The following is a 72,089-nucleotide window of genomic DNA, read 5'->3' as shown; positions in this document are numbered from 1 at the left end:
ATGCTGTATATGTATGTAACAGGAAATTGAAGGTATATTTGACTTTCTTCCTACAGAGAATGGATAAATGAGATATACTGGATGGATATTATAAAATATTACATGATAAAAAATCAAACTTTAATATACACAGCATAAAGATTTTACACACACACACACACACACACACACACACACACACACACACAATGCATAATGTTGAATGAGAAACTACCAAACTGTTTACCCAGGTGGTTATACAATTTCACATTCGGATCAACAGGATATATGAGATTTCTAGTTCCTCCACATCCTTACAAATACTGATGTGGTCAGTTTATTTAATATTAGCCATTCTACTAGATAATAAGTGGTATCATTGTGGTTTTGATCAACATTTTTCTAATGACTAATGTTGAGCATCCTTTTATGTGCTTATTTTCCCTTGGTATATCTGTTTTAATTTTTCAAATCTTTTGCCCACTCTTAAATTGAGTTCTTTATTTTCTTATTCTTGAATCTTGAGTCTTTCTAAAAATTTTATTTATTTGAGAGAGAGCACGAGCAGGAGAGAGGGACAGAAGGAGAGGGAGTCTTAAGCAGACTCTGTTCTGAGCAAAGAACTGACATGGGGCTTAATCTCAAAACCCTGAGATTACGACTTTAGCCAAAAACCATTAGACAGGTGCTTAACTAACTGCACCACCCAGGCACCCCTTGAATTTTGAGTTTTTAAATATATTCTAGGTTCAAGTCCTTTATCACATATTGTATTTGTATAGATATTTGCATTTCTATATCTTATATATATTTGTATTTATGTGATTATATTTCTGTAGACTTGTATTTATGCTCTAAATACAAGTACTTTGCAAGGATATTTTTCTAGTCTGTGATTTGTCTTTTCATTCTCTTAACAATGTTTCTTAAAGAAGTTTTGAAGTTTGATGAAGTCCAAGTTAGCATTTTTCCCTTTTGTTTTCCTATATAAGAAATGTTTGTCTATCCTAAGGTCACAGAGATTTTCTCATCTTTTCTAAGTTTTATAGATTTAGGTTTCACACTTATGTTTATGGTCCATTTTCAATTAATGTTTGAATACAGTGCAAAATATAGATCGAAGATCATCTTAAAAATATTTCATTGTTATAGCATGATTGGTTGAAAAGTGATCCTTTCCCCAGTGAATTGCCTTTGAATCTAATTTGTTAAAAATTAGTTGCCTAGATATGTATGGGTGTCCATTTCTGGACCCTCTTCTATTCCACTGGCCTAGTTCTCTATCATTTCACCAATAATACACTGTTATGATTGCTGTAGCTTTATAATGAGTCTTTAAATCAGGCAACATTAATCCTCAAACTTTGTTCTTTTTCAAACTTATTTTGGCTGTTCTAGGTTCTTTGCATTTTTATAGGAATTTTAGAATTGAGTTGTCAATATCTAGAAAAAAAGCATAGTAGAATTTTTATTGGGATTTCATGAAACCTATAGATCAGTGTAGGAAGAGCTGACCCCTTACCAATATTTAGTCTTATAACCTATGAATAAGGTATACTTCTCCATTTATTTCAGTTTCTCTTCATTTTTCTCAGCAATGTTTTGTATTAAGTTTTGCTCATATTTTTTCAGATTTACCCCTAAGTAAGAAATTCTTTATTTTGATATAGTAAAATCCAGCAATATATGCATACATATTTTTACATTATGGTTTGTGCATAATAAAATTTTTCATGTTCCTAGGTCACAAAGATATTCTCATATTTTATTCTGTTAGCTTTGTGGTTTTGCCTTATACAGAAAGGTCTTTAATCCATTCTGAGTTCACCTTCATAAATGATGTCAGGTAGGGGGGTCCAACTTTATCTCTATCCATATAATGAGCCAATCTTTCCAATACCATCTAGATAAGTTATTTTCTCCTTATTTTAAAATATTTCTTTATCATATACCAAGTATCCATACATATGTAGGCTTATTTCTGAGTTCTCCATTTAGTCTCATTGACCTATTTGACCTTCACCAGTACCAAACTGTTTTAATTACAGTAGCTTTTTTAGTATGTAATATCTGGTTAGAGGAAATCACTCCCTCCTTTCTCTTCTTTTTCAAAGTTTTACAAGCTATTTGGGGACTTTTATAACTTCATATAAAGTTAGGGTGGTTTGCTTAAATGTTTTAAAAAAACTGAAATTTTTTTTTGTGATTTCACGGACTTCAGAGATGAAATAGGAAGAATTGATGAGGTTAATCATCTCTCTGTGAACCTGGCATAGCACTCCATTTACTTAAATCTTTGATGTCTCTTATTTGGGGTTTTCCTTTGTTCTTTGCCTTAAGTGCTTTGCCAATAATATTTCAAGGCTTCACTAATAGACTCTGTTTGTGTTGATCATTCCTCTAGCACTCAGGCAGTTAGTTTACAACTCTGCCTTAGCCTTCATCTCCTGCTTGCACAGGCATGTTCATTGCTGTGTATGTGGAGGTGGCTTTCTGGATTACAGGAATATGTTGGAGCTTTTAAAAATCCCATATAGATCAGATTTTGAAAAAATGTTTTTAAGATCAGCTTCTTTTTGGCCCCAACTCTTATCAATTCTATAGGCAGCCACATGTTAAAAAGGTTGCTGCTGATTGTTTTAGACAAATATCTCAGAGAAAAGGCTCTTCTCATTGAGCAAGCTTAGAATCAGGTTGTATAAAGATAAACTCTGCAAGTGGGGGTTACTAGGGAAACTGCCAGACAAGTTTAATAGCAACAATTCTCTGGAGCTAGGGCTTCCAGGCAGCTCCAAACTTGTCAGCCTCCTCTAGTAGCTGCAACGTTGTTGGTTTTCATAGCTATCATGATTTCGAGGCTGTTTTCAAGACTACCATGGAAATGAGAAAGGAGGATGTGAGTAGGGTAAGATACCACAAAGCTCAGTTTATAATAAGATACAGTCATTTTTCTTGAATAACTCATCCTTAGATTGTTGCAAGTCTTTAGTTAATCTCCAGAGTTCTGAAAAAATTGATTCCTCCCCCACCCCCATTTATTCCCCAGTTTTCTTGTTGCTTTGATGGAGGAAGAGATTTTTGGAGGTTCTTAATTTATCAATTCTGGAAGTCAGTCTCTGCTAGATGCTTTTAGAAAAATCCATTGAAATACTCATGATTGTTTTTTAAGTTATTTAGTGTTTTGAGTTACAGTGATAGATTTCTTTTGCATTCCTAGGGAAAAATCCTTATAATCATGATATACAATTTTTAAATGTAATTTTGAATTCAGTTAATATTTCACTTAGAATTTCTGCATCTATATTTGTAGAGGTACCAGGCCAACAATTTTATTTGTTTCTTTTAATTTTATCCAGTGTTAAAATTTTGATTATATTAGTCTCAGACACTGAGTTAGACTGTTACATTTTTGGAAAAACTCATATAAGATGAGATGATCTGTTTTTTAAGTTTGGCAAAATGCACCTATAAAATCAGGGTGCCTGAGTAGCTCAGTCAGTTGAGCATCTGACTCTTGATCTCAGCTTGGATTTTTTTTTTTTTTGTATTTATTTATTTATTTAGTATATTTTTTTTTATTGGAGTTCGATTTGCCAACATACAGTATAACACCCAGTTCTCATCCCGTCAAGTGCTGCCCTCAATGCCTGTTACCCAGTCACCTCATCCCCCCCTCCAACCTCCCCTTCCACTACCCCTTGTTCATTTCCCAGGGTTAGGAGTCTCTTATGTTCTGTCACCCTCACTGATATTTCCCACTCATTTTCCCTCCTTTCTCCTTTAATCCCTTTCACTATTTTTTATATTCCCCATATGAGTGAAACCATATAATGTTTGTCCTTCTTCGATTGACTTACTTCACTCAGCGTAATAGCCTCCAGTTCCATCCACGTTGAAGCAAATGGTGGGTATTTGTCGCTTCTAATGGCTGAGTAATATTCCATTGTATACATAGACCACATCTTCTTTATCCATTCATCTTTTGATGGACACCGAGGCTCCTTCCACAGTTTGGCTATTGTGGACATTGCTGCTAGAAACATCGGGGTGCAGGTGTCCCGGCATTTCACTGCATCTGTATCTTTGGGGTAAATCCCCAGCAGTGCAGTTGCTGGGTCATAGGGCAGTTCAATTTTTAACTCTTTGAGGAACCTCCACACAGTTTTCCAGAGTGGCTGCACCAGTTCACATTCCCACCAACAGTGCAGGAGGGTTCCCCTTTCTCCACATCCTCTCCAACATTTGTTGTTTCCTGTCTTGTTAATTTTCCCCATTCTCACTGGTGTGAGGTGGTATCTCATTATGGTTTTGATTTGTATTTCCCTGATGGCAAGTGATGAGCATTTTCTCATGTCCTTGTTGGCCATGTCTATGTCTTCTTTAGTGAGATTTCTGTTCATGTCTTTTGCCCATTTCATGATTGGGTTGTCTGTTTCTTTGCTGTTGAGTTTCATAAGTTCTTTATTGATCTTGGATACTAGGCCTTTATCTGACAGGTCATTTGCAATTATCTTTTCCCATTCTGTAGATTGCCTTTTAGTTTTGTTGACTATTTCGTTTGCTGTGCAGAAGCTTTTTTATCTTGATTAAGTCCTAATAGTTCATTTTTGCTTTTGTTTCCCTTGCCTTTATAGATATATCTTTCAAGATGTTGCTGTGGCCAAGTTAAAAAATGTTGCCTGTGTTCTCCTCTAGGATTTTGATGGATTCTTGTCTCACAGTTAGATCTTTCATCCATTTTGAGTTTATCTTTGTGTATGGTATAAGAGAATGGTCTAGTTTCATTCTTCTGCACGTGGCTCTCCAATTTTCCCAGCACCATTTATTGAAGAGACTGTCCTTTTTCCAGTGGATAGTTTTTCCTGCTTTGTCAAATATTAGTTGACCATAATAGAGTTGAGGGCCCATTTCTGGGTTCTCTGTTCTGTTCCATTGATCTATTTGTCTGTTTCTGTGCCAGTACCACACTGGCTTGATGATCACAGCTTTGTAGTACAGCTTGAAATCAGGCATTGTGATGCCCCAGGCTCTGGTTTTCTTTTTCAATATTCCTCTGGCTATTCAGGGTCTTTTCTGATTCCACACAAATCTTATGATTATTTGTTCCAACTCTGAAGAAAGTCCATGGTATTTTGATAGGGATTGCATTGAATGTGTAAATTGCCCTGGGTAGCATAGACATTTTCACAATATTAATTCTGCCAATGCATGAGCATGGACTATTTTTCCATCTCTTTGTGTCTTCCTCAATTTCTTTCAGAAGTGTTCTGTAGTTTTTAGGGTATAGATCCTTTACCCACCTCTTTGGTTAGGTTTATTCCTAGGTATCTTATGCTTTTGAGTGCAATTGTAAATGGATTGATTCCTTAATTTCTCTTTCTTCAGTCTCATTGTTAGTGTATAGAAATGCCACTGATTTCTGGGCATTGATTTTGTATCCTGCCATATTGCAGAATTGCTGTATGAGTTCTAGCAATCTTGGGAGTCTTTTGGGTTTTCTATGTACAGTATCGTGTCATCTGCAAAGAGGGAGAGTTTGACTTCTTCTTTGCCAATTTGAATGCCTTTTATTTCTTTTTGTTTGATTGCTGAGGCTAGGACTTCCAGTACTATGTTGAATAGCAGTGGTGAGAGTGGACATCCCTGTTGTGTTCCTGATCTTAGGGGAAAGGCTCCCAGTGTTTCCCCATTGAGAATGATATTAGCTGTGGGCTTTTCGTAAATGGCTTTCAAGATGCTCACCTTTGATCTTAATCTCACAATCATGAGTTCAAGCCCCATACTGGGGTCCAAACTGGGCGTGAAACCTACTTTAAAAAATGCACCTATAAAATCAACTGGGCCAGGAATATTTGGAAGGGTATGTTAATTTCCTAAGTGAATGGTTGTGGTGAGATTTAAGTTTATTTCTTATTCTTTTGTCATGCTTTCCACTTTTTCTTTTTGTATTGCTCTCTGACTCTTTCATGGAAACCTAGTTTTTGCATCTGAGCAAAATATCACACAAAAATTTCTAATGAGGACTTCTGCTTCTTGCAGAAGATTATTTTTGAAGCTTTTTTTCTTTTAATTTTTAGGATTATGGACTTATCTCTTTCTGCATTCTTTTTTATAGACCTCATGTTGTCTGTTGTATGATATTTACTCATTTTCAAATGAGAAAGTTATCAGAGGTTTTTACAAAAGAGAAATTGCACAGCTTCTACTTCTGTTTTCTATGCCAAATCCCCACTTAGATCTATAGTTGTTTGCATGTAATTTTGAGCACAATTCTAGGTATTTGTCTGGTATTCATGTGGTATGGTTCTGCCCACTAGTGTGCTATCTTCTGTTTTCTCTTTCTGGTTTGTTGGTGCTTTTGAAACAATGGAATAAAAGACAAGCTACAGTCTACCACATGAACTGTAGTGTGTCAGGGCTCTTTCTTACACCTGCCTACTGTTCTTGGGAGAATTTCCATTCCAGTACAATCACTGTTAGCTTTGCTTTTTTAGTGAAACATCATTTCCCCCTTTTAACAATCTTTTCCTAGAAGTACTCTCTTTGAATGAATGTAGAAAGTAGAGAGAAGGTTGAAAGAAAAGTCATAAAAAAGGAATACCATAATATCAGAGGAATAGATGCTCAACAATTTGATTGGCCCAGATCCTAGTTTTCTGAGCCAGGGAAGAGATTGTGAATGAGAGACAAGTGCCTTCATGTTTTATTTCATGTTGTTTGGACTTTTTATTTATTATTATTGGTGTTGTGAAGCAGAAGGAAGCCACCGGTTGTCTTTCTCAATCCAGCTCCATAGGTCTTGTAGATACTGAAAATTCCTCTGGCAAGCAGCTTGCTGCATGTCTCAGTTTTCAGACTTGTTTTTCATTTTGGACTTCTCCTCTCTTGGTAATTTTACTGGGCTGCTGGAAGTAACTGCATCAGGGATTGCTGATTTGCTTCCATTTTAAAAAGGAATTCCACTGCAAATGAATTTAAAAATAATTTTTCAAGTTATATTAGGAATGGTTGAGGTTCACTTTCAGGTTGCTTTAATTTACAGACTAACCTTTGGAGGATTTTCTTTCTTCTTTTTTTTTTTTTTTTTTAAGAGATTTATTTATTTATTTTAGAGAGAAAGTGAGACCAATCAGGAGGAAGGGGGCAGAAGATGAGAGAGGGAGCAAATCCTGAAGCAGACTCCCACTGAGCGCAGAGCCTCAAGTTGGGCTTGATCCCAGGACCCTGAGATCATAACCTGAGCTGAAATCAACAATTGGCCAGTTAACCCACCAAGCCACCCAGGTGCCCCAGGTTTCCACTCTAATAATATTTTTTTTCTTTCTAGAATTTTAATTCACAATTTGACATAAATTGTTCTTTAAAAAAACTATTTTACATTTTTGTTGTTGATATGAATAAATTGAAATGAATATGAATATGTTGTTGATATGAATAAATTGTTTTTATTTTAATTTCTGACTACTTTTGATGATATGGAAATGATATAGAGAAATACTGTAGGTGTGTGCATTTATTTTATCGCTGAGTACTTTGCTGAACTCCTTTAAAAGCTTTGATAATTTTACGGTTGATTAAAAATTTTTGTATACAATAATATTGTTGGAAATTAGCATTTTCTTGTTTGTCTATAAAATCTCAGATTATTTCTTTTTAAGTGTCATTGCAATTGTAAGAAACTGAAATGCAGTGTTAATTAGTAAACAGTGACAATGGCATTTAAGTTTAGGTTCTGATGTTAGTGAGAACACCTCTAATGTTTTCCCTTAGTTACACAGAATGCTAGCTTATGGTTTTAAGTAGGTACTCCTTTGCATTGAATATCTTTCCACATCATAAGGATTTAATAACAACACTTTGTGAAGTCAAAGGGAAATATCTTTCTATTTCTATATTTTGTGTTTAAAACTTATAAATAAGTTCTAATGTTTTTTTGAAAACCCTTTGGGGATATATTTAAATCTGGTCCTTGTTATTTATGCTATTAATGTGATCTATTGTTTTGGTAATTTTTCTTATTTCTTATGTGGAGTATTCCTTAAATTCCTGTGACAATTCCCACTTGCTCATTGTGTGTTTTTTAGTGAAGAGCTGAATTCTGTTGCTAACGTTTTGTTTACCATTTTTACTTGTATATTAATAAATGAAATTGGCCTGTAGCTTTTTTTATTATCTTTATCAGGTTGTAGAGCCAGGATCATAGTTTACTTATAGTTTTATCATTTTTGCTATGTTCAAAAATGGTTTATAACACATTGATACTATTCCCTGATCATTTTAGATAATTTATCTATAAAGCCATATAATCCCTCTGCTTTCTTTGATCTTATCTCCCGCTTGTTTTTCAGTTTTTGTTTGTCATATTTTATAAAAAGAAATTATTCATTACATGAAATTCATTTTCATACAACTGTGTATTCACTCATTTTATTTTGTGTTTTGATTATGTATTCTTTCTCACTTCTATTTAATTTATTTGCATTTTACTTTTGATTAAATTTTTGCTGTTGATCTATCTGTTTTTAGCAAGTCAGATCATGATTTTATTTTTCAATTACACTTCTGTTCAATTTTCCAATATGCTTGTTTAATTTTATTTTTCCATTTTCTTGTTTTTGTTTGGGTTGCCTTTTTATCCTTTAAAATATTCAGCTGATTTTCTTTAATTTTTTAAAACTGAGATGAATAACATCTTGACTTTTTTTTTTTTCTAAGAGTTACTTTGGCTGCATTCAGTAGATGTGTTGAGTTTTCAAGGACATCATTTTCCGTATTATCTGCTGTTATATTCTTAATTATCATTCTGTAAGTGCATTGTGTTTATAGGATTTCTTTTACATATTCAGAGGTCTTGTTCATACTCTTGTTATTAATTTCATAATGGCAATTTTTGTGGCTTGTTCTGTATACAACTTTATCAGAGTACCTAAAGTTTGTATTACTTGGGGGATGGTGAGCTCTGTACAAAAACTCTGGAGAGGAATGATGGATGAAGAGCATATTTAGCTCTCTCCTTTAGTGTATTAAGGTCAAGGTTATCATAACGTTATTAAAGCTAATGTATGAAGAACAGAATTGCCAGTGTATCTCTGTGGGTTACACATATGATAAAGAAACTGGTGAAGATCTATATTATGCTATCAGAACTTTTTATATAAAGCTCATTTTCTTAATTATTTATTTGTCTATACCATTTCATCATTTACAGAATCATTTTCATAGATACTTTTCCTTTGATCCCTGGAAGAACTCTATGAGAAACAGACAGGTCGGCATGTGCTGTTAATCCACTTTACACAAGAGGAGATTAAGGCTCATGGAAGTCAATACTTGACTCAAGTCCCCAGCTTAATTAGTGGAGTATCAGGAAGTAGAACCCAAGCCCCTCACCTCCTAGTCCTATGCTTACTGCACAATGTCACGGTCCTCCAGGTCCTAAACTTAAGCACAGCAGTGTGGATTCTTTTCTAGTAGTTGGCTACAAATGATATATAATTTTAATAACATATGCTTATTTCCAGAGAAAGGATTTTACTCCCATTCTATGCCAGTGTTATTTTAATGTGTGATATTACATAGCAGGCTGCATACTCTTACATGAAAAAATTTTAGGAAAAAATGTTTGCATGTATCTATTTTTGCAGATCCATTCTAATTTAAGGAGTCATGATGATTGAAAACTGTATTTCAGAACAAATTAGAATAAAAATTTCTGTTACATCTTGACTTTTACCTCCTTTGAAGCCAATGTAATTCTAATGGAATCTGGGAAACATTTTAAATTTCTACCCTGAATTTCATGAATGAAGTCACAGGACAGGTGTGTGTTGGAATGGTATACTTTCCTGCCTGACTCACTGTATCAAAGAACTGAGCATTGGTTTCAATGCTTCTTAGGCCTGAGACATAGTTTAACAAATAAACCTATTTGTCCCTCTACTTAGTACTTCAAAGTTTATAAAACTGATTCCCAGAGACTCCCATGAGAAAGATGGGTCAAGGATTCATAGTCCTATTTTATTTTATTTTATTAAAAATATTTATTTATTTATTTATTTATTTATTTATTTATTTATTTATTTATGAGAGAGAGAGAGAGTAGACATGGCGAGCAGGAGGAAGAGGGAGAAGCAGGGCTCTCTACAGAGCACGGAGCCTCACTTGGGTCTTGATCCCAGGACCCCAGGATTATGACCTGGGCCAGTGCTTAACTGACTGAACCAACCAGGCGCCCCTATAGTCTTATTTTATAAGTGAGGAAATAGACTAAGGGGTGTGATGACTCCTCCCTAGATTCACAATGGATGGAGTCTTAGCTTAAATCCATTACTTTGGCTTACTGTTTAGAACTCTTTTTACCACTCATTCTGCCTTCCATGTGGTCAGCAGGGAGATCCCTAGAGAACCAGAAAGCTAAAAGTTTAAATTGTTTCAGACTGCAGTAGCAAAGTCATTGAGCATTTTGTTAAGACTGAAAAATAAGAAGGAAGCAGATTTTTAAAAAAGATTTATTTTTATTTATTTGAAAGAGAGGGCCAGGGGAGGGGAGGGTCAGTGGGAGAGGGAAAGAGAATCCTCAAGCAGACTCTCCACTGAGCACAGAGCCCAACGTGGGGCTCCATTACAGGACCCTGAGATCATGACCTGAGCTGAAACTAAGAGTCAGCTGCTTAATGGACTGAGCCACTTAGGCACTCCCAGAAGGAATCAGTTTTTTATAAGAAGTTATGAAATGTAAGATGTTATGCAGATCAATGTAGGAACTTAAAAAAAATTAAAACAAAATGAAACATATGCCTGTCCAACTTCATTGACATTATTTTCATAGTGACTAGTCTGTTTTGTCTTGTGTGTCCATGTTTTAGGTATCTATAGCATTACATCAACTAAAATGCTCACATGCATAAATACATGAGCACACACATGAGACAGAGGCACATGTATATATACTCATACGCATATGCTCCTATGTATTGAAACATTTTCCATTGAGTTTCCCCAGCAGCCCAAGAGAATTAGAGCTACTTCTAGGACAGAATCAGATGCTTTCTCCCAGGTCATGTTCATAGGCAATACAAAAACAGAGATTGCCTTCCAGAGTTTTATTTTACTTTATTTATTTATTTTTATTTATTTTTTTAAAGATTTTTTTTTTTTTTTTATTCATAGAGAGAGAGAGAGAGAGGCAGAGACACAGGCAGAGGGAGAAGCAGACTCCATGCTGGGAGCCCAATGCGGAACTTGATCCCAGGACTCCAGGATCACGCCCTGGGCCAAAGGCAGGCGCCAAACTGCTGAGCCACCCAGGGATCCCTGCCTTCAAGAGTTTTAGAAAAAAATCTGGCCAGTTCCCTGGATGGGCAAATAAATCAGGGCATACTCCACTTTGTTTGCATAAAGGTGAGGCAATTTGAGGGCATATCTCTCATTTCTGAATGTAGTCTCAGTGCTACAAATTTATCTCTTTTCTTCTTAACCTTATTGTGATCCCTCGCCATCCAACAGGGTGCTTTTTGAAAGTGTAGTCTTGGTTAACACTCTACTTCAGACTAACAGGCAGGAAGCCCTCTATTCTTCAAGTCTTAGTTGCATCAGTAGAGGAAGGCTGGGTCAGGGATTTGCAATTGCTTTTGTTATCACTGTTTTGTTCTTCTTCAGGTCTTTTTGCCCACGACATCATTGACATGGCATTGACTGCTCAGCTGTCCACTCAAGCAGTTGATATGATCATTGTCTTGAAGGTCAGTGATGATTCCCTAACCACCAGATCCAATGCCTTATTGTTGATCATCTTTCCAGAAATCTCTGCTTCTCCAGAGGAAGCCAACAGTCACCAGAGGGAGGAAACATGGATTTGGGAATGAGGGGAAGTAAGAAGAGCCTTAAACATTTTAAGGCGAAAATCAGGGAAACCAGACCATGTCTCAAGGTGGAGAAAGAAGATTGTGACAGGGACTCTATTTTAAATTAGACACCCCCATAATAGGAATGTGAGTCCCAAAACATTGGGTTCAGGGATGGGGTGGTTTAAACTTTCTATCTCATGCCAGGACTGATCTAAGACTAGAGCTTTGCTGTCCAAAAAACAAAATATAATGTAGGCCTCAGATGTGAGCTACACATATAGTTTTCAGTAATTTTCTAGTAGCCACATTTTTAAAAAGTATACAGAAATAAGTGAAGTGAATTTCAATCATGTATTTTATTTAACCCATATATATTTAATATTATTGTTTTAACATGTGATCAGTAAAGCATTATTAATCAGATTTTTACATTCTTTTTCTCATACTAAGTCTGTGAAATCTGGGTTTATTTTACATTTATAGCACATCTCAATTTGGGCTAGCCCCATTTAAGTGCTCCATAGCCGCATGTGGCTAGTGGCTACCCTATTGGACAGTGCAGGTCTAGAGCGCAAGGGGCAAGACTCAAGTTTGTGGGAAGGAATCCAGTGGCCTTTGCTAGGGGAGGAATGACTCGGACTTCTGGGGACTGGACGCCTGCTAGTTGCCTGATTAATCTCATAAAAGGCAGATCTTAGCATGTCCTTTGATATGCTCAACAACATTTACTATCAAATAACAAAAACAACAGGCCTGTTGCAGTATCCAGATTTCTCAGTGTGACATGGAGGTCCTTCTTCGTGTCTACTCAGCCTCTTCTGATGGTGTTTTCTCCTTCCCACTCTCCCTTCATCTGCGATTGTGCCATCTCTGTTTTTCAAATGCACCAGAAGTCCTCTTTTGTAACATGTCTAGTTAACTAGTTTATTGAGAAAAGTCACTGAAAGAAGGACATTATAAAAAAGTATAAACCGAGGGGCGCCTGGTAGCTCCATGGGTTAAGCATGTGGCTCTTGATCTTGACCCTGATCTTGATCTCAGGGTGGTGAGATTGGCCCCCTGTCAGGCTCCAAGCTGAGAATGAAGCCTGCTTGGGATTCTTTCTCTCCCTTTCCCTCTGCCCTCCCCTCCCCCACTACACACTCTCTCTCTAAAAAAAAAAAAGTATAAAACTTACATAAATCTTAAACATTTTTATATTTAGAAGATACATTGTACATTCATATGAGGAAGGGATATGACATTTCTTTTCTTTCTTTCTTTCTTTTTTTTTTTTTTTGAGAGAGCGAGCGAGCTAGGTGTGGAGCCAATGGAGCCAAACTGGGGCTCAGTCTTACAACCCTAAGATCATGACCTGAGCTGAAATCAAAAGTCAGACACTTAACCCACTGAGCCACCCCAATGCCTCAAGATAGGGCATTTCTTTAAGTGTGAGTCATTTGACTGAAGTTCTTTATAATATTTCTTGTATAAACTAACTCATAATGCATAGTATATAGTAAACCTAGTTAAGGACAATCTGGTTATGGACCTTTTTAAAATTTTTACTCTTTTCTCCATAATCTTTGTGGTTCTCTTGGTCATATCTAAATTGTTAGCAAAAGTTTTTAGCATCTTACCTATAAGGGGTCCTTCCAAAACATTCAACTTAATTTGCATGGAATCAACAACTCTCTTTTCACATCATATTGGTTTATGTACTATTTAATTAAATTATATGTTACAATGATAAATACATCTGGCCTAAATAGGTTTGGCAAGAAATATAGCTGGCTCTTGGTAGGCATACAACTCATCTGGCGGAAGTAGGTGTGAACAGATGTTTCAGGATAGCCTACTGCCCTGAGCATTCAGCGGGTGTTACAATAGAGATTATAGAAGGAAGGGAGGATGCTGGTTAATCAAGTGAACTGGTTCACAGATTCTAGGGATTATATTGTCAATTTTTGTTGGTCTGCCTTGTTCTTGCCCTGCATCTCCTCCTAGAATCCCTTTGTTTTCATCTCTAAACTCTTGCTGTAGAAAATCTTTGGTAGGCAGGGTACTGGCCCTCAAAATATATGCATAATCTAATCTCTGGAACCGGTAAATATGACAAATGGGATTTTGCAGATGTGGTTAAGTCAACAATCTTGAGATGGGGAGATTATCCTAGATTATCTGGGTGGACCTAATGTAATAACGGGGGTCCTCTAAAACTGAGAACCTTTTGTGATTATGGTCAGAAGGGATATTTCTTCTATGGAAGAAAGGCAGGAAGAGCTGAAACATTGTGGCCTCGAAGCATGAATGAAGGCCCCAGAGCCAAGGAATGTTTGTGGTCTCTAGCAATGAAAAAGCAAGGGAATGGATTTGCCCCTACAGCCTCCAGAAAGGAATGTAGTCCTGCTGATACTCTGATTTTAGCCAAGGGAGACCTATGTTGGACCTCTAATTTACAGAACGGTAAGATAATAAATTTGTGTTGTATTAAAGCCACTAAGTTAGTGGTAGTTTATTAGTAGAAATAGAAAGCTAACTCTCTCTCTCTCTGTCTCTCATGAATAAATAAATAAAATCTTAAAAAAAAAAAAAAAGAAATAGAAAGCTGATACAATCTATTCAGTTGTCCAAACTCATCACAAAATCCTCTGTGAAGATTTTCTTGATACCTGTGATTTGGTATGAACTTTTCCTCTTTTAGATTTTATATCCTTGTGATGATACTGACTTTAATTTTCCTCATATTGTAGTCATCATTACCAACTATAGGCTTTTGATCAGCAGGGATGGTACTTAATTTTGTACCTTATATTTGGATAGTCTCTAGGTTTTGTCCTTGAGTTCATACAAACCTGTGCTCTGCAATAGTGTAGCCACATGTGGCTATCTAAATGTAAATTAATTAAAGTGAAATAAACTTTAAAATTCAGTTTTTTAGTCTCATTAGCCACATTTCAGAAGTTCTATAGCCACAGAGTTAATGGCTATTGTATTGAGCAGCACTGATATAAAACATTCCCATTACATCAGAAAGTTTTATTGAATAGTGCTGTTCTAGACTGTTAGTTTTGGTATACGTGAACAATAATTTCTTGACTCTTATAGAGGTGTTTTGACTAAGATGTATTTGAGGGCAATTGTTATGCTCTGACCTTTCTTTTGAGAAGGAGGCTTTTGAAATACACATTTCATCTGTATCAATCAGGGTTCTGGTAGGAAAGCCATGACCATTGCTTCAAAGGAAGAGTCTTCAAGGACAGCAAGGTGTGGATAAGAATTTAGAGAACTAACAAAAAATGTTGAGGCAGCCAGAGTTTAACACAGTGGGAAGCTCTTACCATTATGAGCTGATGGATTATTGGAGTCATCAGGACAATTACCCGAAAGAGCTGCAGTACTGAAGACAGGCAGTCTCTAACAGAAATGTGATCAAAGCAGATAGAAGCAGGGAAGGGATTCTTCAACCTTTATCCTCTTCTGACTGCCAGTCTACAGCTGAACGCAACCTGGAGCCAACCAGGAAGAAGACTGGGAGAGACAGTCTGTGGGGTGAGTCTCCTGTGCACAGAGCAGAGAGAAAGGCAGAGAGCGAGTTGGGGGCAGAGACAAATAGAAAATAATTAGCACCATGGTTAAGGGCATTACACCACATTCCTCAATTTAGAGATAATTATTTTAGAGGTAAGTGATTAAAAAAAGTTTCCTTCTCTAGATGGATAGCTACATTTCAGCATCACAAGTAAGAATAATGCTCTTTTGCCATGACGTTCTAGAAGTTTGGAGTAAACTCTGTAGTCTATGTGAGGTCATTTGGCTTACCTATCTGAGCTTCTCTTTCCCTGGCCTATACCTCTTTTTTTTTTTTTTTTTAACTTTGTCCTCTTTTATTTTTAACTTATATTTTCCCAATTTGACTGCAAGCATCTCTTTGTGTTTACATTGTGAAATGAGGCAAGAATAAAGCAAATAGATAAATGCTCTTTTAAAAAAAACCCTCAGAATCTCCTAGCATTGTGTCTTGCCCACAGTTGGCTTGTTTAGTTAAGTGCAGACAAATTCAACCAGGCAGGTAAATAATTTATATGGTAATTTCTATTTCTACCCATAGCTAATACGGATTATTCTGTTCAATATCTATTTCTTCTACCTAAAATGTCTAGATAACGTCTAAATTACTACATCCTCAGGGGGCATAATAAAGGGAACTTAAAACCGAAACTCTGATAATGCAAGTGAAGTTTTAACTGTATGAGTCACAAACTCAAAAAAAGAGTTCTTCCATCATGTCCTGACTGTTTTGGTGAGAGCTGGGGACTTTTATGAGTAAATTTTACAGAACTAGGCAAGATGAAATAATACCTGCCTAAAATGAATACATGGCTGGAGATTAACTGTCATAATTTTGCTTCTCTTCACATTCATTCTTTCCCCCCACAATGAACTGTTCTGCTAAAGTCCCAGATTCTTAGATACAAAGATGAGAAAGGAAAGTTGAAGAGAATTCAGGCCTGTAGAAATCCTCTTTGGTTTCTGTGTTCAAATTTTTAGCATCCCATGCCTCGAAAATATTTTGCTATTTTAAAAACTGACCATAGGACATTCTAGGAATAAAATAGATATCCATTCACTATCTCCCATCTCTTCACTCCCAATTTTTCTACAGGTTCATTAAATTGTGCTTTCATAGTTTTTCAATGTCCAGAAACAATGAAAATTATCAAATTAAGAAACTTAACAAAAATTATCAAAATCTCCCTTTAGTCATATTTCTTTTTGGCAACATGTTCTCAGTTCCCTTTTCCCATCTTTCTAATTGGTCATATATTATAAATAGGTTAGCATTTTGGATATTTACGTTTTATTCCATCTGGCCATAATTCTTTTTCTTTTTAATTGGGGGCAAATTATATTTGATATATTTCATGGAAGGCACATTCTATAATAACACAGGTATGTCTTTTGGGAGCTCATTGATAGAGTGTCAGGAATTAAAATTCGACTTGTGAGATAGAATATAACAACTATAATCTAGACTTAAGATAAATAAATATTTTTTAAAGTTTATAAAAATACTTCTCTTTGGAGGAAAGCAGGGTTATATTTTCTAAAATCAACTAAATTAATAAAATACTTTTCTAGATTGCAAAGTTACTTTTGTTCACAAATATGAAATATTTTATGCATAACCTCATTTATAATACTATTTGATACATTTCATGTAATATTTCTTTATTAATAATCTCAAATGAAATGATTAAATTAACTTTTACTCGTTTTCACTTTTGCTCTATATGGAATTTCCAGCTATTAAATTCTAAGGAAGAGAGTATTTATAGGAAGCCTTTAAAAACTGAGGACAGAGAAAAATCATCAACATTATACTACTACATGTTAAGTCCTCAAGTTTACTGGGAAATAATGGCCTCTATCAAGCAGAAAGAGAAAACCTTCATCTTCAGGAATATAGATTGTAAATAGAAGGAGGAAAATGTGTTTGAAGCTCATTGACCTCTGTCCAATTAGTGTTGTTATTTTTTCTGAGCTCACATTAGTGGTGACATCTACTTCAAATGCTATCCTCTATTATCTTCACAGACTTATATAGACTAAAGTTTCTCCCCCCAGATTGTGATGATTTCCAATGAATTACTAGCAGAAGACACTGGATTTGGTTTCCTATGTAGAACTATGTGAAATCACTGATATTTGACTATTTCTTTTGACTTTATAAAAGTGGTTCAGGCTACTATTACAGAATATGTTTTATAAAGACTAGGACAGAATAGCTGTTTTTGTTTTGTGTTTTGTTTTTGTAGGAGACTTACCTATCAAGAGGGATTTTAACTAAATATTGGAGAGGAGAGTAAAAATGCTAAATATAAGAGCAACATGGATTGCAGTAGGTAGGACCTCAAAGAAGCCAGTGGGAAATAGTGCTCAGAAATTCTCAGGGGAAAATAACAGGTCAGGTAGCATTTCTATACCAATGCACATAAAATGTATTATTGATATAGTAACCGTGAAAGATAATACACTGCAATTCTAATAAGGGCTCTGTCCCTCCAGATTGATGCCACATTTGTAGGGTCTGAGAGAGCTGTTAGAAGTTGAGGCTAGTTAAACAGTCTTTAGCACCAATGGAGATATCCTTCCTGGTTGATCTTGGTGCATTAACCAAGACTTATATGATCAACCAATCTGTATTTCTCCTTCTGACACATAAGTGTATTTTGAAATACTTGATCAGATATAATATTAAGAGGGATATAAAACTTTATATCTGTGGTCTTCTGTGTGAGAAAAGCAGATGAGATTTGTTCTGTCTTGTTCTTTTAAAGATTTTTTAAAATTTATTTATTCAAGAGAATGAGAGAGAGAGAAAGAGAGGCAGAGACACAGGCAGAGAGAGAAGCAGGCTCTATGCAGGGAGCCTGATGTGGGACTCGATCCCAGGTCTCCAGGATCACACCCTAGGCTGAAGGCGGCACTAAACTGCTGAGAACAGGCTGCCCTGTTCTGTCTTGTTCTTGGTGAACTTATGCATGCCCTTGTTCTACTCCATTCCAAGTATGATTGTCATCTTCTTCTTTTTAAAAGATGTTATTTATTTATTTATTTCAGAGAGGAGGAAGGAGCAGATGAAGAGGGAGAGAGAATCTCAAGTAGACTCTGTGCTGAGTGCAGAGCCTGATGCAGGGCTCCATCTCATGACCCTGAGATCATGACCTGAGCTGAAACCAAGAGCCAGATGCTTAATGGACTGAGCTACCCAAGTGCCGCCCCCCTCCCCCCCACCGATTGCCATCTTCTAATGCCTTCCTGGCTGTTAAGGAATTAAGTCTCAGCCCTTATATTTGACCACTTTATTCTCTCCCAAGACCACTGAGGCTGACTTTTGTGCTTTTGGGGTTTGCAAAATCAAAAAACTTTCCAAAATAATTACATAAGCTGAGAAGATGAAGTACTTTTAATCAAAAGGGCACTTGCTACAGACTTAAAGAATCTATATAAGGTAAACCAGCAATGTCAGTAGATGCTCAGGGCCTCTTGAGAACTCCATCTTCCTTTCCTATTGTACCAGAAGAGCAAGACTGGCATCCAGCATGCAGTCAAGAGAAGGACACCAGGGAAGGCTCTGTGCTTTGTTGATGAAGTGTTTGTGGATCTATACTCCTTGGAGCTAGAAAAGCCAGCAAATTTATGTGAGTCAGTTTTAGAGTTTCTTCACAACTGGAGGGTTGTCATTTCAAGTGGCTTGAAATACAATGGCTCTTCTAATTATTCAAAATGAGGAGAAGGGAGTAAATGCAGCTCTAGGCTGGCCTCAGACAGGGAAAGTGGACACTACCTACCCATGCCAACATAACATTCATTGAAGTCATAATTTGGTGCAAAGTAAGAGTTAAGATTCCTTAAAAGGTTTAAGAAATCAAGACATCCTTTTTCTTTATTATTTTTTTCCTGATACTTCTTCTCTACCCGATTACATTTTTGGATTGAGATCTATGTTTTTCCTGGTTACATGAACTCATTTATTAGGGAAAAGAGTAGGGAAGACACATATGCATTCAAAATGCCAAATTGCTGTGTGCATGTGTGTATGTGTGTGTGTGATAGGTATGTATGTACTAGTATTTTATTTATTTTTTTAAGATTTTATTTATTTATTTATTTATTTATTTATTTATTTATTTATTTATTTATTTATGAGAGACACAGAGAGAGACAGAGAGAGAAGCAGGCTCCATGCAGGGAACCTGATGTGGGACTTGATTCTGGGACTCCAGAATCACACCCTGGGCTGAAGGGAGGCGCTCAACCGCTGAGCCACCCAGGCATCCCCAAGTACTATCATTTTAAACATGCCTTCTGAACTCCTATGGAATTCATACTGGTTGCTGATGATCACACCTTTATTTTCTAGTACTTTCAAACAAAAATACACGTTGTCATCCTTTGTAGGAGCTGGTTACTTTTACTGTTTTTCTTCCCTATTTTCATTTTATCCAGTTCATATAATGAAAAGGCCTTATTTTCTGTTTCCATTTCCTTACAAAAAGGCAAATGCCAATGTTTATAAACTTATATGGTCTTGTATAGCCTTGTTGAATACCTTTCTCCCAACAAGATACCTGTTGCCCTGACTATCCTTCATTAGAGAAGTTGAATTAGTGCTTTGCTGCCCTGCTGCCATGGGGGAAATGTAATTTGAACCACCCTTATTTAGCTGCGTTGAGTTCAATGGGGATCACCAGTATTTCCCAGATAGGATTGTTTTGTCAGAAATGGTGTGTTGGCTGAATGAAAATGCAACTCTGTTTTCAAAGCAGCCAAGGTTAGTTTTCTGAAAGTGATTTACTTTTAAAAGAATCCTTGGTTCATATTTCCTAATAAGTTATGCTGTGTTTTAAAATATTTGCCATCAAATTTACCCAAGTTCAAGACAATTTTTTATTTTTAATCCTATCTGCAAATAAATGTGTTTTCCCCCCTTTTGTATGTACAGAGTTGCATGAGGTGGAGAAAATACCCGTATCTTGACAAAAAGAAGCCCCTTCTACAAATAGAAGACACACAAAAGAGACATTTTAACCAACCAAACGAAAAATGCCATTGCACAACTGTGATTCTCCCAGGGAAACTTGTATTTGTTAGGTGCACTCTTTTAAAAAAATGACATTAAGGGAGGTTCACACATCTCTAGTAGTTCAAGTGGGGCTTAGCTCTTGGCATGATTAGCAAAATGGGTTTTCCAACACATTTGTTTTGGGGACTTTTTTTCACCCATGAGTCTTTAATCTGATTGCCAGACCCTTCCCTAATTTCATTGTTCTGTGTTTTTTTTTTTTTTCTCTTTCGAAGATGCTCTTGTGTAAAATTTACGGGCACATTACTCAGCCTGGCAAGAGTGGGGGAAAATGACCATTTCCTGACATTCACTTTTTAAGGAGATTTGCTTGCTACCCTGTTTGACTGTGCTGGCATTCTCCCTATATGTTGTTATGTGGTGTGACATCTAAGAAACACTTCATTCTAAAAGATATTTTATCCAAACACCTTCTTGGTGTTGCTGTGTAAATAAAACTTTAGGGTCTATGCCATGATGCAGTTTTGATATAAGAACAAATCTGTGGGTGCCTGGGTGGCTCAGGGGTTAAGCGTCTGCCTTCGGCTCAGGGTATGATCTTAGGATCCTGGGGTCAAGTCCCGCATCCCACTCCCAGAGGGAGCCTGCTTCTCTCTCTATGTCTCTGCCTCTCTTTCTGTGTCTCTTATGAGTAAATAAATAAAATCTTTAAAAAAAAAAAAAGTGAATCTGTTATTCTCGTCCTCCTTTATAATAAACCCTTTTTATTCCTCCCTGGTAGTGACTTCCTCTTCTGAGACTAAAATGAAAGCTTTAATGTATCTTCCTTCTGAATCCAGGTTCACTTGGCTGAATATAAACAAAAGAAGATTCATGGGTTCACACAGACCCTGTGCTGTGTGTGGCTAAAACCAGTTTTCTCTCCCTAGCATAGATCCTTGAATATATCACCGGTTAGTGGCTCCACCTTTCCCTTAAAGTCCGTCAGCCAATCTAGTCTGGTGTCTTGTCTTTTGACTTAAGGGATTGGCCATTTCTAATCTTCTCCACATCCACGTGTCCACCTCCTTATCTTTCCATTCCCAACTAGTTGCTATTTCATCACAAAGCCTCTCATGAGCCCCCTTGTCCCCCAAATGAAGGTAATCTCTTCCTTCTCAAATTCTTTTTTTTTTTTTAAAGATTTTATTTATTTATTCATGAGAGACACCGAGAGAGAGAGGCAGAGACACAGGCAGAGGGAGAAGCAGGATCCATGCAGGGAGCCCAACGTGGGACTCGATCTTGGGACTCCAGGATCAGGCTCTGGGCCCAAGGCAGGTGCTAAACAGCGATCCACCCAGATGTCCCTTCCTTCTCAAATTCTTGAGCACTTTGTCTATGCTTCTCTCTTATGCCTCTGAGCATTTTCTCTTTGTTCCTGGAGTTATTTTACTGCATGGTTTCCATATTAGAAGATAAGATATTCAAACAGGAACCATGTCTGATTCTTTTTGTATCTGCTTTGGTCTCTGGCAGCACAGATCTGACATATAGGAAGTGCTCAGAAATACTGAATGCTGATGAAGAAATGAATAAAAGGAGCAAGTTAGATCTTCCTTGGAGCATAGTATTAGGCTTGATTAATCATCAAGAGATGGATTAAGGGATGCCTGGGTGGCTCAGCAGTTTAGCCCCTGCCTTTGGCTCAGATCGTCACCCTGGAGACCCGGGATCGAGTCCCATGTTGGGTTCCCTGCATGGAGCCTGCCTGCTTCTCCCTCTGTCTGTGTCTCTGCCTCTCTCTCTGTGTGTCTCTCATGAATAAATAAATAAAATCTTTTAAAAAAAGATGGACTAAGATCAGCTATCTTTATTGAAGTCTTGTGAAGCAGGAATGAGCTTAAACCATGGGGGAGGGATCCTGGCTCAACCAAATTTAAGGTGTGGCAGCCCATCAGGCAAGATCCAGAATCCTTTACCAGAGAGGCTTGGAATTTCCTTCCTTAAAGTTTTCAAGGTAAGCTTTTGAGCTATATATGTGGGTAGGTCGGAAAGGAGTGGGGGATTTAGAAGAACTCTCTTCTGGATATATTGTTGTTTCTAGGAAACCAGTCCAAAGCAAGAATTTCCACAAATCAAAAATCATGGCCCAAGAGGTCCTAGAGGGCTTCCAAGAATGAATGGGAAGCTTGATTCTACTTTGGAGAGACAGCATGTGTACTCTCTTAAACATTTAATAAAATGAATAATAAAAATTATTGATGACACCAGAATAGCAGCCTGGTTTTAGTATAATGCTTTTAGCCCCAACCCCTGAAATTTCTCAGAACATGCCTTGAAAAACCACCTATCCAAGAAAATATACTTTGCTGGGAGGATGGTCAGCTTTGGATTAGCTATGTAAAATCTCTTTCCATCATCGGTTATTTAATTCCAGGAGTCTCTACCATAGTCACATCTCCCATTAGGCACATTGATTTTTTTTTCTCAAATCTCTCATGTTGCTAGAATTGTTATTTTCCCCAAGAAACCCAAATCATGGTCTTCTTTGCATCCTCCTCGCACCTGTCTCCCAATCAAACATTTATAGGTCCAGGTCCTCTTCTTTACCACTTTCCTTGAGAATAGAAACTGGCTTTGACTTATCTTTGTATTCTGAAAGTCACTAAGGCTATGCATGGCACAGAGAAAGTCTTGGACTTTGGCTTCGTGAGAATATGGACTATGTCTCATTCAGTTTTGTGATCCCAGTACTCAGTGTTGAGCTCTGATAAACATGTTGAATTATGAATGAATGAAAAATAATACATTTCCAGGAAGGAAGGTATAGTCCATCCTGCTCCCAGTTCCTTTTCTTTTTTTAATTGTAGTTGTGTAACACACAACGTTACATTAGTTTCAGATGTACAACATAGCGATTCAATAACTCTATACCTTATGCTCTGCTCACCACAAGCGTAGCTGCCCTTTGTCACTATACAACACTATTACAATAGCATTGATTCTATTCTTATGCGCTCCTTCTGTCCCTGTGATTTATTCTAAAACTTGCTTCCAGTTCCCTTTCAAAAAGAGACAGTATGGAGTCAAATGGATGGTTAAAATGTTGACTCTTCTATGGTATGGTTAGACCTTGGGCTTATCACTATTCCCTGGATTTCAGTTTTTTGCTTTCATAAGAAGGGGAAGTTAAGTCTTAGATCTAATTGTGTGTGTGTGTATGTAAGACAGGAGGTAAGAGCGGGGAGAGAGAGAGGGAGAGAAAGACAGAAAGATAGACACACAGAGAATTTCCTTGAGGAAAGAGAAATAATCTTTCTCACAATTAGTCTTCGTTTATATAAATTACCACAGGGTGATACCAAGGCCAAGAAAAGTTGAAGTTTAGAGTTCAAAGGGGTCCTTTTATCTCCTGAAGCTTGAAGAAGGATTGATTTATGTTTGCAGCCTTGACTTGGCTCTACAATCTTGGGATCTAAGAATGATAAATCACATCAGCAACTAAACTCATCCTTTATAGTTTACAAAGTACCTTTGTTTGCCAGCTTTTCTTTCTTTCTCCTTTCTTTCTTTCTTTCTTTCTTTCTTTCTTTCTTTCTTTCTTTCTTTCTTTCTTTCTTTCTTTTCTTTCTTTCTTCTTTCTTTCCTCTCTCTCTCTCTCTCTCTCCTACTGATATTTTCCAAGTACTTTCAAGTCTTTAATCTTCATGGAACCTTGTAAATACTATACAAGGTAGCTTGGGTAGATAAGGTTATAGTTTCTTTTTTCTTTTGTTTTTTTTTTGTTTTTTAGGGTTTTTTTAGGTTTTTTTTTTTTTTTTAGGTTATAGTTTCTAATTGCATTTTGGCTTTAGAATTATATAGTCTTTTAATTAAAAAATATTTTTATGCAGACATATAACCAGCCTTGGTTTAGAATATTAGTTTGCCTCTTACTAGCTGAATGACCTTCAGCAGGTCACTTGATCTCTCTGAAACTTGGTCCCTCATCTGGGTTAAGAGCAGTGGTTACTACACAGGTTTGTTGTGAGCATTAAATAAGATAATGCTTAGAGAGCACATGTTTCACCTGAATCAGTAAATGCTAAAATAAAATAACTACTATTATTTGATGATTTCTTGACAAGGGGCAATTCTTTCCTAAAGTCTTTTAGGTTGCAGGCAACCTTAGCATCATTGTTTTTTGATAATACTGGAAGTAAAAGCTCTCAGTTCTATGAATTTGGGTTTGATGTTGGTGTTGGGTTTGGAGGTTTTAACTCAGGATCCTTGACTACCATTCTTCTTGGAAATTTTTTTGTTCTTGTTTTACATTTTTTCTTGGAGTTGCTATTGAGCAGAAACTTGGAGCCAACCCACTTTATTTATTTATTTATTTTGAGCCAACCCACTTTAAAGAGTGGGATCTCTCATGCCATTTCCAAGATTCATGCAGGCTTTGTCTTTGGTCATTTTTATATCACTGTCTGTACCCTGGGCCACTTCTGAAACAGGAAGAAGTTCAGAAAGTTCCTTTTGCTTTTCTGTTTTTCATAAATCATGATCTCCTCGGTGACATAGTATTTCTTGGCTGGCAGAGATCCTGATACTTGTCCAAGTACAGGCTTGGCCCATTTACCTATGTATGATTCCTAAAGAGCACTGGTTAAAAAGCTTTAAAAAATGCTATTAGAGTTATGTAGAGCAAAGACAGAAGCAGCAAAAGGTTTGTTGCTACTGAGTCATCATTGGCTTTGTCATTATTGTCCTTGCTACTCAGAATGTGGCCATAAGAGCAGCAGCACCAACAGCACCTGGGAGCTTGTAAGAAATGCAGAGTCTCCTCCTGACAACAGACCTACTGAATCAGAATGATCAGATTCTACATTTTAACAAGTTTCTCGGGTAAATCTATGCCCAGTACAGTTTGGAAAAATACTGCTCTAAAAGACGTGTCCTCAGTCCAACCCAGTGACAAGCCATGCCCAAAAGATACAATGGCAGACTGGCTGTGCGTCCTCACCAGATTAATTCCCATACTGACTATTATTAACTCACTTGGTTCTTGAGCTTGTTTCATTTTATTCTGTTTTGACACCTGTTCCCTGCACTATCTTTCCATTTATACCATTTTGGCAACTCACTGAAATTTAACTTTGGGGATGCTTGACTCCTCTGCTTTGCTTACCACTTCACAATAAGCAGGGTTTTCCTGCATATTGCTGGTCCTGAACCCCCCCCCCCCCCCATGTCTATCTGTTTTCAGGCGAAGCTCTCATTAGGCAGTCCCTCACTACTTCCCATGCACAAGCTATAGTCAACAGGACCTTTCAAAAGGTATGATCAAGAATTGTATGTGTATGTGTGTGTGTGCAGTGCATATGTGGCCAGATATACTGAGCCACAAAGGAAAAGTATAGATATTAGTGAGATGATTTATGAATATGGTGATAACTATTTTAAGAGATGGTAGCTCTTCTGTGCTGACTAGACCTTCTTCTTAAATGTGGGCGCTATACTTGCCATACGTAATTTTTATTAAATAAGACTTGTATGACTGATGCCCTTAGAATGAATTTTTAAATATTCGATTCTGTTTTTCTTAAAACAAATCAAGGCACTGGGGAAAGATATGATTTTTAAAGATTTTATGTTTTTGGTGAGAGAGGAGCTTTTGAATTTCTTCTACATTGAAATTTTTTTGTGTGCACAGCAAAATACCAGAAGGAAATAAATTCAGTACAAAGGAATGAGGAGCATAATGACCTTGGATGTTTTCATCATATTTTTTGAAATATTCTTCCTCCCTTTTGTAAGGTTTCATTGTGAAATAACACCCTTGTCAAAATGTCTAAGCACTCCCATAATAGGTGATGGAGAAATGGTGACAGAAAGAAAACAGGGGCTTCTAGCTCACGAATATAGCATCCAGACAAAGCTTTCCACTCTTACCTGCTTCATAAGACTAAATTCTTTAGAACCACAGTCTTGATGAAAGTAAAAATGACTGTCAATAATGTCCACTTTCTCTGAGAGAGACTTCCAACTTTAATGTTATTAAAAATGAGGTTTCACCTATTTTTAACTTTCTCTTTGGTTACCACGGTTGTTGTTTAGACATTAGCAGGAAAAAAACTAGTAACACCTATTTTATGTTAACATATGCTAATGAGCTAAGAAATATTTTTCTTCCCTCTAGTTTGGAAATCTTGATATATGTGGGGGGAAAAAAACTTGCATTAATGATGGTTCATATGTCTGTCATTTAATTAGAACTAGGGGATATCTCATGATCTGGTACTCCCAACAAGACTTACTGCTTTCTTGTCCTTTTCTCCCAGTGCAAGGATGCATGATTATATTAGGATTAAATAAGATAATGACAGAAAAATACTTGCAAACTGCACATTACCATGTACTATTATTCTGTCCTATAAAATTAAATGTATAATCTGATGAAGAAATTGAAACAAATGCCCTATTAGCTGATGATGACTTAATATATAGAGTGTCTAGGTAAAAGTTGCTTTGTGACTGACATTTGCAATGTATTATGCTAAAGAAGTGAGTAATGTGGAGTTTTTTTGCACCAAGGCACTGTATTTAGGGTTGCTTTTGTCAGAGTGACTTGTCTTCTCACCCCTAAAATCAAAACTTGGCCAGTTACTTGGGCTCCACCACAGCAGTAGAGTATCCTGGCATGGTACAATCCAGTGGCACTGCCTGAAATCACATGGTTTATCAGAGGACTTTCTTTGTCTTGATGAGAGGGGCTGCATTTTCCTATGAGCCAGATCTTCAGTATACTGCTTTGAAGAAGCCATTTCAAACTTTTGTTTAAAAATCTTAATACATTCGACTTCTAAAATTTTCTAGTACATAAAAGTAAGTTACAGTGTATTAGCTGTGCTGTCCAGTATAGCAACCTCTAGCCACAGATGGCTATTGAGGATTTGAAGTATGGACAGTATGAATTGAGACATGCATTTAGTGAAAAATGCACACTGGATTTCAAAAGCTTAGTAAAGAGGGGGGAGGGGAGAGAATGCAATAGTGAAATATTTCATTAACAGTTTTTTGTTGATTAATGTTGAAATACTTTGGATATATCTATTTCCTTAGTCCACTCAGGCTGTTATAATAAAATATGACAAACTGAGTAATTTATAAACAGCAAACATTTATTTATCACAGTTCTGGAGGTTTGGAAGTCCAAGATCAAAGTACCAGCAGATCTGATGTCTGGTGAGGGCCCATTTCCTGGTTTATAGATGATAGTCTCTTCACTGTAATCTCACATAGCAGAAGGGTCAAGGGAGCTCTTAGTGTCTGTTTTATAAAGGGACTAATCCCATTCATGACGGGCTCTGCCTTTGTACCTAAGTACCTCCCAAATGCTCCCTTTCAAATACCAACACAATGAGGATTAGGCTTTGATATGTGAATTTTTGAGGAGGCATGTTTAGTCCATAGAATTGGGTTAGATGAAAAATGTTATTAAAGTTCATTTTGTTTCTTTTTTTTTCTTTACTTCTAAAAATATGGCTACTAGAAAACTTTTAAATTATATATATATCAAAAAAGCAGAGAGGATAAAAGTTGTGAGGAAGTGAAGGAATCTATTGGTCAGGGTCACCTTGCAGTTCTGACTTGGGCCAGTAGGGTTAGACCACGGTATGATTCTTTTCCATGCCGTAAGAGGATATAAGTCGTAACAACAATGGCCCTTGAAAAGGACGTAAGTTGTTGTTCCTTCCATAAATGTAGAGTTGAAAATCCCTTCAGCCAGAGAAGACACAGGCAACAAATGGAAGGAACCTAGAAGGGTTTGTGATGCTAAGTTGCTCTGAAAGCTTTAAACATACCCAACTCAGCAGTAAATCTTAGGAGATTCGGTCTCTCAGTAAGAGACTCAGAGTGAGCTTGTGGACTTACACAGGAGTGAGTGCTTGCGTGAGTTTCCTTTGCTTGCCTTCTCCCTGAGCTCACTAGGACAGCCTCTTTCTTTTCTCACACTCAGAGCTTTTCACTTTTTGTTCTGCAGTTTCCAGACTCCACATTTCCTCCACTTTTAGAGATGTGTACATTTTCCTCCCTCCCTTCTTATATTCTCTGTGTTTTTCAGGATTAGTGACTACTTCTGCAGTCATACCTGTGTATTCTTTTAGTCCCTTAGCATATTTACCTCAGCTGGACAACACGAATACTGCCTCTCAAGAGAAACTTTTCTTGACTACCTCTACTGCCACCCCGATCTAAAGTGAGTCCTCAATATAATCTCATCCAAACTTTTCCTTTTATCATAGCTTTTATTATAACTTGTAATGATACATTTTGTGATTAATTGTGATGTCACCTTTCCCACTGCATTGTAACAGTAAGATGAGATCTGGCTTTCTGGTTCTATATGGTGGTCCCAGTGCCTGGTACATATGAGGCACCAAATAAATATTTGTTGAATGGATGGATGGATGGATGGATAGATGGATGGATGGATGGATGAGTGGATGGGTGAATAGATGGACAGATGGATGGGTGGACTTATCACAAGAAACTCTCTTAATGTCATTTTTCTCATCATGACACTAATTCCATTTTGGCAATCTTTTTTCTTCTCTTTTTGGGGATCCTTTTGTGAAAAAAGAAAGGCATGGCACAGGCTGAGTGATTTTGCCATTGTCAGTTAGTTGACATCCATGGACCCTCTGTGTCTTCTTCTCTGCCTTCGTCTTATAAGGACAGTTGTGAATACATTTAGAGCCCATCTGGATAAACCAAGATGATCTCACCATTTTAAGATCCTTAACTTAATCATACCAGCAAAGTCCCTTTTGATGTATAAGGTAACATTTCATAGGTTCCAGGGATTAGGACCTAGCTTATCTTTGGGGACCATTATTCAACCTACCACAATGAGAAAAACAAAAGACTAAATTTTAACTTTATATGATAAAAGTTTATATAGGCAAGAGATTAATTATACAACATGGGTAAATAAACCAGAATAAGTGGTGTATGTATTTCAGAGTATGGTGGTTTTCTGTGGTTTATGGGTAATTTTTACTTCTTTTTTTTTTTTAATTTTTTTTTAAAATTTATTTATGATAGGCACACAGTGAGAGAGAGAGAGAGGCAGAGACACAGGCAGAGGGAGAAGCAGGCTCCATGCACCGGGAGCCCGATGTGGGATTCGATCCTGGGTCTCCAGGATCGCGCCCTGGGCCAAAGGCAGGCGCCAAACTGCTGCGCCACCCAGGGATCCCTAATTTTTACTTCTTAATTTTTGTTTATCTGTATTTAAAATTTTTAAAATGCATATGTATTTGATTTATGAAAAGAAAAATGCAAATAATATTTAATTAATTTTTTAAGACTTTATTTTTATTATTTGAGAGAGAGAAGAGATAGAATGAGCAGGAGGTGGAGAGGGAAAGCAGGCTCCCTGTTGAGCCAGGAGCCTGACATGGGGCTCCATCCCAGAACCCTGGGATCATGATCTGAGCTGAAGGCAGATGCTTAACTGACTGAGCCACCCAGGCACCCCAATGATATTTACTTTTCAAAATGGAGTCAGAATCAAAAAATTAATCTCTCCTTAATTAAAATACGATCTGGCACTCAGAATAAATTTGTGTTGGGGAGGAGAGAAAGGGTATTTATGGGGTACATCTTGATTTTAAATATAATTATATTGCTTATCAGAAACAGTTGGTTTCTTCTGTCTTTAACTAGAGGAACACTTTGGAGGAGAGAATTATCTCTAGTCATTTTTACTTTTATTTTTTCATATTTCTAAGAGGATAATTTCAAAATCAGCAAATATGATTTTTTTCTTTCCAGTATCCATAACTCTTTTTCCTTTTTCTTTATTTATTGAATTGGCAAGGAATTCTAAAATAATTTTGAATGTTAGTGGTAAAACCAGGAAGACTTACTCTTCTATTTAATAAGATGTTTCTATTATTTCCTCATAATACCTGAAGCTGTATATATTAGTGAGATAAATGTTATTTGTGTTAAGAATGAATTTTTTAAAATTTATGAATAATCTTTTATCAAGAATAGATATGATATTTTCTTAAGACATTTTACCGTCTATGAAGTTGACATTATGGTTTTCTTATTACTTTTCTTTCTTGACCTATTGATAGAATAAATTACCTTAGTAGATTTAGGTTAAATCTTACTTGAATAAGAATTATTGTTCTTTTAATATGATAATGTATTTGGTTTGTAAATAAGGTATTTAGAATTTGTATCTCTGTTCATAAATAATTGTGTTTCATAGGCTTTTTGGGTGTATGATTACTTTATTAAGGTTTATTTATTTTATTTTCAAACCTTGAAATAAAGAGAATTAATCTGTTTTTTAAAGGTCTGAAAGAATTTGTCCATCACAGCATATGTGCCCATCATTTTTAGGAAGGGTAATTTTTGGATAATATTTTTTATTTATGTCATGATTTTCTATCTATTCGAATCTTTTATATCTCCTTGGATCAATTCAAATAATTTCTCTTTCCTTAAAATTGTTCCATTTCTTTCACATTTTCAATCTTGTAGTATCAAGAGAAAATTTTTCATTGCAAATGTCTCTCTCCCATTTCTCCCATTTCAGAGGGGTAGGACTGCTTCATCCCTTTTAGGCTCCTTTGTACTTATCTGATCTTGGAGTGAGTAAAATCCCTGCCACTTTTAGCCACTGCTCTTAATTTGGCCCATTGCATTTTTTAGTGAAAACTTGCTGGCCCCTATAGGGTGCTTCTGTTCTCAGATCCATCTGCATATGCTACTATTTTTTCTTGCACAGATGCCATTGATAAGCAGGTCTTGATTTTTATTGATATGTCCCACCCACTTGTATTTAGGGAATCATAAAGACACCTATCACCTAGTTTTGTTGTAAATGTTGTCTATAGACTTTGGTTTTGCAGTCTAGTTACTCTGTTTTTATGTGGATATTTAGGAATATCCAAAAATGATCCTGCCACTGTCGTCTCCATCTTCCTTCTCTTAATTATATATTAGAAGTATGGGGAATATAAAACATAGTGCAAGGGACCATAAAGGAAGGAGGGGAAACTGAATGGGGAAAAATTAGAGAGAAAAGACAAATCATGAGAGACTCTTAACTCTGAGAAACAAACCAAGGGTTGCTGGAGGGGAGGTGGGTGGGGGTTGAGGTAATTAGGTGACAGGCATTAAGGAGGGCATGTGATGTGATGAGTGCTGGGTGTTATACACAACTAATGAATTATTGAAAACTACATCTGAACTAATGATGTACTATATGTTGGCAAATTGAATTTAAATAAAAAAAATTATATGCTAGAAGCTTCTTTGTGTAATTGCTGTGTTTGAAAGACCAGCTTTCAGGTTTATTTACCAGTTCTAAGTACTGGCTATTTACCTTTGTTATGCTTTGATGTTTATTCATTTCTTTTTTTATTTTTATAAGTTGTACTACTGTTCTTTTTCTAGATTTTAAGTAAGAGTAGTTCATTTTTTTCCCATCTTTCCTGTTACATATTAAATATTTGAAGCTATGCTTTCTTTTTTTGGAAATTATTTGGGAATTTCATATACATTTCTATTTATAGGTTTCTCATCTTTATCTGCAATTATGATTCATATTTCTTCTTTATTTTTTTATTTTATTTTTTAAAAATATTTTATTTATTTATTCATGAGAGACACACAGAGAGAGGCATAGGCAGAGGAAGAAGCAGAATCCATGCAAGGAGCCCCATGCAGAACTTGATCCCGGGACTGCAGGATCACACCCTGAGCCGAAGGCAGATGCTTAACTGCTGAGCCACCCAGGCATCCCCATATTTCTTCTTTAACAATTACTTAATGAAGTGATTTTTAACCTTCTAAGGGGTTGGGCTTTTCTTTAAACTTTTGTTATTAATTTAGAATTTTGATAAATTAAATTTAAAGGTACAGCTTGTGAGACTTTGGCTTTAGAACTTTGAAAATTTCCCTCTATACTAATATATCATAAATTATTGTAAATGGTCTATAGGTCTTAGAAAATAAAGTATATTTTCTGTTTGTACAATATTGTATAATTTATAAAATTGTATATTAAATCAATTTTAATAGATTAATCAGTACCTTTATTTCCTTGCTTACTTTTTTTTTAAAGATTTTATTTATTTATTCATGAGAGACAGAGAGAGAGAGAGAGAGAGAGAGGCAGAGACACAAGCAGAGGGAGAAGCAGGCTCCATGCAGGGAGCCCGACATGGGACGCAATCCCGGGTCTCCAGGATCAGGCCCCGGGCTGAAGGCAGTGCCAAACCGCCAAGCCACCCGGGCTGCCCTCCTTGCTTACTCTTTATTTCTTTTATCTGTCAAAAACAGATGTTTTAACATTTCTGAATATAATCATATTTCTGTCATTTTTCTCTGTATTTCTAATTTTTGCTTTAAATGTGTCAGTGCAATATGATCTGACATGTACATGTACATGTTTATGACAATTATATTTTCATGATAAGTTAAACCCTTTACCAATATAAAACTATGGTCTTTCTTGCATTTGCCTGATAGTCTATGTTATCTAATATTAATATTGTAGTCATGCTTTATGTTTTATGCATTTACATAATATTCCTTGCATTTTTGGTTGATTTATTTTAAGATATATTTGGTAAATAGCAAATACTAGGTTTTGACCCAATCTAAGAATCTTTGAATAGGGGTTATAACCCATTTACATGTTTTTGTTAAAACAGATATATTTTACATATATTTTTTGTCATTTTGTTTCTACTTTCTTTTTACATTTTAGAGGGTCACTATATATGGTATATAGGTTTTTTTTTTTAACTTCTCCATTATTTTGGGAAGTATATATATTATTTGAAATTCTACAAATAATTACTTTCAATTTCTTCTGGCTTCTTTGTTTTCGAGTAAATCTACAGATATGAAAGAAGAACTCAGGACCTTTTATAAGGTACTGCAATTTCATTAGCATTGTTGCCAAATGCTTTATTTAAGGCATGAATATGTCTTAAAGTCCCTAACAACCCTGTGCAAGAGGTACTTTTTGCCAATTTCACAGATGAAATAACTGAGGCTCAGAAAAGTTAGATGATTTGTTTCTGTTGAACAGAAACAAGGGGTTCTGAAAGTGAACCCCTCCAACTCTGGTTGGCTTCAGAACCCTTGATCTTTGGGCTGTTAGGATGGTGACACTGAGACTTGAGTCTTGAGAGATTTCTGGTTTTGGAAGATACCACCCCCTAGTTTGCTGTATTAGTTATGGTATAGGAGGAATTTTCTGTTCTCCTGGGAGGGGTGTGTGTATGTGTGTGTGGAGGAGGGATGGTAACAAGATTCTTCCTACTTCCCTGGTGTCTGAGTCTCACTGAATTTATTACAAGGAATCTAAGTTGTTGCCACTTTTAGAAAACTAGGACTTTCCCATCATGGTGAGAACTGGAAGGAGAGCTTCATTCCTGTCTCTGCCACTTTTTAGATGACTGACGTTGGTTTTCAGTCCTTGCCTCTTGGGAATAATTTTATTTGTCTCATACTCAGATGTATTCTTGACTATTGTTCCCCTCACAAGCCAAATATGTGGAAGGATATTTCTTCGAGAGCCTTTACTGTGACTTCTCCTGGGGAGTGGGTGGGGGAAGGCCATTTGTATTATGCACCATTGTTCTCTACCTCTAGTTGGAAGGGAAACAGGACCACAACAGAAACCTTCTTTTCTGGCTACACAGTGAGCTGGCTGACTTCTGTGGACCTCCCCCCGCCTCCCGCCCCCAGAAATTTCCCTGCATGTTGCCACAGAAAACTGCCTGTCATACAGTTCCTCCTCTAGATGACAAACTGATTTTAACCCTCCCTGGCAACTCCCCTTTCTTTGCTGTTATTTCTGTTAACCTGATGGTTTGCTAGTAAGTAATTCTAATGAGTTGAACAGGGAGCTTATGACCCTTTGGTGAACATGACCTTGAGTGCGAGCATTACACCAGTCTCTCTTTTTCTACTATAGATCAATACCATTACAATGGGCTGATAGGCAGGTGTGCTTCTCTTAGAAGAATATAGGCATCCTACTCCCTCAGTTCCTCCTCAGAAAGACCTTCTGGAACTGACCTTTGAGTTCAGATCAGATCTGAAGAATGAACTGAGGCAAAATGGCTGGGGTTTGGGGTGGGCAGCACAGAGAGGCAGATGGGAACAGGGAAGGGTGTATTGGATCAGGGTAACTCCTGTGCCTCAGGATCATAGGAATTCAAGAGGAGTATGAGACCCTCTTGACAGTGGGTAGGGCTCCACCTAGGTATTTACTTCAACTCATGCTCTTGTGTATTTGTATATCCCGAGAAAATTATGACTGGTGCGAAATTTTATCTTTATAATTTTTGAAATGATAAGGCCCTCTTTTTGAAGGGATCCTTCCTTCATTGATTCATTCACTCATTTATTCATTCATCAAAAACCTTCGCGAAGTGCCTGTCTTGTATTCTGCAGAGTCAGGCTTAGCCCTGGTGAGAGGCTGGGCTCCCCTCTGTTTCCCGCTCCATGCTTGTGTGTTTGGCTCACCAGCTTAGACTCTTGAGTCCAGAGGTGTCATAGCAGAGGGAGGGCAAAGTCTCAGGGGCAGGTCTGGCTTCCAGTTCAAGGGCATGAGACTTCACTGGGTAATAATTTGCTCCACAGATATGTCTTTACTCCCATAGCAGGGGAGGCTTATTGATTAGAAGCAAGAATTTTCCATTCCTCTTACCAATGATTTTGTGATGAAAAGAGTCACTGGATCAGTCCCAAAGGTGTAGTCTCCCAGGTTGGTTATGCCTTGGCATAGTGAGGGTGGATTTCCATTGCCAGCCCTGGAGGAGGGTGAGTCTGAAGGGCTGCTACTTTAGAGGGTATACTCTCAGTCTAGCTGGGAGAACCAGTAGATGCCAAGTGCAATGAGGTGTCACAGGTGCTATGACAGAAGGCTGTGGAAAGTGAATGGGAGCACAAAGAAAGGAGGGTCAGTTCTGTCTGGGGTGGCTGGAAAGGGAAGAACTCTTAAGCTCAACAAATTTTAACACCAATCTGAAATGGCACTACAATGCCTCTCCAGGCACCACACTTGGCTGTGATGACACAGCCAGACTTCAGGCCTGTAGCCAAGGCCTGATAGGGGTTGACAGATTCATAAACAACTGTACTACACAGAGGGTTCCATGTCATGAGAAAACTGTGCAAACTGCTGGAGGGATGGTGCCATCCATGCAGGTCAGGGCAGGGTGGATGGCAGCCAGATGATAAGCAGGGCTGAGCTGGCTTGCAACAACACTCAGGCTGAGCCCTTCCCCTCAGCCTCTAGTTACTGGGTGGAAGCACGGTTCTTTCTGGGGACTGGGTCTACCCATCAACTTCAGCCCTCCCTCAAATCCACACTTCCACTGACAGCTGGGAAGAGGCTGTGGATTTTGCACAGTCACTCCGAGCTCACGAGCAGCAGCCTGCTCAGGTCCCCTGTCTGTGCTTTTTCTGGCTCTCTCCTGGTGAAATATGCTGTTTGTTAAAAGAGTGTCCAGAACTTCAGGATCTGGCCTTGGGCAAAGTACTTAACTGCTCCAGGCCTCCGCTCCCTTGTTGTTAAGGGGAGAAAGATTGGTACTACTTCATGGGTCTTAAATGAGGTAAGAAACATAAAAGGCTTAGCTTGGAGGCTGGCATACTCCTCATACTCCTCAAACAGAAGACATTAATGAGTGGGGATAATCGCCTGAGGGAGCATATTAAAAAATGCAGGTCCCCAGGCCCACTCTTAACGACACTAATGGTTAGTGATGATCAGGGTCACCCCGTGTCCCAGGAAGGCATGACTCTAAGTTCTTTTCACGAGTTACCTCATTTCCTCTCCACAGCAACCCTACCAGGTAGGTCGAGGTTCTATGATGATGTTCATTATTACATGCCAGGAAGCTGAGGCCAAAAGAGAGGAGGCCAAGTGCCAGAGTTCACATCATAAGTGTGTAGAATCAGGATTTGAAACCAGTTAGTCTGACTTCAGGGCCTGGGTGCTGACGGCTGGGCTCCATGCTACATACAAGGGCTGCATGCTTCTGGGGCTGGGGACTCTACATTTGTCACCACACCCTATTTGATTAGGAAACATCATACAGTGTGTAGATCATGCTTTGAGAAACACTCTGAAGGCTGTTATTTCTATCTTTGTGCCTCTGCCTCAAGTGTCCCCCCAGGCTCATGGAGCTGGCTTCCTGTGACGCACCTCTGCTGTTGCCTCTCTTGGGATAAGCAGTTGCCCCCACAAATGCTTGACAACAATTCATATAAAGGCTTCTGGGAGTGTGAGTTGAGAACTCTGCCCATGGCCAGAGCCTACAGATGTCTTTTCTATCTATATATTTTTTTCTGTTTGCACTCCTTTATATGCTCTCACCTTCAAGGTTCCCAGCTTATCACTTCTAGTCTTGCTATTTCCCTTTGGAGTAGGGTCCTTCCTGTTTACCTAGCCTATTTGCTTGGTATGACTGAGGGAGGAAAACAGGAGGGAGGGGGCAAGGATACCTAAGGCTCCTGTTGAAATTCTTCCTATTGTGAAGATTGTCACTGAAATGTTAGTTGTGGATTCATTTTCCTCGGAACACTTGGGACATTCCCTTACCTTTGAACACTGAGATTCCCATTTCTTTTGGGGCTTGGTATATGTATATGGCCCTGGGAGGGAATGGAAGAGGACTTCAGGTCCTGCCAAGTCAAGTCCCTTAGGAAATTGAATTTAGATACAACAGTTGAGAAAGATTGATACAACCTCTCTGTCTGATCACATTTCCTTCTCATTTAAAATCTATTAAAATCTATTGATCTCGGGGTCTTGAGTTCAAGCCCCACGTTGGCTGTTGAGCTTACTTTAAAAAAGACAAAATCTACTGATGGCTTCTGGTTACCTTGGTGCCTTGGGGCAGAGTCCAAAAGTCCTTACAGGGGCTCCAGAGTCTCACATAAATCAGCCCTACCTACTTCTCCAGTGTGTATTTGTTCATTCTCTGCTTATTCAAAGTCCTCTCGTCACACTGACTTTCTGGTCAGTTGTTGGATGTGCATGGCCTCGAGTACTGTTTCTTCAGCTTTATGCTCCTCCCCCCATGACTAGCCTTCCTTTACTTTAGGTTTGAGTGCAAGTGTCATTTTCTTAACCCTCCTGTCATGGCAGCCCATATTTTGGCCACTTAGGGCTTATGACATGGTCACTGGGAGAATTATTTGTTCCACTTCTGACTTCCCCATTCGAAAACTTCCATTTGCCTCAGAATTCTGTGTTCCTAGTGTTTAGCATGGTGCCACCACACAGGTGTTCAAAGAGTATTTGCCAAATGAATGAATCACAAGGAAATCAGGGGGCCTGAAGCCTCTTCAGAGAGGTCTCATAAAGACCAAGGAAACAGCTTGGGAGGCATGTGGTTTTGGGGTGCTGCTCGGGGGCTTGCTTCCAGGGATCTTCCATGAGTTCCTCTAAAATTGCCGAGCAAAACCATAGCAGCCAGGGTAGGGGAAAACCTGGGAGCTAGGAAGCCAGGCCCTTTCCAAGAATATGTTTTTGTAAGTTGGTTTCAGAACAACAAAAGTTATCCCAAGAAAGAGAAACTTGTTTCTCAGTAGAAGCAGTAAGTACTTCTTAGACAACAATGGTCAGAAGGGGAAGGAAAATCAGAGATGTCAAATTTCCACAGATAGTGAGCCTGAAAGTCAGAGAAGGAAAGCAGTTTACACCAGGGCATACAGCTACCTATGGACCACAACCAGATCTCCTGGCTTCCAGAGCAATTCTTATTTCATTACAATGTACTGCACTTTGAGTTGGGGCCACTGTTGGCGGTGAAAAGAAATCATTAGAAAATGAATGTTTCCTGAAATATCACCTGCAATTTATTGCACTCAGAATTTCACACTGATAAATAACCTCTCTCTCATTAACATGCAGGCTCCCTACAATTAGCACTCTCATTTGCACTATGTAAACAGCTTCTAACTGTGCCTTTTACCTCTTTGTTCAAACAAAGATTTCTGTTAGCAAAGAAACAAGAAGGAAATTAGTAGCAGGTGAGAGCTTATTTTTAATTATATTGAGATTGACTGTTGTTCTCCAAATCTTCTCTAATTCCCCCAAGATATTTATTTGCAGACCGGAGTTTTCAATCTATTAAAACAGCAGCCATTTCTGATCCTTATTTACTAAATGAAAACACAAATGGCAGCAGTGGATTTCTGGCTTGGTGCCAAGGTAGGCAGTGTAGGGGGATGGTGCTGCATCAAGCTTAGATCTGAGAAGCCTAGCAATCAAAGTGAAGTAGTAAATACAGAAGATGTTGAAGAACACCAGTTTTGGCATGAGATGGGCTGAGAGTCTCAAAGCCAAGCCTTTCTCGGTGATAACTCCCAGCTTCTACCACCTGAAGTCAGGCTGGGGTTCTTTAGCCAGAGGATTTTAGTTTGTTTCCAGGAATAAGAAATTTTATGTCTGCCAACAATGGAGAAAGGGATTGGCTTAGAGCATCTTATCGTCAGAACTTTTCAAAGATTATCTATTGCAACCTTTCTCCAAAGGCAAGAATCCCTTTTGAAACATCTAAAATTGACGTTGTAGGAGCTCCTCATTTTATTTGTTAATGTACTACATCCTGAAATTCGCTTTCCCCTGAATCAACATCTTGTCTCCGGTAACTTTCCTTTGGGAAATCCACTTTCCACAAATCCACTCTGGGGAGTCCGTACTGAAGAAACTCCTTCCTCTTTTTCATGACAATGAAATGTCACTTATGTCACTTTATACATCTGAAGACAGGGCCATGTCCCCTGAGTCTGTCCCAGTCTCCATGTGCTGAGTTCCTTTAACTCTTTTTAATGGAACATGGTTCCTCAGCTCCTTATGCTCTGGTTGGTTTCCTTTGGACACTCTATAGATGGTGAAAGCCTCCGACTGTGTGCTGTTAGAGGATGGACACAATGCTCCGAGCTTTATCTGAATCTAGTGCAAACGTAAAGCTAAACACCCTGATACTCAAAGGCCATCCTCCCAGCTAAGGACCCTGCTCTGCCCACTGTGCTCTTAAGTTTCCATCTGTTTGAGGAGCACACTAGGATCCTCTAGATTTCTTTTTAAAACCTACAACCTTTTCCTAGGAACAAGAGTGCCCTCTTAGATGAAGGGCCAGTTATCACATCTGAGTATATTTTATTTAGCATTTCTGAGCTATTTCCATTAGTTGTTAAATAATTTGCATTGTACAAAACATTTCATTTTATACAGAACTTTCATAAGAACCCCAAGACAGGAAAAGTCAAGGTAGTCACCTCCATTTCACAGATGAGGGAACCAGAGGTAATGGCACACGGGATGCCACACAAAGTTGGGATTTGAAACTCAGTTCTCAGACTTGACTCATACCTTGTTTTCCCTACTCCACAGCTGGCTCTCCTTAGCAGATAATTGGGTTGAGAGGGAGTAACTGAGCTTCTGAGGCAACTGAACAAGGCCTGAATACCTCCAATCTGCCAAGTAGAGCAGTCCTTCTGGGCCCTTTGTCCTCTGTCATTTGTCCCAAGAGGCAGGTTGATGGGAGCCCTGTCATTGGTATAAAGCTGTAAAATCCAAGATTCACCCACATTTATAAGCTGAATAGAGAATATGACTTTCTGAAATCTGAGGTAAAGCTTGAATTAAAATTATTTTCATTGCAATAATTTGTAATTTATGCTCTGACTACTTCTAGGTGCCTGAATTCAAAGTTACATTTTAAAAGGATACTAAAAAGAACCCAATAATACAAAGGGAAACAGTTGTGCCTAGAAATCTAAGCCAGGAAGAGTTGCTATCACCTTTCAGTTTCCTGGTACCCAAGGCAAAAACAGAATCATAATGGGTTACCTAGCTCTTCTTTTCTTGTAAAAGGAAGCAAACAGAGAAGTGACACCTACACCAACTGGAATCTCTCACTTTCATTGTTATATAAACAATTCTGAACAGCATAATGATCCATCACTTCCATCATCATTTACAAACTGTTGGAGTTTCCATTCAGGAGGTCTGGGGTGTGCTTTGAGAATCCACACTTTGAAACTGCTCGAGATGCTTCTGGTGATCAAGCAAATTAGGAAAGGAATACCTGAAGATGCTTGTCAGAAATGCAGATTTCTGGCTCTGCCCCAGATCCTTACCTCTCTCTTTGGGCTTTTGATCATAGTGTAGTTTGTTAGCTAATAACTGGGGCTCTCTCATGAGGTCAGGAAGGCAGGCGGTTCTCTGTAGGGGTAAAGAAGTGGCGGCAATGGTGTTTTCTTCCAGTAGCTAAGGATTTGGACGCGTAATCTCACCAAGACAGAGGATCAGTCCTCCTTTTCATGAACCAGTCAGGATTACCGACAAGCATGGCCCAGACTTCTCATTTAGGTAGCAGTTCTGGTTCTGATCAGTTGCTCAAGGCATTTGCAGCCCAAGGGTTTGACACCACAAGGCCAAAGAGAAGCACTTTGATCCAGGAAGATTTTGGAGGAGGGTCTTGTCAATCATCTGGCTGTCAACAGAAGAAGCTTAACATGGCTCCTATGGAGTGTTTGATTCTGCACAAAACTGCTGTTATATGGTCCCTCTGTACGATTCAACATACCACTGCAGAACTTGATAAATTCACCTGTTAGAGTTATTTAATATTGTGCATCTGAATGCTGAAGAGTGTCTGCACATTAGAATTAATGTCAGTCTTGGACATGATAAATATGATTCTAGTGACTCCTTGAAGTTTCACTAGGGTACCGTTTTATTGTCTGCTGTCTCGAAGGCTTAAATCTTTTTTTCTGCCTTCAGTTCATAGGATAAAAACATGTGAAATCACTGGGATTTATATAGGCAGATTTGGCAGCTCTTTCATTTTTTTTTACTTGGACTGTCAGATATAAATCAATGTTACAGCACTCTTTCCAAGAATGTGTTAGAATGTGCATGTGTTTGGGGAGCAGACATGGTATTTCTATTATAATTTTGTTTGTTAGGTGTGATCTGAATTGTTTGGTTCTGTTTTATAACATTCACAATTTGTGGTTATTTAATTGGTTTTCCTCTGTTATCCCTACCCAGTGACTGTTTTTTTTTTTTTTGCCACTATGCCTTTATTCTCACCGAGAATGCCCACCCCCCTCCTGCCCATCCTTTAAGACTTAACTCTGGCACCACTTTCTTGATAAAGTCTTTTCTGATATCTCTACTCCATGTTGATCTTTCTTTAAACTTCTTCAAAATTTGTTGCCAACACCATATACTTAACATTTTATTGGACCTTTTCTAGTTATTAAGCACCAGTACCATTCCATCTAGCATTTTATTTTAAACTTTTCTTTTTTTTTATTTTATTTTAAACTTTTCTATTGGCCAACAGTTTCACATGGGTATTCTATTTTCCCAATTAGATTTTTTAGCGCATCATTGACAGAGCCCAGATTTTATAAATCTTTTTTTTTTTTTTTTTTTTATTCCCTCCCAAGAGTGTGTGCCAATGGCTAGGCATATGTAGATAGGCCTTTTTCAGGCTGCTGTAACAAATACACCCATAGACTAGGTAACTTCAACAGGAGACTTTTTTTCTCACAGTTTTAGAGGCTGGAATTCTAAGACCAAGGTATTGGTCAATTTGGTTCCTCCTGAGGGCTTGCTTCTGGTTTGTAGATGGCTATCTTTTTGTTGTATCCTCACATGTTGGAGAGCAGAGAAAAGAAGCAAGTTTTTTTCTTGTCTCTTCTTATGAGGGCACTAATTCATCATGAGTACACCTACCTCATGGACCTAATTACCTCCCAAAGGCCTCCTCTCCTAATACCATCACATTGGGGGTTAGAATTTTAATATGTGAATTTTGGGAGAACACAAACATTCAGCCCATAGCAAGATGTTTAGGACATGATGATTGTTTTACTCTCTTGCCACTACAGTTTGTAAAGAATACTATTGGCAAAATCAACTGAAGGAACAGCAAAGATCATTTGATTAGAAACTCCATGAAGTCAAAAATCATGTGTACTGTATGTATCACTACTTCTCCAGGGTACATCTTCAACTACTTGAACAGATACTGAATTAATTTGTTGAATGACTTCTTTTGTCTAAACCTAATTTCATCTGAATATGTCTCACAAGTCTTTTTTTTTTTTTTTTAAGATTTATTTATTTTGGAGACCAAGCACAAGTGGAGATAAGGGCAGAGGGAAAGAGAAGGAGAGAAGCAGACCCCCTGCTGAGCATGGAGCCAAATGTGGGGCTTGATCTTAGGACCCCAAGATCATGACCTGAGCAAAAACCAAGAGTTGGACACTTAACAGACTGAGCTACACAGGCGCCCCATGTCTCACATGAATCTTTTGTGTCAAAATGGAAAGTAAGGTATTTATCTTTGGCAAGATAGAAGTTTCTGGAGTTTGAAACGAACTGGGCCTATTCTTTTCTTGCCATTTCTTTTTTTTCCCAGACATTTTATTTTTAAGTGATCTCTGTACCCAACTTGGGGCTCAAAATCACAACCCTGAGATCAAGAGTCACATGCTCTACCAACTGAGCCAGCCAGCTGCCTCTTCTTCCTACTTTCTAAGCTCATCCCTCCTGTAACATCCCAAAATGAATAAAACAGGCAAAGGCAAATCTCTGATTCTATGGCATTATGGAGGGTGTATCTTCTTCATTGAAGAAACCCCAAATAAAGTCATTTTGTGTTTATACATCTCTAATTATTTGGACTTTTCTGCAACCCAAAGAATTCTATATACTTTTATATCCTCACAATATCTCGCATTTAATGTGAAAAACTGCAATCTACCTAAGTTTCATTTACCAGACAAGGTAAAATCAAAACCCTGTTAAAGATGTCCTAAACATGGAAAAAGGATTCTAAAGCAATGAGAACAAAGAAAAGTCATTATGTAAACATCTTGCCCTTCATCTTTGAGAGGGAAACAGCAGGAACAAATAGACTTTAAAACCTACTTTGGAGTTTTCACATTGACCTGCGGATTGATTGCAAGGAAATATGGAAATATCCCTTCATCCACCACTTAGGCACCCAGGCTCCCATTTCTTCAGTGTACATTTTTCATCCAGTCCCAAGCAGTTAAAGAAAGCTGCCAAGGTCGGGTGGCCCTTTGCTGTTTATTTGGCTCATTCTCCTTTCTAACAAAGAGGATTTGGCTGGGTCAGCTTGCCAAGACTCCCTCAGTAAGGAGTACCTCCTGGTTAGTTAGTCTTTATGGGTCCTGCTCATGTAAAATCCTCAGCATGGGCACCAGTCCAATCCACTATAATGAGGATAGCAGTGTTGGTTTCACTTCTATAGTAATAATTTTGGGAGGGGAATAGCAAGAGAAAGTCAGAAAATTGGTTAGGGTAGTTTCCCTTGAAGAAGAAGTTTGGCAGATGCTTGAAGCGTCATGAATTGTCCTTCCATACATCCAAGTCCAAGACCCACTGGAGGTTTGGGGGCAAAAGTGATAGAGCTGGGGATGGCAGATGGTAGGAAGAGTGATGACCAATATATAGGGAGGAGGCCTGCAAGACTTTAGGCAGAGCTTCTTGAAATAGGCCTAGGAGTTATTCAGGGAAGGAGTGAGTTTCAGATAAGACCCCTAGAATGGAGGTGCTACTCTTCTCTTTATTGGTAAGCAAGCCCATTCTACTTTTCCCATTCATTTAGGGGATATTTATATATAATTTCATTCCAGGACAAGGGATCAGTGTTCACTAATTAGAATGTTATAATTCTCTCTGTTGATGTGTCACTAACTTGTCTTTGTGAGGACTTAAAGCGATTGACAGTAATGACCAGGGTGAATAAGAGGTCAAAACTATGACATATGAGATAATGTTAAAAAGTCTTCTTTGTCTTCAGACATCTGAAGGCCACCATACAAAGGAGGAGTTAGATAGATTCCTTCATACTTAAGAAGGCATGATGGGAACCATTGGGTAAAAGATGCAGGAGGGCAGATTTGGGTTCAATAAATGGAACTAACAATTGAATCTGTTCAAAGATGGTCTTACTACCTTAGGGAACAGCGAGTTCTCCATTCCTAGAAATATTTGAGCAAAGTCTAGGGGCTATTCACTAGGAATGTTGGGGAAAAAGCTCTCTTTCAAAAGTTATAATATGAAGATTGAAATGTTTAACTTTGGTTTCAAGGCAAAAGCTTAAGAAATAATGGTGGTAAGAGCAGGTGTAGATCTCTCCCCTTTGGGGGACTCAGTTTCCTTCCTTGCAAATTGAGAAGGCTGGGCCACATACCCTTGGAAATCAGGTGGGCTCTGACACTTTGTACTAATGGTTATAATCCAGGTAATTTACCAGTCCAGTTTTGAGGTCACATTGCTAAGGGCACATCCAGGTGGTTTTGTGTTGGCTTCTTCAAGTACCTTAATTCTTATCCTTAGGGAGAAGACGGGGGGAAAGTTTAACCTTGGTTCCTATGACTTCCTATACCATGTATCAAAGGCCTTAGAGATTTTCTTGGCTGCCTGCCAATTTTTCTGGTCCTTTCACATCCTAACCTTGTCCGTGTGCATGAGGGGCCTCAATGAAGCCCCATGAGACATCGTTACCCAGCAGGAAGGAGCTCAAGGCTTCCCTGAATCTGTTGAGGACTGGTTCTGTTCTAATAGTGCTGGGATTTCTACTCTGATCATTTGACATGTTCTTAAATTGGAATTTATGGGAACTTCTTTCCTGAGTCCTAGGATCAAGAAGTAGAAATGAATCCAAGAGAAGGTCTACTTTCTTATCTTAAAATCTCAGTGCTGGCTGATAACTAGGGCACACCTATGCTTATTAAACTTCCTTTTTAAAGGTCCTTAAAAAAAATCAACCATAGAAATGCAGGATGGGGGACACATACATTCCTTATTCACTCATTTATATCAATATTGGAGTGCTGACCATGTGCCAGCCATTGAGATAAGCACTGTATTAGTTTGCTATGGCTGCCGTAACAAAATACAACAGACTTAATGACTTAATAGCAGAATTTTTTTTCTCACAGTTTTAGAAGTACAAGATCAAGGTGCCAGCAAGGTTGGTTTCTTCTGCGCCCTATGTCCTTGGCTTGTGGATAGTCATCTTCTTGCTGTGTCCTCACATGGTTGCCCTTTCATCTGTGTATTGTCTGTGTCTTAATCTCTTCTTATAACAACCCCAATCATGTTGGATCAGGACCCACTCATATGACCTCATTTTACCTTAATGACTTCTTTAAAGGCCCTATCTCCAAATAAATTCACGTTCTGTGGTACTTGGGCATGAGTACTTGAACATGAATTTTGGGAGGACATAATTCAACCCATAACAAACACATGATTGTGATTTAGTGGCAGATATAATAATAATGAAAATTAGATTTGAACTGACAGGGAGGTCAATATGATTTAACTGGCTGCCTAACATTATGGCGGTCTCAAGCTGTGTGATAGGAAATGTGACACACTGTAGCTTCTCTTTCTTTTTTAAAAGATTTTATTTATTCATTCACAAGAAACAGAGACAGAGAGAGAGAGAGAAAGAGAGAGAGGGAGGGAGGGAGGGAGGAACAGACACAGGCAGAGGGAGAAGCAGGCTTCATGCAGGGAGCCCAATGTGGGACTTGATCCCGGGTCTCCAGGATCACACCCTGGGCTGAAGGCGGTGCCAAACCGCTGAGCCATCCAGGCTGCCCCTGTAGCTTCTCTTAATCAATTTGCATTTAGTTGACTTATTGGGTTGATATGTTCTCTTGATTACTTCTGCAAGTTATGCCAACCATTCATTGCCTATAGCGTGCTGAATGCACGTAGCCAATGGGCTGTTCTTTAAGTGCGTTCAGGCACTTGTGCCCCCTTCAGGTGGGTCCATATTCAACAAGGATCACTTGTGTTTATTCGAGTATATGGAAATACCAGTCATACTTATTGTAATTATAGAATCTAATTACATATTATGTAAATCAATGAAATATGAGTGCAAAAGAGAGTCATTTCTATGAGAACTTTGAACGTTTTAGAAACACTTATGCCACTAAACACATAAGCCACTAAAAGAATTGGTGTCCATGTTCAATGTGGTTCAAGTCCTGGCTCTGTCCCTTTCTAGCTGGTAATTTGGGGTACTGCACTTTACCCCTACCGAATAGTAAAATGATGACTGAGAACAAGGACTCAGTCAACTGTAAAAGGCTAGAAGGATTCTGTACTCAGACTGCTTCACAATTGTCTTTATGTTCTTAGCTTAGCTTAGTCCCCAAACTGTAAGCTACATGAGGACATTGAATAGGTCCATTTTTCTCACCATACCTAATGAATAGCACAATGCCTGGAATATTGCAGGTGCTCCATAAATATTTGCTTAATGAAGGACATCTACATTTTGGTGCATTTCCTTGTAGTGTTTTTTTCCTGTGTGTATTATACATGTATATGTTACGTTTTTTGGAATACATTATATGTAGTTTTTGTTCTCTGCTTTTCCCCCCACTTAACCTGATTACATCTGAAACATCTTCTCATGTTATTAGAAATACTTAAGAAAAAATCTTTGTGTTTTGAAATGACATCTGGTGCTCTGATAATTGTGTACAACATACTACCTATCTCACCTCGAAGGTTCTACAACATGGTGGGTGTGGCTAAGGGGATGCTGTGTTTGTGAATGGCATCCCTCACCCATGTTGTTGCAGAAAAGAGGTCACAATTGCTGCTTTATTGGATGGAATGACTTAAAAAGAGCAGATTGTATTATTCAATCCTGAAGGTTTCTTAAGAGGGTTTTTGCTACAGACCAAGAGACTAAATAATTATTTCCTGAAATGACTCTTTCACTTAGTTTTGAAGGATTTACAAGCACCAGAAAATCAACATGTCGAAACCTTTCTTATCCCGCCATGTTACTCAGATCATTCGAGAGTACCACCATCCTCTCAGCCATTCAAACTGCAAACTTTGGGTTCTTCTTTGACTTGTCCCCTTCTTCCACCTTGGGTAAGTCCTGGCAAAGCCATTTCTGAAAGCTTTCTTGAATATTCCCTCCTATGTTCTTTGTTAATCATGATCTGTCCTCTCTCAGACCTTCATCACTATGACTTGTACAGAATCCTCCTAACGGGGCTCCTTACTTTCTGCCTCACCCACTTCTGATTCATTGTTTACATTCTAGTGAGCTTTCTTTCCTCCTCAATGAGATGTAATCATATTGAGTTTTTAATTTTCTGCTCAAAACTTTTGAGGGTTTCCCTTGCCCATAGAATAGAGTTCTTACTTTTTGCTGTGATATTCAGGGCATTTTACTTCAACCTCTATTTCCAGTGTCTTTTATGGTATAAAATACTTTAAATGAAAAAAAATTTTAAAGAGCATTGTCTTTATTACAGAAAGGTAGGCATGGGCCAAATCCTGGCTCTACCTCTTTCTAGGTGGTGACATAGGGCATCTTACTTTCCTCCAACAGAGCAGTGACATGATGGTTGAAACAAGAACTCAGCAGCCCCTTCACCTGGCTTCACCTCTTAGTGGTAGTAAGACCTTGGGTAATTGACTTAAACACTGGAACTTAGGTTCCTAATTTCTGAAATGGGCTTTGCACCTGTATGGTTGAATCATTGTGAGGATTAAATGAATTAATACACGTGTAGTTCTTAGAACAGGACCCAATATGTCCTAAAGGCTAGATAGCTGTTTGCTATTATCATATGAGACATGGTTTTCACATCTGTAAAACAGGGATAGCACTACCCACTTATCACACAGGAGTATTTTGTAATTAAATAAAATGATATAGGATCACCTATGTGAAAGTACCTATAACAACCTCTGATACAGATTAGATATTCATTTTTTTCCATTATCCAGATCACAACTTAGAATCCAGTTCTGCCTCATGAGAGTTTCCATAGCCCTTTTTAGTAGTGTTAATATAGAACCAATCACTCTATGAATATATAATTTTATATATTTTTTTCTTTCTCTCTCATATATATATGTATATATGCATATGTATGTATATTCTACATTGTTAGCTTCTTCTTAAGGGAAGTGGCCATGTATCATTAATTTCCATATTACTAACTCATGACTCAATCTCTTGCATGGATGGGTGAGACAGTATGGGTAATGATATGAATGCATCCCCTTGATTCAGACAAATGTAGATCCAAATCTTCTTGACTCTTGCTAGCTGTATATAAGATCTTGGATAGGTTACTGACCCTCTCTGTTAATACCACCCTCCATATAGGGCTAGTTGAGGAGTGGATGAAGTAATCAAACATAGAGCACAGTGACTTGATCATCACAGGCACTCAGTAATTGTCTGATAATAATTTGTAGATATTTGTTAATTATTATTGTAGGGATGCAAAGGTATCTATACTTTAATTCTTTAAAAAGTTTTTTGGTTCTTTCATTTTTTTTTAGATTATAATACAGAAAGATGTGATCTAGGAATTTGCCATTTAAGTTTCAGTTACTGGCCTTTACTTCCTCCAGAAAGTTGGGACAAGAGGTAAGGACAGAAATGGGAAACTCAGTAGTGAGGAGTAGGGTGAAGAGAACCTTCCCTATTTTCATCAATAATAAAAATAGGTCACCCATGTGATAAAGGAACAACCTTTTCTATCATTTCTTTGCTGAAATTGAAGAAACGAAATGAGCACTGACGGAGATGGGTGACGTCATGTTGTCATCTGCCATCCCTGAAATACCACTTCCTCTTCGTGAGGGCATGAGGACCCAACACAGAAATGGAACTTGGTTGTTCACTGAGAGGGCGTCACCTCTTCAGATGCTCACTATAGATGGAAGGGTGTCATTGCCAAACACCTGGCTACCTGTTCTTAGGGGGGAAAAGAAACACAATGTGAGGAAATATGGAAGACACCAGCATAAGTGTTCTTACTTTTCAGACAAACAATCTAAAAGGCCTGATACATTATGCACTCCCCATCACCGCCACCCACACCCACTTCAATTCAATTCTACAAAAATAAGTTTTGTGTGCCACATTTATGCTAGGCGTCCTTCTAGATGCTGTGGGAAGTCACGGTGAGTTAAATGCAAAGATTTCTTGATATAGTAATGCCCTCAAGATAGTTTATGATCTAGTGAGGAGACAGACGTATTCTAAAATTATCAATACTTTGTAAAATAATACATAATAAACTAGCAAAGAGTAAGCAGAGAGCCATGGGACATTTTTAAGGAAGGAATTACCCAGATGAAGGGAATTAACATTTGTTAAGTAGCTGCCATGTGGCACATACTGTGCTAGAAATTTTACATATATTATTTCTTCAACAGAAAAATCAAATCAGGTCAGTCAGTATTATGAACTCTTTTATGAATGGTTAAGTTGAATCTCAGAGAATTTAAGTAACTTGCCTATATCATATAGTTAATGCATATCCAAGGTTGTTTGATGCCACTCTTGGCAGTTCTTGTTCTGCTAGAGATAACGGGAGGTAGCTTCTGATTGGGGCTTGAAAAATGATTTGGGAAATGGGGAAAATGGAGGCAGGATAGAGAGAACATGAAGAGAAGACTTTCACTCTGAGGAAAGGATGGCAAGTCACAAGAGACCTTAATAGCCATGTTGAAACCCCACCTGTCCCATCCATAGCATTCATTCCATCAAAAAACTCGTGTATACTTCCTATGAGGCAGAGCCTGTATTAGTTATGAGGAGATACAGGTATATAAGACAAAAATCCATGACCTCACTCATATATCATGTGTTAAATTATACTCTGTGAAATGTGCAGACGCTATGTAGTATAGTCAATGCCTGATGTGGCACTGGTGGGTTATGAATCATGGTTATTTTATGTATAAGAGAACAGTGGAAACTGAGAATACGTATCATGAAAAGGCACTGGATTAGAATTCGGAGGATCTGAATTCTAGTGTCGACTCTACCACTTCCTGATTTTGTAGCTTTGGACAAATCACATCTATTCTCTGGGTCTGACTTTCTTCATGGAAGGAGTAAAAGTTTAGTTTACATGATTTTGAATATCTTCCTTCCAGGGACGGCTGGATGGCTCAGCGGTTAAGCTCTGCTTTCAGCTCAAGGTGTGATCCTGGAGTTCAGGGATTGAGTCCCACATCGGGATCCCCACGGGAGCCTGCTTCTCCCTCTGCCTGTGTCTCTGCCTCTCTCTCTCTCTGTGTCTCTCATGAATAAATGAACAAAATCTTAAAAAAAAAAAAAAAAAGAATATCTTCCTTCCACCCCAAAGTGTACCCTGAGGAACTTTGCTAAATTTACTTTGTTCTAGTAGGTGCTTTCTCATTTTTTAAGCTTTCTCCTCCCCATCTTCCCGAAGGCAGCTGATACTCCATTTTAGGAACATTTATTGCAACCTCTCAACCTACTTCAGTGTGAGGGAGCAAAGAGCCAAACACAAGCTCTGTCTCTGAGAGAGAAGGTGCAGTTGAACACAGGCTCAAGGCAGTAACCTCTTGGAAGTCAGCTGACTGTGGCTGGGGAACCCCAGACTGGAAGGTTTCTAAGGTCTCAGCTCTGACCATCTGTGTCTCCATGGGTGGAAGTGACACCTTGGGCCTGTATTATTCACCCCACCACCAAATGTGTTTACAAAACATGGCTGGTAGATTCTGGATAATTGACCATTCCTGGGTAAAACAGAAAAGCTACTGTGTCCTTGTGCTTCAGCCCAGGAGAGGAGGAAAGGTAGAAAACAGGTTCATCTGAGGCTAAATTTAAGCATTTGGATTATTTATTATCACTGAATCCATAATACTTTCCTTCGATGTTTATGATAAATGTCAGCATATTCGTGAACTGTTAACTACACGAACTTCAAATAATCTCTTCTCAGAGAAGAGAAGGCTGTTGGAAGGCTGGTTTCCGAGAAACTGTGCATTTACAGAGTATTCAAAAGCCTTGTGTTCCAATCCTACCTCTGATATTAACTCTGTATCATCTTATTTTTTAAAAGATTTTATTTATTTGAAAGAGAGAGATCAAGCACAAGCAGGGGGAGCAGCAGAGGGAGAGGGAGAAGCAGGCTCCCCACTGAGCAGGGAGCCCCATATGGGGCTGGATCCCAGGACCCTGTGCTGAAGTCAGATGCTTAACCAACTGAGCCACCCAGGCACCCCAACTCAGTGTCATCTTAGATAAGCCTCTTTGTACTTGACTTTTGTCATTGGCAAAATGAAGAAATTGGGTTTCATTCATTAGCTTTGATTACTTTTTCCTTACCATTGACTCTACATTTTAGAACATTCTCACTCTCAAAAATTTATATAAATAATAATTGAATCTGTTTTTCCTACTGCTATCATTTATCATGGGTACATATAGCTTTTAGTTAGGGCTTCTGGTCACAATGAAGTACTCAGCATGACCATGCTAAGAGGATGTCATTCCAAATGTTAGAGAAGAAACTTGACCTTTGACCTCACCTGGGGAGCCTTACCACAGGAAAACTTGTGATTTCTGGAAAGATATTGAAAGGTTTAAAAGGGCTGAGGGAACCACTTTGCCAAAAATATAAACAGACCTGAAGTTAGATCCGTATTTTACCATTCCATAACTATGTGACTTTGGAAAAATTACTTAACCTCTCTGAATCACATTATTCTCATTTATAAAGATGATCATAGAATTATAACTACCCCACCCACCTCACAAGTTTCTTTTTTAGGAGTTAAATAATACACTTGGAAATTTGTTCAAAACTGCAAAACTTGATACAAATATAAGTTGTTCTTCCGAGTATTATAAATATTCCAATTCCATATATTCTTAGAGTGTTTGATTGCAACTGACAGTTTTTCAGACTTAGATTCCATCATCCATCCTATTAGATGTATGAGACGATTTGTCTCATCTTTGTCATCTGTTTCTTTCCCTTATTCACAAAGTGGTTCTATTTGAAAAAAAATTGTGGTAAAATACACATAACATAAAATGTATCATTTTAACCGTTTTAAAGTACACAATTCAGAAGTATTTAGTATACTCACAATATTGTGCAACCATGACCACTGTGTAGTTCCAGAACATTGTCATCACCCTGAAAGAAAATCCCATATCCATTAAGCAATTGCTCCCTGGTCTGCCCTCCCTTTTCCCCTGAACCTCAGGAAACCACTAAAAAATTGGGTTCTGTCTGTAGAGATTTGCCTACTTCAGACATTTCATGTAAATGGAATCACACAATATGTGTCTGGCTTCGTTCACTTAGTGTAAGGTTTCCCAGCTTCATCCATGTAGCAAGTATTAGGGCTTCCTTTCTTTTTATGGCTAAGTAAGATTCCACTGTATGGATTTGCCACACAAAGTAGTTTTTAGTCTTTGGGTTATTGGCTTCTTTGAGACTGACTATACACACACAAGTACTCTCCTTCTCACACAACTGCCCATTAATGTATCCCAGATTAAAAACTCTTGCTCAAGTAAGAGATCATTCTCTGAATCATTTCATTCATTCATTCATTCATTCATTCATTCTAACCATTTATTCATACTTACTGATTGAGTATAAGGTACTTTTTCTATACTCTAGGGGAAATAAAAGTGATTTTTAAAAAGCAGATAAGAATTTCCTTCACCCATGGAGCTTACACTTTCAAGCAGTGGGCAACATAGAGTGAACAAATAAATCACATAGTTTATAAGAGGGTCATAAGTGCTACAGGGAGATATAAAACCAGAGAAGGAGGTAGGAAGCAGAGGAGGGAGCACTGAAATTTTAAATAGGGTAGTCAGGGGAAACTTCACAGAGAAGGTGACCTTTGGATGAGTGTGTGATGAAATAGCCATGGGTTCAGTCTTATCTGTAGGACGACTTGTTTACTGTGCAAAGATGCCTAAACAACATTCCTTTTCCCTGTAACAGGGGTAATTCCATCTTTAAATTGTCAAATAATGGGGTGCCTGGGTGGCTGAGCTTCTGCCTTTGGCTCAGGTCATGATCCTGGAGTCCTGGGATTGAGTCCCACATCCAGCTCCCCAAGGGGTGTCTGCTTCTCCCTTTGCCTATGTGTCTGCCTTTCTTTCTCTCTCTCTCTCTCTCTCTCTCTTTTTTCTCTCTCTCTGTCTCTCATGAATAAATAAATAAAACCTTAAAAAAAATAGTCAAATAAGAATTCATGTGGATGTGGGTTTCCACAAGTTTGCCTTCCAAAAAGTCTAAAGTTCACTATGTTTCAATTTAGGGCATAGGCTTGGGAGTCAGACTCTATCTTTGCCACAAAAAAATCTGCTACCTTTCCAGAAAGTCTGTTAGTTCTTATTATGGCTTTTTCATTTGTAAAATGGTAATAATGATCCTCTATATCTTATCCTTTCCACAACAACCCTATTCAATAAAATGAAGTATCTAAAACACCCATCATCCTTCATGGAGTATAGGTTTTCATCAATAAATGGATAATTTTATGTGTTTACAGAACACTTGCTGATTGCTATCGTCTCCTGAAGTAAACCACTTTTGCATGTTGTTTAACCACGGAGGAAAAAGGAAGTGTTCTGGTGCCTGTGTTGTTTCAGTCAGGAAAAGAAGGAAGTGAGATGGTGTATTATGGGGCTTGAAGAGAGCAAGCCCAACTATTTCAGCCCCACAGATACACACTGTTGATGTCTCAGCCCTTTGTCTCTACTTTTTAGGAATCATTCTGAATTTTTCTGAGATTTGAGTTCTTTGTGTCTTGCTTTGGCCTCAAAGGCAGAATTTCCCTTACGTGGCTCCCTCCTTCAATTCCTCCAGGTCTTTTGGAGAATCCCTCCCTGAACTTGCTTTTCACCTCCTCTTCCCCAACCCAATCACTCACCACTGAACTTGCTTTTCACTCCTCTTCCCCAACCCAATCACTCACCACCACTTACTCCACTTTATTTTTCTTCACATCACTCCACACAATTAAAAAAAAAATCCCCATTGCATAGAATAGTGTTCAGCACTAGCAGACACTCAGGAAAATATTTGTTGAGTAGGCAAATGTATTGAAGAACTTGGAAACCATGAGTTTTGTACTTTCTACCCATTTGATATTGAGTGTGACTAGATGACTAACTTTGACCAATGAACTATGTGAGCATAAGTGACAACATATCAGTTTCATGTGGAAGCTTTGAAAAACCAGGGCATGCTTTGTTGCCTTCTCTTTTCCTTTGTCAGGCAACTAGCAATGTTAGAGAGAGTGTCTGCATTGTCATCCTGGATCCCAGAATGATTACAATCAATGGAGCATCTCCTGACTTCTTGTGATAAACATGTACTATAAGCAAGAAACAAACCTTTGTTGTTTTCAGCCACAGAGCTTCATGAGTTGTTTGTTACTGCAGCATAACCCAGACTATCCTGACTGATCAAAGTGCCAACCTTATAATTTAGTCTTGTTATTCTCTCTTCCCAAGAAAGAGATCTGGGCATCATTGATTTTCAAAATAAAGTTCTGTGATTAGCAAAAAAATGGATATGGCATGATAATATCATGTGGGTCACATCTGACTTCTTCAAAGGAGTCTACCAGAGACCCTTGGTCAGCTCCTGTTTCACATGCACTTGAGGCATTGGAGAATGAGATTAAGTCTCAGATGTCATCTCCTTCAGGGAGTGGAGGTCTCTCTACATGAGACAGCTCTCACCTAGCTCCAGACCCTATGCCATTTGTTCTTCTTTCTGTTGTGCTGACCAAGTCTGTGCTACCTCGGATTAATTTACCTCTTTTATGTCAATGGGATAGAGAATTTTCTTAATACTCAATTTCAGATTAATTGTTTGAGGTTTATTATAATGAGGAAAATAAAACCCCAAAGATTTGACACCAAAGCATTTTGGTTTGAGTATCTATTTACTAGGTCTGTGATTGTGGTTAAATTGCTTAGCTTTCCTGAATCAAGACTCCTACTTATAAAAGTGGGAGGACAATGTGAGTCCATGATCTTCCCAACCAAAATTCTTGAGGCAAGATGTATTTTTGGAATTCTGAATTTTTTACTTTTTAATTTTTTAACGTTTTCTTAAGATTTATTTATTTATTTTATAGGATGTGGGGAGAGGGAAAGGCTGTGAGCAGCAGAAGGGGCAGAGGGAAAGAATCTCACCACTGAGTGTGGAGCCTGAATCAGGGCTCAATCTCACAACCCTGAGATCACAACATGAGGCCAAATCAAGAGTTGAACACTTAACCAACTGAGCCATCCAGGTGCCCCTGGAATTCTAAATTTTTTAGATTTTAGAAAGGCTATATGTCATATATGATATGTAGATTTAAAAAAAAAAAAGCCTAACAGCACCTAGGAGGTCCTCCAAAAGCAAATGTCTTAGTATTTCTGTGGCAAAATGTATAAATATTTACATAAGTAGGGTAAAAACTATGAAAAGGCTCACTTCAACACAAGTCAGGCTTTTTATTATATACGTTTCCCCCCAAGCTTTTGGTTTTAGAGTTTAAAAAAATTATGGATAATGTATTGTGGACCTATTTCTAAAGTAGTTATAAAGAATAACAAATAACGTGTATGTAAAGGACATTGTGTACAGTGTCACCATGAAAATGAGAATTGTATTATCACCACACAGAATTGGTAGTTCATTTAACAACATTCAACATAGCATTCAATAATAACAGTAATTATTCAACGAGCATCTACTATGTGTTTGTTATTGTTCTAGGTGCTGGTGCTTATGTTATGAATGGACCAAGGATCCATTTCTTCCACTCAGCCTCTTGCCCAGAGGACGCATATGTTTCTACGCAGTATTTTCCCAAGTGTGTGTACACACAGAGTCAGTCTCTTGCTTGTTCCTTAAGCTTTTTAAGATACTTCATTATTTGAGGCTTTAAAAAATACTTCAGATAAATTAAATTTTCTACTTTTCAGAACAAGTTAGTCCTAGAAGGTCTTCCGGTGAGTCACATTCTGAGCAGAGAAATCTGGCATTGAGATATAATTAACATTCTGGGTTGCCCCCAGTTTCTATGGAGATGAGTCTAGCCCCTCGGGGGAGGAGTGATGGATGTGTAATCTCCAAGATAAGTAACTGACAGGTAAGAAATTTTCCTTTCTCAAATGCATTAATTATTCACATTCATTATTCATCAAACACTGTGAGTTTCCATTTAGAAATTGGACCAAATAGAGAAAGTCTCCCCTGTCCAGCCCTCATAATCAAATTCTTCCAGGGATTGCTAAGCATTTGAGTAAGTCTGCTGTTTGGTCCAGTTTAATGGCAAGTGTTTGTCTGATGTTGCTGGGAGATGGAATGAAGATTAAACACCTTGTTGACTCCAGTAGCACAGACTTTTGGGGGGAGGGGTTCAACTTTCTCAACTTCTGGTATTTTCTTATCATCATATCTTTCTTCTAGAATATGGGCTTGGTAAGAACTTAGACCTTACCTGTCTTGTTCACTATCATAGTCCCAACCCCCAGAACAGGAAATAGATACTTGATAAGTGTTTATTAAATAAGAAAATGAATGGAAGAGGTTTGAGTCTGGGCACAGCAGACCCCTCTGAGTAAACGCACATATGTGCTGTAAAATGGCGATCCAGCCCTAGATCTTTGAGAGATTGCTGTCTACAGCCTCCTCTCCCCTGCAATAATCATGTATAATGGGACACAGAGAGAATGCAGCCGGGGCAAGACCCTTATTGCCCATTCCAGGATAGACACTCTTAGGCACATCTTTAGATCCTTTCTTATTGTGAACATTGCTTTTTAATGGACTCATGTGAACCTAGACCTGTCCTTTACCTGAAGTGTATCCAGAACTGTGATCAGTCAAAAAATATGGATTGCTTCAACAGGCCAGGCTGTGAAACACCAGAGTGCCTAGTCCCAGGATCCAGCATTGGCTCAAGGTTTGCAAAAAAAAAAAACAAACAAACAAACTCTCTAAAGGCTGATCTGTCCAATGACCAATTTCCCAAAAACATGTTTTCTAAGATCAATTATAAAGTAGATAGTCTTTGGTGTTCAGTGGGAACAATGGTGAACAATGGTGTTCAAAAGCTCTTGACTTTTTTTAGCAGTGTCTTTTTGTTCCATATTACTGTTAATTTCGTCAGAGCTGTTTCTCTATGGCAGGTCAAGGTCTCTTGCTTTGTAGATTTTCTTTTCATTAGCTCTATGACTTCTGGGCAGGAGGCTTTTTTTCACGTATTCAAATCAGGCATTGTGCATGTCTTAAATGTTAAAGATAGTGTAAAAGAGAAGGTGTCTGCTGTCCAATACATTCTAAATCCACTAAATACTTGTTGAATGATTCAAACGAGTGAATATATTGTTTGGTTTTGAGCATTAGAGAAGCTTCAGGATCTGAATTATTAAACATACAAGCAACTGATGTTCAGTTCCCCTGAACTGAAAGGGTGACGTGACTGAGAAGAAACAGTTTCAGGAAAGCCAAAACTAATTGTTCTTCTCAATAGCACATTCATTCATTCATTCATTCAACACATATTGAGTCCCTTTTTTGGTGCTGGGCCTTATTTCTGGGACTTGGCATAAAAGAAAAACAAGATGAGGTTCCTATTTTGGAGACTAGTCTGCTATTTTGAAGTTTCCTGGTAAGATGTAAAGCCCATTCTGTTGAATTCACTTAAACTTGTTTTGTTTTGTTTTCTCCTTTCAATGTGTGGTCATTCTTTTAGCCTGGTCCCCCTTCCACTCTGACAGGTATAGCTTCAAGTGTCTTAAACATACTGGAGGTGATCTTCATGGCCGATCTCTTCTTGTACAAATGCCAGTTCTCATCTTACAAATGCTGACAGCACTGTTAGAGACTGCAGTTTCATCCACTCAGCCTCTTCCTGCACTCTCTTGCCCCAGCAGCCTGTCCCTTCAGAGGCCACAGGAATCCAAAGACCAGTGTTCAAGTCCTGCTCTTCCTATGGAAGCTTGGACTCTGTATCTGTTAAGTGGGCTAACGAAGACTAACCCACAGTGTTATTGCAAGTATAATGGAGCTAAGAGTACCTTGTAAGCAATAAAACCCTAATGTGAGAGATTGTAATAGATTAGAGCAAGTCAGGTTCTAATGCACAAATAAAGAAAGCACCTTAGAACACAGAAGATATATATATATATATATATAAAGAACACAGAAGAGAGACAATTAGGGAGATCAGCAAGGTTTTGCAAAGCAGGTATGGCAAACTTGGCCTTGAGATTAGGGGATCTCTAGGTGAAGCAGAACATTCCAGAAAGAAAAAAGAAAGAAACAGCTAGACAAAGTCTCAGAGGTACCAAGAAGTCCTATACATTAGGCAAAAAATGAACAAGAGTGATAGTAGATCAGGGAGGAAGTCATAGGTGTTGATACAACACCTGGTACAAGCCAGTTCCTGAAGAGCTCTGTATGTCAAATGAAATAGTTTGAGCTTTTTAAATTAAATTAAATTTTTTATTTTATTTTATTTTATTTTATTTTATTTTAACTTAATTTTATTTTATTTTATTAAGTTAGAGTTTTTTTTAGAGAGCCACTGAAAAGTTTCTCTTTTTTAAATATGATTTTATTTATTTATTTGAGAGAGAGAGTGAGCCTGTGCAAACAGGGAGAAGGGCAGAGGTGGAGGAAAAGGGACAAGCAGACTTTTTTTTTGAAGGCTGTGTTTATTTATTTATTTGGGTGGGGGAGAGAGAGAGAGAGCAAGAGAGAGAGCCTGCGCAAGCTGTGGAGAGGGACAGAGATGGGGGAGAGGGAGATTGTGTGTGAGCAGGGGGCTCAGGGCTTGGTCTCACCACTCCAAGATCATGACCTGAGCTGAAAGCAAGATTTGGATGCTTAACTGATTGAGCCACCCAAGTGCCCTGAAAAGTTTCTTTCTACAATTAATTTCTTGGGTGAGCCAATATGTGCCAAGAACTGTTGTAAGCACTTGTGATTTATCAGAAGAAAAATAAAAAGAACATCCATGATCCCAAACTTAAGAAATAGTTTAAGAAATGACAGAGCCCCTAATACACCCTCTGTGTTCTCCTCCTCAGTGGAATCCTAATTCCCCAAGAGTAACTCAAACTCTAAATTTTGTGTTTCTCATTCCCTTGTTTTTCATTATAGTTTTACTCCTATGTGAGGCTCCATGGATACTTGTTGGATAGAGGAATGAAAACACATGCCCCTGTGCAGGTGGTCTCTGGTGCCCCTTTCTTACAGCTGTTTCTCCCATTTCTGCTGCCATCCATGATCATTCCACATTCTTGACATGTCCGTCACTCTCAGGTTTCTTGATTCGCATGCTGGTGTGTGTCTTTATCAAACAGTTGTGTTTGTTATCAAAACAACTTGATACAGATTACTCTCAGAATCCCATTCAGCATAGCAATCATTTTTAATTTTTCCTTCTTCCTTCCATCTTTCTCCATGTTAAGTGAAATTATTATAATCATAGACATTTTGTTTTGTGGCTTGAGCTTTTTGCTTTGTGCTATTCTGTAATTTCTGTATTTCTAGGTAATGTTTGCATTAATTATTTTTATGAGTCTCCAATATTCTATCAAGCCAATATATTATAATTTTCTTTATCATAATTAAATTGCTGGATATTCAGGTTGCACCCAATTTTAAACTGTTATAAGTAACATTGCTATAAAACATTACCTTTTCACTTATATGATTTTTTTTCCTGTTTTGAATTATTTCCTTAGGATATATTTTCATGAATGAGATTTCTTGGTCAAAGGCATGATTAATTTTGTGGTTGTTACCTGAGGAGCTTGCTTTACATGCAAAAAAATTGTTTATTTTTCTGATTATAAAAGTAATTCATGTTCATTATAGAACACCTGGAAGACACAGAAATGTGTAAAGAGAAAACCCAAACTCTTTCCTAATCTTACACAAAGATAACTATTATGAATATTACATTTAAAAAAATCTATCACTAACATTTTGGTATATTTCCTTTAACTTTCATACATTGTCATATATTATTTTGTATCCTGCTTTTTAAACTTGATGATCAGCTCTTCCCATGTCACAGAATCATTTTCAAGGAAGTGATATTTTTTAATAGCCACATAATGTTGTGTTGTGTGGATGGCTAGCAATCCCATCTTACTGGACTTTTTACTGGAACAAATAATGCTATCAATAAACATCCTGATATAGGATAAGAATTCCGATTATTTCCTTAGGACAAACGTATGGAGGTAAAGTGTCTTGTCTGCATTGGACAAGCATTGCCAGTTTTTGATCCATGCAGGAATCATGAGCCTTGATGTGTAATATTCCTTTGCCACTCTATCCATTTTGTGTTGCTGTGTGATAACAAATTATCACAAAGTTAGAGAATGTGTTCAGAGATGGCTTAGACTAGTAGAGTGCTGTCTGATAGAACTTTCTATGATGAGGAAATGTTCTATATCTATGCCATTCAGTAGCCAAATGTGGCTGTTGAGCCCTTTAAATGTGGCTGGTGCAACTGAGGAACTGAATTTTTAATTTAATTTTAACCAAGTTAATTGTAAATAGTCACACATGGCCAGAGACTGTCATTGGGATAACGCAGATCTAGAGTGACTAGAAGGGATCTTTCGGGGAAAGAATTTTTTTTTTAAGATTTTATTTATTTATTCATGAGAGACACAGAGGGAGACAGAGGCAGAGACACAGGCAGAGGAGAAGCAGTCTCCATGCAGGAAGCCTGACATGGGACTCGATCCCGGGTCTTCAGGATCACTCTCTGGATTGAAGGCGGCGCTAAACCGCTGAGCCACCTGGGCTGCCCTGGGGAAAGGATTTTTGAAGATGGCATTGGAAGATTTATTGTGGCAACATAATATAATAGAGGGCCTTGAAAACCATGCACTGCATAATGGGGAGTCCCTACAGAGCTTTGAGCTGGAGAATCACATGATCATAAGTATGTTGGAGGTAAGAAACTATTCTGATTGCCTTTGGAGGATGGGAAGGATGGGAGGAAGTTGAAAGCCAGTTGACATCAGGGCTGACACACAAGTACTATTAAGTTCTAAGTTCTATGCATTTTCTAGTCAGTATTAACATTTTTGGGTGACTTTGTTTATGTCCATGCTCTGGGCATTTGTATGTAGATATCTCAGGATATGTGGATAGGCTTTCCTATTGAATTCTTAGCACCATTGGATACTTTCTATATCTTCTGTATAAAACTGTAGTAGGATCTGGTTTAGAATTTTTCTAGAGTTTTTATTCTTTTTCCTTCCAATTTTGACTTAAAGCAAGTGATTGTAAAGCTGGGAGGGCACAGACCACATTATTCGTTGTTGTATTTCCAGCTTCTTGAAGAATACTTGGCATGGTTTAACTGTTCAATAAGTATTGTGTAAGATAATGTCTTCTTAGGTTGATGAAGAATCTTGTGGTTCTGATTGGATTTCCCCGTACCTTTCCAACAGCCCATTGTCAACCACAGTTCTGAACAGACTTTCACACCCCTCTCATGTAGCCAAATGTTCACCTCTACAGTTAGTTATCTTTCAGGGTCAGACCTTTCAACTGGAAGAAGTGGCCCACTAGTCTCTCAGTTTTTAATCCAGTACTTCAGTGACAAGAGAGTTGTCCATAACCTTTTGGATGATTTATGGATCTATAAACACGTGTAGTAGTTGGTGCAATTGGGAAGCTTGGTCATCTCTGCGATATCTTATGACCATGTACTTCTCATACCCTGTCCATCCAGGCTACCTCCTCCCCTCAACAGAGACAAGTCAACCTTGGTAATGGAACACTTCCCCCACGCAGCTATCACTGATTTCTTTGTACTGCTAGTACTTAAAAATCCTTATTTTGGGAGGTCATTGCCCACTCACTTTGGCACTATTTCATATTATCAGTTTATTATTTCCTATGTATATATCTTGTTCTTTCATATATCTATATATATATATCTATATATATATATATATATATAGTTCTTTCTCCTCATTGTAGTATAAGTTCCTTAAACACAGATGTAAAACTAAACAAAGACCACCCAAATGTGCAGAAGCAAAGGCTATTTATTCAGATTTTGTTATACAAAGGTAATCAGCCACCATCACTTGGGTTGGGCAGAGATTCAAAGGCAGGCAGTGGAGTAGGAAAGCCTTATAGTGGGGAAAAGGGAATGATTTAAGTGTACTCTGACTGGAGGCTCGTGGCTTAGAGGAGCCAGAGGCAGGCTAACTAGGAGCAGAGCATTATATGTGAGTGGTTAGGAGAGCATGTTTGACTTTCTTTGAACAAAAAAATGGCAAAGCTGTCAGTTATTAACCAGTTTCCACCATTTGGGGCTGATTGCCATAGGAGTCATTGTTTGGCTTCCTTGACTGTCTGTTGTAGTGGGTTGGCACTCTGGGCTGAAGGCTACAGACTGTGGGTCAGAGTCCTGTTTTTATATGTGATCTGGCCATTGTCCATTTGTATATTCAGTCTCTCACAGAGACTATATCTTATGCTTCTATTACACCTGGCCTTTCCCCATGCTCTTCTGGTTCTCTAGTGTTTACCATATGCCCAGACATAAAGCAGGTGTATGGTGAACATTTGGTTGAATGATGTGGCTGCATAACAGGTAAAAATGAACACTAAGCTGTGAGTTGACTTGGGCAAGTCATTCAGTTCTTTTCCAGTGTATTCCATTCCATTCACATTTACAGTATCCATGTGACATGTCAGGGCCTAAAGAACATGCTGATAGCACAAAGAAGGGTGATACAAAGTCCCTGCTCTCAAGCAGTCCTTAACAGATTCCTCTTTAAACTTTAGTTTTTCATCTATAAAATAGTAACAATAATTGCATCAAGCTGTTGGGAGGGTACGATCAGATAAAGTACATAAAAGCATGCAGCACATTGTAAAGAGTTATAAACCGTAAGGAAGTTTTGCTATTTTCGATGTTTCACAATTGTTTTTCTGAAAAGACAAAGTAGCTCCAAAAGATGATACACCTTGATAAACTTTTCCTCCATATTTTCAAAAGTATAATTTATGATATAATCACACCATGGACAGAGAACCTCTGCATTTCTTTTTCTATATTTTTACTGTGGGATCTGTGTATAATTATACCTCTGTCTTTTCAGGGGGTGATACAGTTTCAAAAGCCTGTTTAGAGGATTTCTAGTTGCCAAGCTGTCCTGTGAACTGGCCAATACGATTCCTTGAATCATCGCCCAGTGCGGACCCAATTTATATTTGGAATTTCATGCCATCTTGAAGGAACATCATCCAGTGCCAGGGTCTTCTTTGAGCTAATTGGGCTTTGGCAGTGATGTCATTCCATGGTGGGCGTTTGTCGAGACTATGGCAGTGATAACGCAAGTCTCATTTTCGGCAGCGTGTGCCCATGTGTGCAAAAGGCTGCTCCCCTCCCTCACAGGCAATCACTCCTCCTGCTGCAGTTCCACTTCTGGTCCCTTTCTGAAGACGAGAGATCAGTAGGCTATTTATACCTCATGGCTGGAAACATTCCTCTCCTTCTATTCCACGTGCAACTATTTCTCCTGTTATTAATATGGTTTAAAATATAATTAGGGAGAGCAGTCGTCAAACTTATCAAACTTTTGATAAGCAGGAAACAGTAATAGAATCATAGAGGCAGGTATCTCCTGGGGTTAAAATGATAGGTGTTAGGATGAAGCAGATCTGTGTGGAATGGCCGCCCAGCCACTTTTAGCCAAGCGTAGTGGACAAGGTTGTTAACCTATACCAGCCTGTTCCCTCACCAGTAAATTGAGGGTAATGATTTTTGTCTCATAAGGTTGTAAATTAAATGTAACTCAGATTTGTGGCTATTCTCCTATGTCCGCTATGTCCTCTGACTTTACTGACCTCAGATTTTCTTTCTATCCTGTGAAGTAATCTTCATGACCCAAGAGCATTGGAGAATAGGAAAAATTTTCTGGTGATTTTCCAGAGGAGATGGGGAAGGTTTCATTACATGTCTCACAGTGGGTTTTCACAATTTCTGGGATCCCTCCAGAACACTGTCCTCGGCCTCTGCTCTATTGTTTCTGAACAATTCAGTTCTGCCCCAAACTTGCACACCATTGCAGTCATGACAGTCCCACAGGCATCTTGCTGCTCAGTAGTTCAAAAGCCGTGCCATTAAGTGAACATCCAACTGTCCATCAGAAGGAACTTTAGCACTCATCCCTTGTTATGTTGGTATGTTCTTTGGGGTCTCATCTTTCACTCACATGGATGGTCTATCAAAATATTGCTTGCAGTCATGTTCAGGTTTTCCCCCCGAGAGTGTGTCCTAAAACAACTTCTCCCATCTTGCTGCATTAATTTTATATTACATAATATATACAAACACTTAGCACTGTGAGTACATAATAGTACTCACAGACACCATAGTACTCAACAAACAGAAGTGCATTTTTAGGCAAAGTGAAAGCAATATACTGAGATACAGAGCTTTGATATATCTGGATATATCTGGAACAATTGTTATACTTAAAAATTTATATCTCGTACTTGTCCCTTAATTATTTACATTCTATCAGAAAAGGTATCAGCAATTCTATAGAAATTCCCAAGGCATCAAAGGCATCAAGGATGTGTCGCTGCGGACTTAAACTTGCATCTGGAGACCTGGCCACATGCCTGCACAGACAGCTCAGTAAGCCATCATCATCTTTTCCTCCTGTACAGAGAGGTTAAATGACTTCCCAAGTTTACATCAGCCTCTAAATTGCAAAGGCTACAATGTGATTTTGCTAAAGAAAGTAAATATTTTCTGCCATTTTGTCTTCTCCAACTGGGAAGTTGTATTAACCCCAACACACAATGTCCCATGGTCTCTCAGTGTTCCTCAGTGAGTAGTCATTGATGTTCCTAGCTGGTTTAGTCTCTTCTTTCTGGGTCTTAGTAAGTCTGTTTAGATTTCCTTCTACCACTGTGTAGGTTTGTCAACTGTTCTGCCGCCCTGGTCATTTTTTAACATTTAACTACAGAGAATGTACTCTGGGCCAGACACTCAGCCAAAGGCTGAGAAAACAGAGGGAAAGAAAAAAAGTTCTTGGGTGAACTCAGCTATGTCACAGGGAGTAGTAAGCTGGACAACACTTGATGAGCTAGTGTTCAAGGCAGGGCAGGATGGGAGACATTCATTTTGCTTAGGAAGTAGGGAGCCACAGAAGGTTTCAAGAGCCCTGATGTTTGATGTGGGCTTTAAGAAACAAGAAGAGATTTTTCTAGGCCATGAAAAACAGATGATGACAATCATTACAGACCTCTTTGGGTGTGGCGGCCAAAATCAAAGTGAAAACTTCAAAGGGGAAAGGAAACTCAAGGGGACAGAATTAAGACCTTTTATTACATCATCTCTTCTCGTGTGGAGACCCCGTTCAAGTACTGAAGGGCTTTGTATTTTCCTTTAATAAGGAGGGCCATTCCCTTATAAATGAAAGTTCTTTTCCCCTTAGGGAGGTTAAATGATTTGTCCAAGTTTTTATATCTTACAGGTAACAAACAGAATCTAAACCCAATGCCTACTACAAGGTCTTAACCCTTAGTTTGTGGTCAACAGCCAATATTTATTGCATGAACAATGAATGAATGAATGAGCGAATGAGAAAACCCAGGACTCCTGACTCCCATATAGTATGATTTCTGCTACTTGGCATTTTTTGTTGTTGTTTGGTCACACACTAGCTAATGATTATTACCATCCCTATATCCCCTCAAGGGATATACCTTGAGATCTTTCTGGCTCCTCAAATTCATGAAAGCATCTGATTTCACATAGATTTTTTTTAAAAAAAGACTTTATCTGAGAGAGAGAGAGAGAGCAGAAGTGGGGGTGGGTGAGGGGCAGTGGGAGAAGCAGGACTCCCCACTGAGCAGGGAGCCCAATGTGGGGCTCTGTCCCAGGACCCTGGGATCATTAGTTGAGCCAAATGCAGATGCTGAACTGATGGAGCCACCCGGGTACCCAAGATTTTTCTATTTTGATATGAACATTTACATAGGGGAAGGAGTCTACCAAACAGTTTTAAAAATTGCTTTCCACTCTTTCTGACCCCTGGTCTCACTACCTTTCAATCTCTCTTGCCCATCATCATCAGGAGCTTAGCCTAAGTTTACCTTGAACCATACCCTTCATATACTTTCTTTATGGCCTATCTGTGGTTTCTCCAGCTCAGGGTTAGAGCCTTCAATCTGCCTTCTTATCCTTTCCTTTCACTTCATTTATTCTTGCATTTATTCAACAAACATTTATTGAGCACTTCTTAAGAATCAGACTTTGTGCAGTGTACTGAAGATCCAGGGGTAAAGAGGAAAGACACATAGTCTCACCCATGGGGCTCACTCTCCGGTGGAAGAAACAGTAGAAAATGAAAGTTGTATTATGTAATGGTTTATATTATGTCATGGTAGTTTTGCTAAGTGCCACAAAAGGGAAGTATAAGATGGTGAGGTTGTTTAGCAGGGGAATCTAATTTGTTTAAGGAGGGTTAGGAGCAACTTCCCTGAAGTACTGCCTTTAGGGGGAGTAGGAAATAGCTCAACAAAGAGAAGGGGATGGAGGGGGCATTCCTGGCAGAAGGCACAGCATGGGTAAAGGCCCTGAGGTGGGCAGAACTTGGTTTTCCCAGAGAGATTTAGCAAGGTTCATGGGGCTGTCATGATTTGGCTCAACAGCAGCTTCACAATGGCTTCCTACTGCACTGGGAGCAAAATCCAGTCCTTGTCTCATAGATAAGATCACACAAAATCTAGAGCCCTACTACAGCTCAGTTCTCATTTCTTCCCCCTTCCCCCTCCCACAGTTCCTCAAAAATGGCAAACATAGTGCATTTTCTAGGCACCTGCATTTTTTTCTCCCTTCTACCTATACCATCCTCATACCAGGTGTCTTCATAGCTCACTCCCTCATTTCATTTGGGTTTGTACTCAAATGTTACTGAACAGGACTTCTCTGCTCACTCTTCCTATGGCGGGGTATAGCTCAGGGGTAAAGTATTTGACTGCACTCTTCCTATGACAGTGACCCTCCCTTGTTCTCTATCCCATTACTCTGCATGTTGTTCATTATCATACCTACCACCACTGGGCATATCATTTTTCTTTGTTAAAGAACTGTGTCTCTCCACTAGCTTGTAAGGGTCATGATTAAAGCCACTTTGACTGCTGTATCCTCAGCATCTAGAACAGTGCCTGACTCATAGGTGACGCTCAACAAATATGTCTAACAGCTGAACAGAAAGGGTGATACAGGACCAGACTGGAGAGAAAGCCAAGAGCCAGACCCCATGACATGTACCACATATTATCATGCCTGTGGGACTTGCTCATGTTCTTCCCTCTGCCTGTGATGCTCTTCCTCACCCCCTTCCACTGTCATCTCCTCCAGTGGAAGTCCCATTGACATAGCCATTGCTTGAACTTCCACATAGCATTTAATTTGTCTTTGCATTCTAGTGGGTGGAATATATGTTTAACTCCAGTCCTCAGAAAGACAGCTGCCATTGGATAAGACCATATTGGATTCATGTCTGTCCCAATCCATCACAGAGTTTGATCCAGAGTAGGCATTCACATAAGTCTTAATTGGATGACAAGAGGGCAATAATCCAAGAGAGCTAATAATCCGGGTCAGGAATAATAATGAGGTTAGGGAGCTGGGTCAAAGTCATGGCTCAATTTGAAGGAACATACAGTTAAGAATCTGAACTCAGAGACTTGTTGCCTGGGTTTTGAATCTAGCTCTGCCAATTACTACGGATTTACTTAAACCCAAAAGCCTTAGTTTTTCTATCTGTAAAATGAGCATGGTAAGAGTATCTCTCTCACAAAATCATTACAAAATTTACATCAAACACTATGGAATATCAGAACAGTTCAAGGAACTTAGTGAAAACTATATATATCTGTTGATTTGATACATAAATAAAAAGCCTAGGATACTGTCAATAGGCAAGAAACCTCAAAGTCCAGGGGAGGTCTAAACTTGATGGAAGGGCAGCATCTGGAGATTCATGTGGGAACCCTGGCAGGACAGTTGCAGGCAAGGAGATCTTGAGAGCCAAAGCCCAACCCAAGCCCATCCTCTAGTCTGTTGTTATACAGAAGGGGAGACTGGGTCCAGGAAGCACCTTCCTCAAGCTCCCACTGTGGCAAAGGAAAGCTGACAACTCAAGCGGCCCCCAGTCTAATGCTCCCCCTACTATTTCCCCACAATTTATCAGTGGGAGCCAATAATGTTTCCCAGATGGTGGTTTATTATTATTTTCTTGTTGATTTCCCTCCTTGTTTCTCAGAGCAGTAGAGGAAGCTTACAGGAGGTACTAGAAGGTAAACTATCAATTAAAAACAAAATTAGGACTAGGAAATGTATACATTAAAATAGGAGGTCAGAATGACAGTGAGGTAGGAGAGATGCTGATGACAAACAGATTTTAAGGGTCTATGCAGTTGTTATTTTCATGTGCGCATTAAGTCCTGAGCTTCCTAATTGCCAAAGTGAAAAGAGGTACAGGGACAGTTATACAGAAGAGAAGATCAAAGTGCTTTCTTAGTTCTTAGCCCTAAGAGAAGTTCCTTATTTTGTGCCAGGCTCCACAGGATGACATTGGAAGCAAACTTTTTCTTCTGTTGATCACCATTCTCTTGTCCTGGAGCTGTCTCGGCTGACGGGTTGTCCAGATTTCTTCCCTAAGGAGGTTATAAATTCTGAATTTTCTTGCAAAATCTTAGATCCTCATTCTGACTCTGCTGTGATTACGGGGTTCCCCTGATCAGCCAAGAAGTACATTTGTGATTCAACCTCTTAGAATTTCATGATTCTTAAAAACCTTAAAGGTCATCAAGTCTAACATCCCCATTCCACTCACCTTCTGATGTTTGAATCTTCTCTGCAACAACTCCATCAAGTGGCCATCCAGATTTTTCTTGAATGCCCCCAGTGACAAGGAGCTCACTACCGTAGAAGGTACTTTATTTCATGTGTCCATGAAGTTTTTTATTCTATGGAGTTGACATCTGCATCTTGGCCATACTTACTGAAAGCTACATTTCATCGCTGAGGAAAGAAATCAAGTCAAATGGCCAGCAGGAAGAAGCTCTGGGAATCCTGAGCTTCCTTAGAAGTAGACTTTTGTTCAAATAAAGTGTTAAAATTAAAGCAGTATATATCTGAGTGGGGCCAATTGGCATTAACTCATCACAGCATATGGTGTGCTTCCTTTTATATGCATGTTTAGCAGCTAGTGGGTACCAAGCCTCACACAGCTCTCAATTGCTAGCACTAATGAAGGATCTGTTTGCTTTGGGGGATAAAGATGGTATCACTGATTCACAGTTGTTTTTCCAGGAGTGATGAACAGATTTCATTTCCTCATCCCCACTCTCTTGCTCGGTCCTCTATCGTCCCCACTACCACTACCCTTCTTCAGACCTCATTGTCTCTTGCCAGGACTGTTCACTTGCCTCTGACTGGCCTCCCTAAATTGGTTCTGGCCCTCTCCGGTCTAAGATCACACCACCCGAGGATCTTCATCAAGCAGATTTGCCACATCACTTCCAGCTTGAAATCCTTCAGTGGTTCCTGTTAGCTCCCTCGTGGAAGCCAAGTTTCTTAGCATGGAAGGTAGGCCAGGCAGGGTAGGGGGTCGCCTGAGGCCATGAAATAGGACAAAGTTAACTGTCCCTCTTTTGGGGACAGTAACGCCCCCAAAGTAGTATGAGGCCTTCTGGAATAAGAGCTTACATTTGTAGAACTTTACAGCATTCACTCTATTCACTGACAAAAATTAGTTTTATCTCCAGTGAGCAGAAGAAGAAATAGAGAATCTCTCAATGCTGTCAGTAGTAGTGTGGCTACTACTGATTATAACAGTAATATTGAATATTTTTATAGCTTATGTGTCAGGTTCTGCCTCTAAGCACTTATTTCATTTCGTGCTCCCAATGAGATGATGGACTGGCACGGCCCTGAGAGTGAGCACCTCTTTACATTTTGTGCCCTGATGCCTCCTTCACCTCACCTTCATCCCAACCCTGGGCAGAACCCCAAAAAGGCTTCAGGGGCAGCTGCTGGTGGGTGAGATGGGGGGAGGGAATCTCAGATGGGAAGGTGGGTCTGAGCAGAGGTTCAGCCTCACTGCTGGTGGTCACATAAGATGGCCCAGCCCAGTTTTGCAGTCAGGGTCAGAGACCCAGGAGGTCATCCTCACAGTAGGTAACATGGTGGAGAGGAAGATTCAGGGCTGAGACCAAGATTCCAGCTGTGTGTGCCACTATGGGGTGCCACAAGCACTGTTTCATTTCTGGACCTCAGTTTCCTCCTCTGTGCAGACAGTGTTAACTGCCCCCTGTCTCCTTCCCAGGTGGCCATCAGCGTGTCTGATGAGCGGTAAAGTGAAGCACCAACACGGCATGGACAGGGAAAGGGTATCCAAGTGGGTCAAGCTTCTCCCCACCACTGACTCACCGAGAGTGCGGCACTCAACTTCCCCTTTCTGGGGCAAGACTTCATATCTCATTAAGGTGGTTGAAAGGACTCAGCCTGACAAAGGCAGCTGTGCTTCATGTCCATAGGAGAACTGGCTGCCATCCCACCCATGGGCAGCAGCACACAGCCAGGAGTGGTGTGGCCCTCAGATCCAAGCCCCGGCTCTGCCCTCTTGGCGAAATGCTTCTTCCAGCTGGGTCACAGTGAAATGTCTCCTTCCATATAAACCCGGGGCCGTGCCTCTGCCTGCCTATCCCATCACCCACACTTCCTCTACAGCTTAAAACATGCCACTTCCTCAAGACTCGGAGGCCCACCTTAGGAAGTGTGAGATCCATGTTGATAACTAGCTAGGAGGCTAATTGAAAATATTTTGGGGTTTGCACGTTAGCTCTGTCAAATCAAGTAAAAAATCATTCTTATCTCCCATAACCAGCAGTTATGCAAGTCTGCCAATGGCATTAATTAAAGCACGTTCTTACTTCTCAGAGCATTTATCGTAAATGAGGAACAGGCACATTCAAGGGCCTATTTTATTCTCTCCAGGAGCCAGAGCCCCATCTGAATTAATGCCGTATGGCAAGAGTCTATCCTGGAGGGCAGTGGGAATTCGATTCCTCGTGGGCAGATATTTGAGTTCTGTATTTATGCAGCACTCTATGTTTCCCAGGTGTCAGCTTAGATGGGATATGCCGGCCCCCAAGTGAACCTTCACACGTCCTACATCAACACTTGAGATTTCAAGCCTTACCTCGACCCCATGTGGTGGGCCGAGTGGATGGTGTCTACAGAACAATTTTGCATCCACTACCCTTTTCTGATCTTCACAACAGCTCTATGATGTTGGTTATTGTCCTTGTGTTGCAGATGAAAAAACTTAAACTTGCTTGCTATAAAATAAGGTTGAACAAAATTTTTGCAAAGGGTCAAATAGCAAATATTTTAGGCCTTGTGGGCTGTAAGGTCTCCGTCACGTCTCTCAATTCTATTGTTGTGGCATGAAAGCAGAGATAGATGCTGAAAAAAAACAAAACATGGCTGTGTTCCAATAAAACTTTATTTACAAGAAGAGATGGTGGGCCATACTTTTCTGATCTCTGCTGTAAAGCACTCAGGATGTTGGGGCTCGGGGGGGAAGATGGCTTTGGTAAATAGGAAACTTTAATGAGGGTATTTGTTATAAACTCAATAAATATTATTGAGCATCTACCGTATGTCCAGCACAGTAAGGGATACATAGATGAATCATAGGTAAATCAAGGAGCTCATGATATGGTGGGGGAAATAT

At 38.8% G+C, this 72,089-nt stretch overlaps 1 long non-coding RNA gene across 1 annotated transcript; it reads left to right on the top strand.

The window, feature by feature from the left end:
* The first annotated feature begins 56,312 nt into the window (after positions 1 to 56,312).
* On the top strand, positions 56,313 to 71,834 carry LOC111097952. The gene is made up of 3 exons (XR_005366426.1): positions 56,313 to 56,416; positions 69,764 to 69,937; positions 70,677 to 71,834. It is a non-coding gene; the product is annotated as an uncharacterized LOC111097952 (long non-coding RNA).
* The last annotated feature ends 255 nt before the right edge of the window (positions 71,835 to 72,089 follow it).

Source organism: Canis lupus, chromosome 11, assembly GCF_011100685.1.
Source record: "Canis lupus familiaris isolate Mischka breed German Shepherd chromosome 11, alternate assembly UU_Cfam_GSD_1.0, whole genome shotgun sequence".
Classification (NCBI taxonomy): Eukaryota; Metazoa; Chordata; class Mammalia; order Carnivora; family Canidae; genus Canis; species Canis lupus.
The sequence above is the reverse complement of the archived record's forward strand: the minus strand, read 5'-3'. Positions and strand labels throughout refer to the sequence as shown.